Source organism: Gossypium raimondii, chromosome 6 (assembly GCF_025698545.1).
Source record: "Gossypium raimondii isolate GPD5lz chromosome 6, ASM2569854v1, whole genome shotgun sequence".
Lineage (NCBI taxonomy): Eukaryota > Viridiplantae > Streptophyta > Magnoliopsida > Malvales > Malvaceae > Gossypium > Gossypium raimondii.
The window spans coordinates 12,864,156-12,936,244 of NC_068570.1; the positions used below are offsets into that span (position 1 = coordinate 12,864,156).

The window sequence follows — 72,089 nt, forward strand, 5'->3', positions numbered from 1 at the left end:
CTATTTTTAATCATCAAACATTTAAAAGCTTAAACATTCATCAATGGCACTTCACAAAATCATCAACAAACTCAAAAATTAGGGCACGGGCTAGCTAATACTCGATGCAACGATCACAGAAACATAAAAATCATCAAAAACCGAACAAAATTCATACCTTAATTATGAATTAAAGGTGCCGAACCCTAAAGCTTGAAGATAGCTTTCTTTTTCTTCAAAATTCGGTGCAAAAAGATGATACATGGCCACCATTTTGTTTCATTTTAATTTAATTAAACTTAAATCACAAATTACCTAATTAACCTTAATGAAATAACATTAAATATATATAATGGTTGTCCATAAATGTCCACTTACACAACTAAGGGTCTAATATCATCATAAGGACCTTTGGTTTAATAAATCGTAGCATTAAACACATTTAACATATAGAATGCCACTTTTGCATTTTACGCGATTGAGTCTATTTTCTCAAATTGAGCTATTAAATGATAAAATTAAATCACGAAACTTTGACACATATATAATGACATGCCGTAAATGCTAAAAATAATATTAAACTAATTTTAAAACCTCAGATTTGTGGTTCCAAAACCACTGTTCTAATTTAGCTAAAACCGGGTTGTTGCAAGGTGAGTGATTGGGATTGCGGCTCTTAGGCACGATTCTTAAGGTTGAATAGGATCATAGGTTGGTCTAGTAACCTAACCTATGCTTCAAGAGTAAGTATTCTTACTTGAATTACGTACTATTAAATTCGATGCTTGTTTATTGTGATATGTGAATCATGTGAAATATTAAGCATGTGTTATGTGTAAATGAAAATGATTGATAAGTGCTTGTTGGTTTTATGGACACCTAAAGAATTTAATATGATTATGGCTCTTTTGAGCAATTGTGATAGCATTTGAGAGTGCATTAAAAATGTTGAGAAAAATGTTGTTAACAAGTGAAAGTTTGTATAAAACGGTGAGTGAATATGTGTATAAGTGGATATGTTGGCATTGTGATTATTTGGAACCATTGGATATCATTGGCATGCCATATGATTTTGAGTACTAACCATTTTTATTATGTGTTAGGGCATTGTGGCCCGGAGATAGCATTAGAGAGATAAGGGAATGTCGAGCATAGCTCCATTCATCGTAAATAGCGTGGTGTGTTTGGAGAGTGTGAGCAAATAGCGTATGACTTTATGAGTCATAAGGAGTGTTTAAAGATCCGTTTATCCAATGCATTACTGATTATATATATGTTCCATGTCACATTATGCCAATATATCATTGTGTTTGCTTTGTGATATGTTTGATGCTATGCCATAGTTGCATGATTTAGTATGTTTTCTTTCAACTAAGGATTTTATGTCTAATTGTGGCAACTCTTTGTGCACTTATCAAGCTTTACTAAGTTCACACTTCTTACTTTACCTTATAGATAAATAGTTCGTGGGTTAGCAAGAAAGGTGGCAAATCAGTGATCTATTATCGCAAGGCAGTTTTTTTAGAGTATGTGTGTTGAGCTTTTAAACTCTAAAGTGAAGGAAATGTGGGTCATTCTAAGGGTTTAGTACTAGAATTAGACTTAGACTTTTTTTAAAAAAAAATCCAACGGGTTGTAAACAGACATTTCAAAATGTTTAATTTTTTGGGGGGATTTAAATGTTTTAATTTTTGTTTGATTTCTTGTCTGGATGGTTTTATTACTATTTTAATGTGATGATAATCAAATGAACTAATGATTTTTTTGTAGTTAAAGGAGACCGCCGAGTATTGAGGTACGCCCTATACCTTCTAATTATGTGAATGAAATAATTAATTTAGAAGAGCATGCACTTAGGACTAATTTCTCTATGAAATACTCCACAAATGTGTGGTGTGTATGGTTGGTTGGTGTGGTTCGTAAAGTTTTAAATGGAGAGTCACCTCAGCAACTAATGTGAAATTCAAAATTCGGGTTGAACCGTCCTGGCCGGGTTTAGAGTGTCACATCCATTGTTTTGCTTTTCTTTTCTGTAGATCGTTGATTATCTAACGCGTCGAGTGGATCACGTTGGAGCTCACACTATCCTCTTTTCGATTCAGTAGAATTTTGATCATTTTGTCTCGGTTATATGTGGCATATAGTTAGGTGGTTGTATAGGTTCAACTTGAATGGCTACATGTTTTATACATAAGTGTAATTGCATATATATGTTGATTTTGAGACTTATTGCCTTAGTCTCTATATGATATTTAGTATTGAGGATTGTAATAGTTATGAATGTGTGTATAGTTGTTTTGGTATACCATAATTGTTGACATAAAGAGAATTTTGAATGTGGATTGTATGATGCTCCTAAGTGCATTTTGAAAATGGTATTGATGTGGAAATGACATAAGGTACATATAAGTCTTTGTTGTGGAATTGATACCAAATTTGTACATTGTTGGTTTTGGTAATATGGCCATTTATAGGTGGTTGGAATTTGATGTTTTGATTGCATATAATGCACATATGTGGTAATAATCTAAACCGGCATGAGTTGGGATTAATTATTTAAGTTGATTCATGATATGTGATGGTGCCATTGAGGCATATTGATTAGATGATTAAGGGGTTGATATGGTATGTTTTTGGATTATTCTGAACATGTTTACCATTGGCTAAATTGTATTTTGAATTTTTCTTTTTAGGTTGAAAATTGAAGCATGTACCAAATGACATATTTTGTACCACATAGCCTGTCCGCATGGCCATGTGTTACACATGGGATGGTGACACGATCGTGTATCCACTAGAAAATAGGAAGCTTTAGAAGCACACGGTTCCTGATTGTCGTATAGGTTTTTCCACATGCTTGTGTGAGTACTGTAGATTTGGTCATTTAGTTTTTCACACAGTCTCAGTTGGTTACACGACCCAACCACACGGTCATGTGAATTTTGTAGAAAAATATGTGTTTTAACTCACACGACCTCAATGAGTTACACGGTCTGGATACACAGCTGTACAAATCAAGTTTTACATGATCACATTTTGTTACATTGCTTAGGCACAAGGTCGTATGACCCTTGTTTCGAAAATTTGCCCTACTTTTTGAAAAGTTTTGAATTTGGTCCTTGTTCATTCTTGGGTCAAATTTAGAGCTTTTGTAAGCTCATTTGAGACTTAGAAAGGTTTAAAATAATATTGAATGCTTGATATGATTGAAGTTACTATAATTTGACTGTTAATTGTTCTATTTTATACTGTAACATTCCGTAACTCGATCTGGGTGATGGGAACAGGCCAGAGGTGTTACAGAATAAATTTGGTTGTAATTGATGCTTTGATATAATTGATGGTGGAAAAAGGTGATTGTTTGTATTCATGTATGCTTGATATAGATTTATAATTTGTTAATTGAATATGTCATTGTGATAAGTATAAGAAAGTAATATAAATTGGTATGCCAAAGTTACATGTAACATTTGATGATCTTATACATTGTTTAAGCTCACCTTGTTGATGTTTGAATGCCTTGTACTAGCCAACATTATGCGAAACTAAGGTTTGCTTTTATGCTTAAATAAGAACAAGGCAAGTATAATATTTTTCAATTGAACTTACTAAGCATTCTATATGCTTACTCTAGTTGTTTCCTTCCCTTATAGATCATCACCTTACGGAACTCCCAAGTCAGATTAGAGAAAAGCTCACACTATCATCAAATTGATAAAGGTATGCTCATTTTATCTATAATGTTATGGCATGTATATAGGATCAATAGGCCATTTGAATTGTTAACATAATGTATGCACTAAGGATGTGGTTTTGGTAATGTTTGTGTTTGCACTTTCTAGTTTATCATTTGGCTAAGTTGATGCTTGGTTTGAATATGATAAATGCCAATTGTACTTATGGACCTAAATTATTTAAATACCTTAAGTTGTTAAATGAAACATATGATCATGTAATGGTAGAAGTAGGGCTTGGAATATTGAAGTTCAATAGGTGATTAAGCTTTGTGAATCATGAATTGTAAAATGTGGTAATTGGTGATTTGGCCTAGTTAGTTAATGTTATGTTTTGTTTGAATTGGTTAATTGATGTGAATTTGAAGTTAGCAAACTTAAATGAAAGTTCAAACATGTTTGGCTGATGACTTGAAATAGGTAGCAATGTGATTTATGCCAAAACAGAGGCAGCATCGCGACCTTGAATCCTCGATGTTGCAACATGGCTCGACAGTGAGTGGTGTCACGACATAGAGATGCTTGACGTTGCGACGTAACTCATTGAGTTGACGATGTTGTGACGTGGGAATTATGAAGTCATGGCATTAGTCTGAGAATTTTCAAAACTTTACAATTTGGTCCTAATTTAGGCTCGGGTTAGTAAAAGAGCTTTTATAAGCTCGTGTAGGACCCGAAAATGATTGTGTTGCATATTTGAATGTGAATGATACTTATTTACATGAATGATTGGCTGAAATTTTGCAAAATTGTTTGTTTTTGCTTCGACAACGAATGTAATGCTCTGTAGCTCGGACCCGACAATCAGGTCGGGCGAAAGGTGTTATAGATAAACACCATAGTTACCACCCAACTCTCCAAGTAGGGCATTAAATGTCGAAACGTCCATTCCACTCTTGTAATGTGTCAATATATATATATATATATATATATATATATATATATATATATATATACATGAAACAATTGGTGAAACACATAGTTCAATACATATCCAACCAACTCTTTAGAGAGCAAAGCACTATCTAGAACACTATGATCCCATACAATGATGCTATATTGTTACGATAATCATATGGCATGCCATATCCATCCAACTAATTTCTTATCTAGTTTACAAGGGCACTATAACCTGGATATGAAATTTTGCATTCTTTTCCTTAGAACAATTAAGATTACTTTACAATCTTTCCATCCAAATACATTTACCCACATATAACTTTTATGGTTCTATTTCAATTTATTAACACACAGTTATCATAAAGTCATTTCACACCTTTGAAATACTATAAATTAAATATTTATCTACTTTAACATCCATTTTTTTCTATATTTATACTATTTTTAGTCTTTTATTACTCTTTTTTCATACTTAAGCGTATCATCAATGAATTTCCAAATTCTCAACTTTTAACTTTTTTTTTAAAATCTAATTAAATTTCTAAGCAAATAAACACACCCTTAAAGGTTGTAGAGCACAAAACAAGACTCCAAGCTTATCAAAACTTGCTTACTTAACTTTGCTTCAGGTTTCGCAAAAACACTAATACCAAAACCAAGTTACCATGAAACCATCATTATAAAGCATCCAAGTATTCAAGAAAACTATGAAAGTATGAAACGATTCTAACTTTCTAACACTTCATTACTTGACTTAATTCCACTCTCAAAGTGCTGGGTTTTTGCAACTTGACATTTTCACTCAAACTCATTCAATTTCTTTGCTAATTAAAGAAGAGTTAGAAGCCATAAACTTTCTAACCTGAATTAAGCCAGAGGTGACAGGTGTTATATTTCCACTTCCATTTTATTTTTGCATGAATTTTAAAAATATTTACATTAAACATATTCAATTGATTATTTTTAATTTAATATTATAAATTTATTTTTTTTAAATTCACTATATAGATATGATACAATTACAAGTAAAATATATGTATAAATATATGTACGGTTAATTATAATCTAAAATTTAGCCAGTATAAAGTACAACGGATGAAGACTTAGACAGAATCAAAAAAATTGAACAAAACTCACATATGGCATATGCACATGGTGAAAGTGAGTCTCACCAATTAAGATTAAGATGATGGAACTCAAACCCAAATACTTAAAATCCATAAACAAAATATTTTAAAGTATAAAATAAAATTACAAAATAGTCAGCATTTACTAAAACGATAATGCTTTACCGTCCATCTCCATTAAAAGAAAATGTCTTCAACCTAAGTTTAATCCATAATGAGATCGAGTTTTGGCATCACTAAGTTTAAATAAAGTAAATCCAATTCAAAAATAGAAAGAGAGGGGGGTAACTATGAAAAATAGAAAATGTACAGCTTTGGAGAGAAATTTCACGGAGATTAAGGGTTCACCAAATAAATATTAAATACCATGTATAAATTGTCCAAAAAAAACAAACCCATGTATAAAATAAATTTTATAAAATATAACCGTAATATAACGTCATTTCGTAGTTCATTTGAAATGTTGGATTGAAAAGAAGGCAGCGGCAATTCAGAGAACAAAGGGGGCATCCACCCGCCGAGACAAGCGCGGCTCAATAGTCTCTCAGCCGCTTAAACTCGCATCGTAATACCTCGACATCCCGGCCCTTATTCTTTTCAGCTCTTTTTCTTTTTCGCATTTTCTCCTGAGATTGTTATTTATAATTTTATTTTGTTGAATCGATTTTTTTTTTTTTTAATTTTGATTTTGGGTAGGCAAAGGCTGATGGGAGACTATGCATTGAAAGGATAAATGAGAGGCTTCTGATTGGGAAATTTCGCTTTCTGGAAAGCTCAATTTGGTAATTTATTTTAATTCAACTTTTTTGGTTTTTACATAATTCATCTATTTTGTATTGCATTGTGTTCTGTTAGATTTAGTTTTTTTTAATGACTTTTTAAATAAGATATTATTTTTTACTATTGCTTAATCTGACTTTCTTTTATTACTGTTATATATAAAAAGATGATGTTGTCCAAAGTTAAAACTAGGAAGAATGGTGGAAAACCGGGTAAGTTGTTGAATGAAATTGAAGTTACTAGCAAAACGTTGTATTTGGACAAGAACCCTCCAATGACTTCATTTTGTGCTTCTAATCCTCGTTTCAAATCAGTCATGAAAACCCACTCTTTGGAACCAAAACGAAACCTTAAGAATAGTAATGAGGACCCATCACGTAAAGACAAGAAATCCATTTGGAATTGGAAGCCGTTGAAAGCATTTTCGAATGATAAAAGCCGTAGGTTTACTTGTTGTTTCTTGCTTCAAGTACACTCCATTGATGGTTTGCCGGTCAGTTTTAAAGAACTTAGTCTATGTGTGCATTGGAAGAGGCGGGATGAGGATCTAGTGACTCAACCCGTTAAAGTTTTTGATGGAACTGCTAAATTTGAAGAGAAGTTGACACACACTTGCTCGGTGTATGGTACTAAAAGCGGATCTCACAATTCAGCCAAGTATGACGCAAAGCATTTCCTGCTTTATGCTTCTGTGTTTGGGGCACCAGACCTTGATTTGGGGAAGCATCGAGTTGACCTTACACGGTTGCTTCCACTCACATTGGAGGAATTGGAGGAAGAGAAGAGCTCAGGGAAATGGACGACAAGTTTTAAGTTATCAGGGAAGGCCAGGGGTGCTATAATGAATGTTAGTTTCGATTATTTGGTTTTATCAGATATGAAGCAGAATAGAAAAGCAGGTACCGAATTTGGTCATGATGATCAGCAGGCCGCAATGAAGCATGTTGAGAGTCTTCCCTGTTTGGTTAACACCACATCCTTATCTTGCTTTCTGAGGGAGATAAAAGATCTTCATGAAATTTTTCCCATTTCAAAGTCAGACACCGATGTGGTAGATCAGAAATTTGATGAATACAAGTCAGATGATGCTTCAATTACTTCTAAGCCTGAACCTAACATGTTGATTGAACATTTTGAGCCCACTAGACCTCCATCTTCTGTTGCATCTAAATTAAATGAATATATTGAGAAAGAAACTGAAGATAATGATTTTTCTGTTGTGGAAAAAGGGAAAGAGTTATCTTCACAGGGACAGATTAGGTTGGAGGAAGTTTCCATGGCGGATGCCGACTCCAAAGTAGAAAGTTATCAAGTTGTTGAAATTAATCCTGGCAAGGGTGCAAATTCTGAAGAATCCTATGAGCTTCATCCCTTAAATGAGGTGACTTGTGTTAATCAAGAAGATGCGCTTTTGGTGCAAGATAGTGATTCCAAAGAGGATGACCAGTTCTCAAAAGAATCACTGATGAGAGAGTTGGAGTTAGCTTTAGATGGAATTACAAATTTGGAGGCAGCCTTAGATTCTCCTGATACTGAAGACTTGGAAGACTACACGGAGCATATAGCTAATTATGAAACAAATAGGAAGTCGGAGTCAATTAGCTTGGATGGAGTTACTGAATCTGTGGCAAGTGAGTTCTTGAGTATGCTTGGAATTGATCACAGTCCATTCAGCTTGACTTCTGAAAGTGAGCCTGAATCACCAAGGGAGCGTTTACTAAGGCAATTTGAGAAAGAGACCCTAGCCAGTGGTTGTTCTTTATTTGATTTTGAAATGGCTGATGGGGAGGAACTAGAATGTGGCTTTGACATCTCAACTTCGGGGAGCTTGACTGAGGGTTTGGATATGTCATCTGTTGTTCAAGATGCTGTGCAAGACTATCAGATGGAAACTAATGGGAGGATCAAAGTGAGGGCTAAAGTTTTGGAAGACTTGGAGACAGAGGCTTTAATGCATGAATGGGGATTGAATGAGAAGGCTTTTCAGCATTCTCCACCTGCCTCTTCTTTTGGGCTTGGAAGTCCAGTTAAATTGCCTCCTGGAGAGCCACTTGAATTGCCCCCTCTTGGAGATGATCTAGGTCCATTACTTCAGACAAAGAATGGAGGGTTTTTACGATCTATGAATCCCTCACTTTTCAGAAATTCTAAAAGTGGTGGGAACCTGATCATGCAAGTGTCTAGTCCAGTTGTGGTACCTGCAGAAATGGGTTCTGATATAATGGACATACTTAAGCAACTGGCCTCAATTGGGATCGAAAAGCTCTCCATGCAGGCAAATAAGTTGATGCCTTTGGAGGATATAACTGGTAAGACAATGCAGCAAGTTGCATGGGAAGCTGCCTCCACTCTCGAGGTATCAGAGAGGTTTGTAACTCCATTTTTTATTTTTTTCCTGCCATTTATATCTTTCATAAATATTGTTTTGGAAATCGTACTTACATTATATACTATTGCTTCTTCTACGCAGGCAGTATCGGTTGCAGCATGATTTTGAGGTTGGGCAAAATATGTCTAGCAGGCAAAAGAGAATTAAAAGATCACCTGGACGCAGTTCTAACAAGCTTAGTTCATCCTCTGTCAATAAGATGGATTTGGATTATGTATCCCTTGAAGATCTTGCTCCACTGGCAATGGATAAGATTGAAGCACTCATGATGGAAGGGTTGAGAATTCAATCGGGCATGTCAGATGAGGATGCACCTTCAAACATCTGTGCACAGTCTATTGGAGAAATTTTTGCTCTTAAGGGTAAGGGGTTTGATATTACTGGATGCCTTGGTCTGGAGGGTACTGCTGGGTTGCAGTTGTTGGACATAAGTGGTGAGGATGTTGACGGATTGATGGGTCTGTCACTGACACTTGATGAATGGATAAGACTTGATTGTGGGGATATTGGTGATGAAGATCAACCAAGTCAGCAAACTTCTAAAATCCTTGCTGCTCATCGTGCTACATCGTTAGGCTTGATAAGCCGAGGGTCAAAGGCAGAGAAAGGACGGGGTAAAAAGTGTGGTTTGTTTGGGAATAACTTCACAGTTGCATTTATGGTGCAACTCCGCAATCCTATAAGAAACTATGAGCCAGTTGGTGCACCAATGCTTGCTCTGATTCAAGTGGAGAGACTATTTTTCCCACCAAAGCCAAAGATTAAGATATACTGTACTGTATCGTCTGCTTTGAAGAATAACAATCAAGAGGATGATGATTCTGAGTCTGCTTTGAAGGGGGCAAAAATGGAGGATATGAAGGAAGAAAAAGCTTCCCAAAAGGAAGTGATTCCTCAATTCAGAATCACTGAAGTCCATGTTGCAGGTGTGAAGACTGAGCCTGGCAGGACAAAACTTTGGGGTAGCACAACCCAACAAAAGTCTGGTTCTCGTTGGTTGCTTGCCAATGGAATGGGAAAGAGCAATAAACATCCGTTTCTGAAGTCCAATGCTGCTTCTAAATCTTCAACCCCTTCAACAACAAAGGTTCATTCAGGTGACACTTTGTGGAGCATCTCGTCCGGTATTCATGGTACAGGAGCCAAATGGAAAGACTTGGCAGCTCCCAATCGACATATTCGAAATCCTGATGTTATAATCCACAATGAAACTATCAGATTGCGATGAGTTGTTCGTGCTTTGTAGTCTGCTTGAAAGGATGACTGCTGCTAAATATGGTGTGACTGTTGGTGAGCCACTGTATACAACTCTGAGATTAGAAATGGTTGGTAAGTTCTGCTTGTGGAGATTTTCTTGTATTTATTTTGAGTGTTCAATTCAACACTAAAGCAAAGGTGAGGTTACATTTTCATTCTGGTCTTGTAAATTTATATATTTTTGTGATCAAGAATGTATGGTGTAACTCATGTCTTATTTAGTGCAATTGTGTTGTCTTATTGGTCTCCTCAACCAATCTTTCAGTTTTTTCTCTTCATGCTGTTGCCTTGGGGTGCGCCAAATGGTGGTGCCACGTTCAAATTTGCAATCAGAATGGGTTATCTGGCTTGATTCTTTAAAAGCTCACTTGAAACTAAGAAAAAGAAATGATCCCAAAAATCTGAAATTAGTGAACACAGAGCTTAAATCAATGTACTGTCATCTCAGACATCTTCATCGTCATTGTCAACTTCATCAGCGGAAGGATTCTTCGCTTTTTCCTTAATAACCTCATACTTTTTAAGTGTTAGTCTAGCAATACTTTTGAAAAGTGTTGTGAAAAAATATTTTTGAAAAATACTTTTGAAAAGTTTAGTTTAAAATTTGAATGTTTAGCATTGCTGTCAAAAAGTATTTTTGAGAAATAAAATGTTCATTTTAAATATATTATTATCAAATAACAAATATGTATTTAAATAATGTTCAAATTAGTTAATATTATTATATTTTAGTTAGAATATAAAAAAATTATTATAACTTATTGAAAATATTTTAATATATGAAATATAAATTTTAAATATTTTAAATAATAAATATTAATTATTTGTAAAATTTAATTAGAATATATAAATTATATTTTAAATATTTAAATATAATCATTAAATATTTATAATTAGATATTAACACATTTTATTATTTTAAAAATATTTTTATTTTTAATTAATAATTTTAACACATTTGTGATTAAGTACTAAGAAAAAAACAGAGAAAGTATTATGTTAATGGATAGGTGAAAAATAATTAAGTACCAAAAGTGTTTTTGGTAAATAAAAAGTTAAAATTTTAGCTAAAAATAACTTGTTTAACACAATTTTCTTTCTTTAAAAAAATAGTTTTAAAACTGAAAATAATTAAACAAGTTCTAAAAACACATATTCGTATACATTCCCAGTGAAAACAACTCCCATAAGACCCAACCATATATGGCAACACCGATATATAAGTTACATCATGAAGCATACCTACAGCAGTGTCCGGTGACATGTGTCTTAGAGATCTAAAGTAAGTTATCACTTGAGCATTTATGGCAATCCACGTGATAACCATTTGAATGCACATCTATCCTCGTCTCTTTATCGGTAGCCCACTAACAAGCTGGAGGATAAAGCTTAGAGATGAAAAGAAGGCGTGTTGAAGATCATAAATTGACCATATTCAATACCCTGGTTGTATGCCATAACTGCAGTTCCAGCTTTCCGACAGTGCTTCAAAGGGTTCCCTTTCTCATCTACTGTTTCGTCTGCTCGCAAAGCACCCCCTGGAGGGGCTATTGCAGCTTGGTACGCCACCATTGCGATCAATGATGATACCACCATTAATGCACTTCGCTTCCTACTAAGCCAATTAGTGTGTTCTTTCTTTCTTATCGGCATCCTTGAATTGGTTTCTGATTTTTTGGATTTATTTGAGACCAGAGACTTTGGTATCTTTGGAATGTTTGATGGACTTGGAATCCATTTAACTGCAATTACATGCCGATCCTTTGAACTTAAAACTCCAGCATCTCTGAGAATAGATTCAATTTCCATGTCTCCCAAATCTCTGGGACTTTGTTCAAAGTATCTAATGCTGTGAAGCCATTCTTATTCATTGCATTTATATCCAGTCCAGGAATAGTAAGCAAGAACTTTATGATCTGCAAAATTGTTACAGTGACATTTTTATCAAATGAAATACAATTGAACCAAAGGTTTTGGATATTATTCACATTGCTTAAACCTATAAGATAGAAATGAAAAGAAAGCATACCTCAATCAGCTTCTTGGCAACAGCAATATGTAACAAAGTGTTCCCTTCACAATCCTTGTGATTCACCATTTCATTATCATCATCTCTTCCAATCTCTTCAATCAAACTCTTAAAGCTCACCAGCAGATAAGGCCCAGAGTGCTGTCGTCCAAGACCCGTCCAAGACCAAAGGCGGGAAGGAGTAAAAAAGAATATTTTTTCAGTTTTTAATGTGAAGAGAAAATTTTAAGTTAAAATAAATTAATTAAATGTGGGCTTTCAATTTGTTACTATAAATATTTTACATTTTTTAGGTTTCAAAGATTTAATGTATTACATTTTATAAAAGGAGTCTAATTTATTGTCTCGTCTATGCTCGAAATGTAAGAACAGACTCACCAGCCTATTACTTCCAACACACAAGTGCAATGCAGTTTCATCTCGTTCAGTCACCACCCGAGCGGACTCAGGCCAAGCTCAAACCAACTCACGCACTATCTTAAACCCTGCCTTGGTGGCTACCAGGTGGAGTGGTGTCCACCCATTTTGATTTCTCACCTGGACGTCTCTGTGTCCACCTTGACCAACCTTTGACTATCTCAAGATAACCTTTTGCTGCAGAAAGGTGAAGAGCAGAGAAGCCATGGGAATCCAACTCGAAAACCAATTAGAGGTTAAGATTCAGAAGCTGTTGGACGAAACTGAGGTGGCCTAGCATGGAGGAAAAATGGAGAGGAGTCTCGGAGCCGCATTTGATAGTTGATACCCGTTTTTCCATTTTTGTTTCCTTCTCTTTTGCCCCTCAAAATTGAAATAACTTTCCTTTCTTCTTCAAGTGTCTATGTTTTTCTTCTTTTTCATATATCTCCACTGTTTGATTCTGGATCAAGAATCAACCATCAAAGTTTGGTGTAATTAAAAAAAAATAAGCCACCATTGAGAGTGGAAACAGACCAGGAAAACAAGAAGTGGATAGTGGCTTACATGGACGACGATGTTAATGATGCATGGGGTCAAATTAAGTGTGTTTGGAAGCTTCTATTAATATGCGGCATTCACGTTAGTTTATGAGATTCTGCTTATATAATCATATGAAATACTGATACCATAGCTAAGTACGGCTCCAAGTTTCTAAAATGCATGAATAAATCAGAAAAATCTCAAATTTCCATTATTAACTTCATAAATACTAATAAGACAAGCTACGTAAACCAGAAATATAGAGGTTACGATAATACAATGCAAATCAAATATAACTACAGCGAGCCAGCTTATGGTTGTCAATTAGTTAAGCACCTCATCAAAACAGCTCCTAGTTTCCCTTCATTAATGGCCTCATAAACTTTCTCTATATCCTCTCCTGGACTCACCCTTTTTTCACCAATAAGAAGCTGAGTTCCAATTTCAGTCCTTACAAATCCATATATCGGATAACTCCTGCATTTCTCGATCCTATTAGCAATCCCAAACTCTCCATTTCCAAATTTCGTTCTTGCTTTCGGTAACTCTTCTTCCAGTCTTGCCTTGAGTTCCTCTATGAAAACTGGGATCCTTCTGAATATTGAAAACCCATTTTCATCGCCTTTACAATCCTTGAGAGCCCTTTCAACAAGCACTTGTCGTAGTTTAGGCAAAAGGGTATATGAAGGATTCATGGGGTCATCGAGATAGGAGAAAACTGGTTGGTGTTCAATAACCTGCAACAGTCCTTTCTCACAAAAACGTGATTCAAGCAGTGATCCATCTTCTGCGATGTAGAGTGTTTTCTTTACTACTTGGAGAAGCACTTGTTTCACTACTTCTCTCATGTTTTCCTCCAAATGTCTCAAATCAATAGCCTGGCAAAGTGCCACCATAAACGTTGAGGACATGAGCTTTAGTATTTCAATGGCTTCTGCACTTTTTCTAGCTGAAATCAGGCCAAGGGAGTTCACGTCTTGGTTGTGTTGTTCGGCGCTTTGTACGTGCGTCGTGACGGGATTTGCAAGGTATTGGAGCTCGGAGCAATATGCTGCCATGGCGATCTCTGCTCCTTTGAATCCATAGTCTAAGCTCGGATGAGAGCCGCCACTCAAATTCGAAGGCAAACCGTTGTTGTAGTAATCGCAAACAAGCTCAGAGAATTGAGCAAACATGAGCTTCCCGATAGCTGCAATGGCGATTCGGAGATTGTCCATGGAGACACCTATAGGGGTTCCCTGGAAATTCCCACCATGGAGAGCAATGTCCCGGTCTACATCGATCAATGGATTATCGTTAACGGAATTAATTTCCCTCTCGATCGAATGCGTTGCGTGGCGAATAACTTCGATCTGTGGTCCAAGCCACTGAGGAGAGGTTCTAATTGCATACCTGTCTTGTTTAGGCTTTGTAAGAGGGTCTTTCTCATGCCTGATTTTGGCTTCTTTCATATAATCACTTCCATCTAAAAGAAACTTCATGATAGCAGCCGATTCAATCTGGCCAGGATGGTGCTTGAGCTCATGAGTGAGGGGGTCAGTGAACTCTGGCTTGCCGTGCATAACTTCGCAGAACAAAGCCGAAAGAATCACCGAAAGGAGAGCCAAAAGATTGGCATCGAAACAAACTGTTGCAGCCACAGCTGAACCAACAGCCGTTCCATTCACAAGAGCTAAACCTTCCTTTGCTTGTAGCTCGAAAGGAGAACCAATTCCAGCTCTTTTCAAAGCTTCGATACCTTCGATCTCTTCACCTTCAAGGGTGACAACCTTGGAGTTATGTCTGCCTGTCAACAACCCTGCAATATAAGATAATGGGACAAGATCACCAGATGCTGTGATAGTTCCTCTTAGAGGCAGTTTTGGGATCAAATTTTGATTCATAAGCTCAGCCATCGCTTCAAGTATCTCCCAACGGATGCCGGAATAGCCTTGCATAAGCGTATTGGCACGCACAAGCATAGCTGCCTTGGAATAACTCGTCGGAAGATTTTCTTTCCCGATCACTCCGGCGTTCAAGAATCTTATAAGCTCCGCTTGGAGGTCAGCAGTTTTAGTGGTGCGCCGATGAGATGTAGCACCGAAACCGGTGGTGACTCCATAAGTGTCTGTGCCACGGGAGATGTTGTTAGTAACCCAGTTAGCACTGTTTGCCACCCGGTCTCGAGCAGTGGACTCATCAAGTGAAACCATCACTTGGTTTCGACGAGAAATGGCCGTGACCTGAGCCACCGTAAGGGTAGTGCCCTGAATTTCAACAGTATTAGCTTCCGCAAATTGTGACACCATTTGAGTAACTTCGTTGAAATGGGAGCAGTGGAGGGCATCAGCAGCCTTTTTCCAGTACAAATGAGTTGAAGAGACACAGCAACCATTTTCTGAAAGGCCAAACTCAGCAGTAGCCATTGCCAAAAAGGAGGAAAATAATTTCTGGTGAGAAAGGGTCAGTGAAGAACGTAAAAATGAGAGCTAGTTTGTGGTTTGAAGTGGTGAGTTTGAGAAGTAATGGGTGAGTATTTATAGTGGTGAGTGAGTGCACTGTGGTGGGTTAGTGGGAAAGGGCTGCTTTGGGTCTGGTCAACGGTCAAGTCCTTCTAAAATAAGCCACCCACATCATGTATGGGTCATTGGTCTAATAAGGCAATTTCAGGGAAGGATAGTGGAAAGTTATATAACCTTTTTTTCTTTGTTCTTTTTTTTCTTGGGAAGAAATTATCAAGTCATATTATTTAGTTGTTCGAAAATTTTTAAATCTTTGTTTCAATAATTATAAATGGATAGGTGTAATTAATTAAAATTATATTATTTGATTTTTGAAAAGAATTATAACTATTTAAATAATATTATTTGAATAGTTATAATATTAAATGAATAATTATGTGTTTATTTTAAAGACATTATTATTCAAAAAGACAACTATCGATGAAAGATGTCTCTATAAAGAGACATGAAAATTCCTATTTAGTTTATTTGAAAAACACACCAACAAATTCTAATATTCTTTCTTTCATTCCTTCATTTTTCTAATATTATTAGATTATTCTATAAAGTATTACTGCAAAAATCCTTTGTAAAAATTGAGTTTTTGTTATACATTGTTCAGTACGTAGTGGACTATTCTCGTCAGTGCAAAACGCAAATAGTCATTGGCTTCATTGTATCCTCGAGGTTAAATTGCTTAGAACTCATTTGCACACCGAAAATAGGTGGGGGCGAATATAACCTTAAAAATAATGACTTGATACACAATTTGGATCCTTGTCCTATTTTTTCTTTTTCTGTTCGAGTTTCGTTCGTGTATTCAAGATTTTCTTCACTAGAAATTTACACTAACATTAGTTGTGGAACAACAGACGTAACGATGGAAAAATGGAGTGAAAAAGGTCACAAGGGGAAAAAAAGGGGATTGTAGAATTCAGAATTAAACTAAATTTCTAGCATTTTTCTTGATGTTGACGAGATAAAAGGCTCAAATTGTAGTAGAGATCAACATTAACGGAAAAAATATCATCCAATAGGTTCAACTATTTTTGTTGGTGTAGAAATAGAGGTGAAAATTAACGGAAAAATAAGAGAAAATGGCAAGAATACTGAATTTAGTAGATTTTCAAAGAAATTTGAGCACTGACCTGGTGGAAAATGCCACCTTCAATCATGGGACAACCCTTCCATGTGAACATGGCTACCAAGTAGTAACCACACATGAAGCACTTCAGTTCATACTTGCTCCATCCATTCATTGACTTATATTTTCAGGTCCTACAAGAAAGCCATAAAAAACGTGATGCCTTAACTATTTCTTTCCTTATTGTAATTTCTTAAAAATTTGATAATTTGAAATTTATTTTTTTAATTAAATTTAACCTTCAATTTTTTTTTTTAAAAAATGCAAAGTATAAATGAAAACAAACAAAAATTACAGAAACAAATGAAACAAAAGCACTCACTCAATGATGCATTGGCACAAGCATAGTTGCTTCCTATTTATTGGCAAAATATTACAGCCAAGTAACTTTGTGTAGATAAAATCATCATTATCCAAGAAAAAACATCCCATTTTGAATTTCAAACAAAGTTTTCTTGGCCCCAAGTAAAAAAAGAAAAGAAAAAAGAAAGATAAAGATAAGGCTTTGAGATGAGATTGTGGATACTTTCTCTTCCTCCTCTCCTAAATCCAATCAACAACATTGATTAAATTAAAACATGGCTTAAGGATCATTTACATAAAAATGTAACACATTATAAAGATTAAATTAAAAAACTCAACCTTATACTATACTTAGGCTGTCCAAAACAAATGTTTAAACTATAGTCCTAACAATTTGTCCAAACAGATGTCAGAACAAGGCATGACACAGAGTGTTCCAATAGGTAGTTCAATGACGTGTTCGAACAACAACCGTAGCTTCAAAATTTTGAACAACTAAGGACTCAACAATCTCCCCCTTTGGCTTTTTGGCAAAACTTATCAACATGACAACAAATAATCAAAAGAACTCTCCAGATCTGAAGAGATAACACTTTAAAATATGGAAAAGAGAATCCATCATTAAACAATTAAACATATTCAATACATTAGAGGTTCATCGAACGAGCTCAAACACGAGCAAAATTTTATTCAGGTTTCCTAAAAAGAAAAGAAAAAACTTCATAGCAGCAACAACAAAAGATTCCCCTTACCAACAACAACCTTATGATACATGCTCAGATAGGAGAAATTTATTAAAGTCAATTCAACTAATCTATTAATTTTCAAGTTTGGAAGATCAGTCGATCTATGACGAATTTTTGGATGAGATACAGGCATTTCTAGGCTGAGATGTCTACATAGCGTTTAAAGAGCTCTTGACTTCGAAACGCACTTTGAGTCACTCGATTTCCAGTTTGGAAGCTCAAGTTATGACCATTTTAGTGAAGACTACACGAGCAAAATTTTTGGACGGGATTATTATAGAAATTATGAGTTTAGAGATTTAATTCGAGTTTAAATCATATTGAGTTCATTTTTTAGGCTTAATTTTTATCATATATGCCCAATATTGTATTTATTAGGTTTTATTATTTATTTATTTATTTTGAATTTTGGATATTTTTGAAGTATTTTAAGTTGTTTAGAGTTTTATGTTTCTTAGTCAACAAGAAAGTTCAGTTTAAAACTACTTTTTATTTAAATTAATTAGAGTTTCATTATACTTGAGAGTTTTATTTTGATATAATTAGTTAGCCTATATAAAAGCCTCTTCATTTTCTATTAAAAACACAGTAGTTTTTTATTAATAAAACTTTCAACTCTGGGAGTTATTTTTTTTTTTGTGCAAAATTGTTTTCTTGTGATTTCTAGAAGCAAGCAGTTTTTCTTCTCGATTTTCTTCAAGGAATCGTGGGAATTCATTCTTTATCATTCAATTTTCCAATGATTATTTATTGGAGGGTTGATTAGAGCCATTAATTGAATTTGTTGGGGTTTATCTCTCAAAGGTTTCAATTGGGCACTTATCTATCTATCCATTAGTTTATTTAATCTATCTTCCACTTTTTAATTTCTGTTTTATTTATTGTTTTGGATCTTTATTCTTTGTGCTTAATTATTTTTCTTTTATTTCTTTTTGGTATTTTTTTTATTTTTTAAAATCAATTTGGTTTCTTCTTTTCAAGTCAAATCTGAATCTCTTTTTTCGAGTCGAACAACTTGAATACGATATTGGTCCGCTGCTTCTCAAGGCATCTTCTCAATATTGCAAATCAGTTCAGCTAGTCTAACCTCTTTTGTAGCAAGTCTTTGCATCTCAACAGTTAAAGTGTCTAGCTCATCCATCAAGAACTCTAAAATTTGTCCCTTTTGAGTGGTTGTAATAGATGGGTTTGCGGCTTCATTTGTCCCAACATCAGAAGGTACAAAGGCTGAGTGCACAAGGTCATTCACTTTATTGGTAGAAAATAGGTTGTTAAGGATCTTAAAATGCTTTGGTGCAACAATTATTTTCTCTTTGGAAGGACTACATTTTGTTGGCTCATTAAGACATGATAAATGTAACACCCACGCCCGTCCCGACCTCTGAATCTGAGTATGGTATATCACAACATAAAACTATTCGAGTTTAAAAAAACACTTGAAAGTTTTTAAAATTATCGAGGTCTTGGCGTAAACCTCAACATGACAAAACAAAATAATCAAATTAGTAGTATGCCAAGGAAAAACATATTTAGATAAAACATTTGGTGAAAGCCTTATATAAGTTGATAGATTTTATAAATCACAAGATGAATTATTTACCATACAATAGTTTCAAATGCATCATTGGCAGTTAAAACAACATTCAAAACCATTTCACGTATATGTCAATAGACAATATTATAAACCATGATTCTTTAAATTAACCTACTTCAAGAGTTCACAAAAGTTCTTAAATAACAATGTCATGAAAAAAGTTAAAAATCATTGAAAATGCTGATTATAAAGTAGATCTACATGCCACCTCCAAAAGGTCATGCATGATACAGAATTAAATAGATGACTCACTATCAACAGTTCTCTGGCATAGTCATTTCAACAGAATCTCTTCTTTCAGTCAGCACACCTAAGAGGGAAAGGATAACATAGTAAGTTCAAACGAACTTAGTGAGTTCCATAAAGAAAGTACATCCAATGTACAATGATATTACTGATGAATAGGCTTTAATACCATAATGATACCCAACCTTTCAAAGAGATTCAACGCAATAATCATAATACGCCCAATGGCGTTTAGAGAATACGAACAGACTCGATACACCAACTTAACACTACACATGGGCGGTTACGATCCTCCAACTTAACCGTAACTTTTACACAACCCATCCTTATGCCAGCCTCGTACCCATAATTCAGAGTCAGATTCATATTAATTTATCGTATTCATATGCACACCCCCCTTAACTCCTCATATCATTTCAGTTCAATCAAGTATGTTTTCTCGTGATCTGTCAGTCCAGTTTACGATATAGCTATCCTACCAAAGGCATTGCAAACATATCTCCCGTCTTCATCATCACATCTCGCATATCACATATTGATGGTACTGGCTTGTGCAGTAAAGAAGATATTTTACATCGGAACATAAACAGACCGTACCCATACTAATAATACTAGTTGAACACCACAAGACAAACACCATACTTACGTTGTTGAGAAGGAACACTTACATTTTCACAGTTCATACAATAATAAAATTTACTACACATGGAAGTAACAAGAAAATAACTAAAAAATCTAGTACAGAAATCTACTCAGTAAGTCATTTGTCCTTATTGTTGGGACCTTCGTTAGCTTATTGAGCTAAAAAAGAGACAAGTACATCTATCAGACCATCAAACTACTAAAATTTGACATTCATGTATGAATCGGTAGTATGCAACTCAATTAGTAGCATACAACCTAGAATTAGAAAGTTTCATTCCTCAAGAACAAATCTAAAACCTATGCATGCATTACTGTAAACACATAAATTCATTCAGTAATGACCTAAGGGTTTACCAGAAATTACCAGTAATCCAATGTCAACAATAGCGTTAGCTAAATACTGGAAACTCCTCGCTAAAGATGCTAACTTAGAATTTCTAAAGCTTCAGCAAAAATGCAAAGAAGAAAAAGAAACAGAAGCAAAATGTGCAAATAAGCTAGTCTGATATCCTTATATAGAAGAGATGACCAGGAACAAAACTTAGTGGAAAGTTAGAGGATCCCATGATCGCTCTAGAAATTCGAAAAGAATTAATTAAGTATCAAATCATCTACAGTATCCTAGTTCAGTTCGAACTAGGTTTCAACTAAACTCTAACATCACTTCCCATGTCATTGTAACATATACTAACCACGGAAACAAACTTACCAAGCTACGAACTAACGAGTTAGCCCAAAACATTTAGGGTTGGCGGATAACTTAACAAAAGAACTCATCAAACCCTAAAGTTTGCCAAAACTTAGAGTTTGTTAAATAGTGAATCACATAGAATACGCCACACATACAACCAAAAACAAGTACTCCACTAATTTACTTGTTAATTACCCTTAGCGTAAATAACTACGCTATAACAACCTGTTGGTTTCGGGACCACAAATTCGACGAGTGAGTTCATAAATATTATTATTTAATAGTTACAAGTCAAATATAGTATTATTTAGAACTTTGATCTGATAATTTTTTATTTGAACAAAGATTTAAGTACAAGTGAGTTGTCCCTAAAGTTAAGTGGTTTTAGAAAATGAGGTTTTGGAACCCCGTTTCTATAAACTGAGCCCGTAAATTTTTTTATTTACGAAATTACTATATATGTATATTGAAGTTTGGTCAGGAAATTTTAGTGATTTGATAGTTAATTAAAGAAAAAGGACTAAATCGTAAAACTACAAAAGTCTATCACTATTCGTGCTTAAGTGCCCATTTGTATAAATTAGTATAACGAGATGGTTTGATATGGAAATTTAGCCATAATTTAAGTTAGTGGACGGTATAAGGTTGATTTCTTTAGTTATAATTGAAAAAATGTTTAATTAAATTATTATTAAAGTATTAAATTAATAAAAACAAAAGAAACACCATGTTCATCTTTTTCATTTCTTGCTTTTCAACCAAAACTTCCATTGGTAAAATCTAAGAGCTTTCGGCATAGCTATTCACCATGCATGTAAGTGTTTTCTTGTTTCATTTTTCATGAATTTTATGTTTTTGATATCGTTGTAATGTAATTTAGCTAGCCCAGTGACTATTTTGTGAAATTGTCAAAGTTAGAAAAAATTACCATTGATGTTCTTGAAGTTTTCTTGATGCTTATGCTTGGGTTTGAGCTTTGGTGGTGATTTTGAGCTAGTTTGTAAAGTAATTTTATATAGTTTTAAGTTTAAGGATTTAATTAAAAGCATGTGATATTTGGAAGGGTTTTTTGAAAATATTTAGAATTTAAGGGTTTTTTATAAGGTTAAACATTTGACAAAAATCGAGTTTATGAAATAATTGTAAAAATAGACTCGTTTTTATATTAAGGACTAAATCGAATAAAATGTAAAAGTTTATGGCAATTGTGAAAATGTCAATAAAGAAGCCATATGCATTAAATGAATTATTTATAAGTATTTGGGCTGATAATTGAAATAAATTACTATTTAGATTAAGAGTCGGTAGATAATTATGGAAAAAGAAAATTGTTAATTAACCCCGACATTACAATCTTTGTTGTTTAGCCCAGTAAGTTCTTACGGTTTAAATTAGAATAATTGTAATATTATATTGATTTCTGGGTTGTGGTATGTTAATAAATATATAGATGTAATTGAATTGTTATAAATTGGTACAAGGTGAGAAAAATGAATTGAATTGTAAAATGTTATACAATTGTCTATACTGAGATGAACATAGGATAGGAAACAATTGGCATGCCAATAGGTTATATTGCGTGCGATACGAGATTGAATTGTAATGAGATGATAATTATTGACTTGTTACTTGTTACACCCAAAACCCGGCTTGGACGTCCAAACCAAGTCTAGATAATTACATCATCGATCTTAAAATCTCACAGTTATAACGCAATAACACTAAACCATTCATCATATATTATCCAGCACATGGTTAATTAAGTATGCAATTTCCCAAAACATCATATTACCATAAAATACCGAAAGCCCTAATAGTAATTATTAAACGAAAGGCTAAAGCTTGACCGAGCTCCCGCAGCGCCGACCTATTGAAGATTGTGAACCACCTGCAATTCAATCAGAATGTTATGAACTCAATGCATAAAAGAGGGTTCATACAAGTGTAATACAATTGAAAGATCATTCTCGAATCCCGAGATCTGATTAAGCAACAGAAGTCGTTCCAGTTCTGATACAAAACATTTTAGTTATAGAAGCAGAAATAGTTTTGGTTTCATTTACAGAACAGATCAGTTTCATATGCATGTTTTCTTACCCCCAGCCTCTACACACCATCTTCGGCCAACCCAACCCGTGTGTTTGGCTGTGTGGCGTCGACAGCCACAATTTCTAGCAAGCAAAACTCACAAAATTAAGGTTTTCAGCACGCACCTAGTCTCGTTTTGAAGGAAAAACAATGCAGAGACTACCCAAAACCTAATTAACCATTTAGCAATCAATCAATTGACTAAAACGACTAGATAACACAAATGTTAACACTCAATCAATTATGCCGAATAAATCGACACCAAGAAACTTTCAACAACAAACATTTACCAACAATCTGCCGAACTAATTCGTAACAGCAGGCAAAGGATTACCCTCTTCCAAATTCATGCCTAAAGACAAGATTAACAACTAATTAACAATGAATTTACATACAGCAATAGAAGAATTCCTAATTTAATTACGTAAACGGAAACTAACAACTTCACAGAACTTACACGAAAATCTTCTAGCAACGCTCCGAATCACTTAAGACTCTTAATACTTCGACAATCACTTATCGAATGCAATCAAAGAACTCACTTGAAAAAGGAAAAAGAAGAAAAATGAAGGAGGAAAAAGACAAAAAAAAAAACAAAAGAATAAAAGGAAGGGAAGAAATTGACATTGAAAATATTTATTAACTAACCCCCATCCTCATACCAACATTTAGCAAAATTTTTCTAACGCATATGATGGGACTCAAACTCGAAACCAGAAAGAATACAGACAAATGTTTAATCAATGAATCAACAAGCTCATTATTGACACAAATTTACATAGAATTTCACTTAACTACATAACACATGGGTACTGGTTGTTTTAAAAGTAACAAAAATTTTAACGATGCTCGAACTCTAGACCTTAAACACAATAGCAGAGCCTAGAGCCACAGATATAGAATTTTAATTACTATAGATTCTCACAACTAAATTCTAAAATTTTGGGGCGTTACATTACTATCTATTGAATATACCGAAGTCAAGCATTTGTTACGGACTATCATGTTATATTTACAGTAATTCTGGTGTGTTACCGGAGGCAGATGTAAAGCCTTCGGGCTTGGCACTTGGTGCCCAAATGTTTTCTCTGTGGGTTTGGCTCATTTGAGCATTCTGATGTGTTCTGGATGGATAACCGTGTATCCGTATTTGTTATACCATTCATCGGGCCAAATTTTTAATGGTTAAATGATTTAATGATGATAGGTAACTGATATTTGTTTATGATTTCTTGTGAAAGACTTGTACATGTGTTTATGGTTTCCGATATTTTATCGTGACTTGATAATGGTTGATATTGTATAAATGAGGTGATTAAATAACTTGTATTTATGTAACTCACCTGTTGAATGATTGTGATTGACAAGGTTAATGTTAGCTATTGATTTTGTTAATTATAAAATTGTGGTTATACGGTAAGTTATAACATTTCAACCTGTGAACTTACTAAGCTCGTAAAAGCTTACTTGTGTTGTTTTCCTGATTTCTTGTAGATCTTGTTTTGCAGAATCGGACAATCGGATCAAGTGGAAGATCGCACTATCCAGCTATCTTCGGTAGACTTTGAAAACATTTACTTTGGAATATATTGCATGTAATAGGAGTATCTTGTAATTTGTATATAAATGTTCATTATAAATAGCATATTTTGTACTTGATTATAAGTTGATTGTTTGTGGCCAATAATGTGGTTGACCATAGCTTGATTTAGAGATTTGAATGTGATATTAAATTTGATATGTGGTGGATTTAACTTGATGGCGTGAAATGTAATAGGTGTGTTTTGTATATGTTTTGAATACTTATTTCATGTGTTATATATGAGATTGATACAAAGATGCTTAAGCTTGATATTAGTTTGCGTGTGTATGTGCCTTTAATCTTGGTGTGAATATGTTCATATAAGTTGTTTTAGTTATTTGATATAAACCTTAAGTAAGTGTTTGAATCATGGTATGAATGAATGTGAATGAATAAGAAGAAATGGTAAGTTTGACATGAGTTTTATGTATGAACTTATGAACTTGAATGCAAATTAGTTTGGTGTGATATGTGAATAGAGGTTGATAATTGAATTGTGGTGTAAACGAGGACACATTGGTTAGGCACTTAAGTTGAATGTTTTGGCATGTTTTAGGCTTATTTAAATGTGTTTTTAAAGTATGGAAATGGTTGATTTTGTTTGGCTTGATACGTAAGTGTTGGATGAAAGTTTTCCTTGTTTTGAAAGCATATTAAGATGCACATGGCCTAGGACACGGGTAGTCACACGGTCGTGTGTCACACACGGTTTGGCCACACAGTTGTGTGTGACATACGGCCTAGCCATACAGTCGTGTGCCTTATTAATTTTAGGTGCAGGATTTTTCACACGGCCACAGTTAGTTACACGGTCTGAGCATACAGGCATGTGGAGTAGCCACACGACCATGCTTGAGGCCACACGTCACATGGCCGTGTGACCCCCTGTTTCCATAATTTTTAAATTTTTCATGTTTTTTTTTTATTTTGATTCAAATTAGTCTCTGGTTGTTTCCAAACTATTTTTAGGACCTCGTAAACTCGATTTTCGGCCCGTAAACACATTTATGCTATGAATGAAATTTAGATTTGAATATTTGGTATTTAATTTGATAAATGATTGGTTAAATGATATTAATTGTTGTGTGATGTCCACGAAACCAACTAAAAATATGACTAAGGTAAGTGCACCTATTAATTAATAGTATAGCTACTGTGAGCACAGATGTCGTTCCACGAAGACTAAAAGTATTAGTAATTACCGTCTTTCTATTATTTACCGATAAATTCGAATGATTGATTGAAAACTATAATTAACTAAATTAATTAACTACGAATGTGACAAAGACAAATCAAGAAAATAACCGAGTAAACAACCAATAAGTGAAATAATACTTAGGAAAGAATTCACCTAGATTTCATCTGTTAAAGAATTCACCTAGATTTCATCTGTTATTATCAATCTAAATTACGCAATTTCTTCACTTAGTATCTTGGTCCGTAGAAATCCCTAAATTATGCTAATATCTCTCTTCAAGAATAAGAGCAACTGAATCTAAGTTGATTATTTGAAAATTTTTTCTAATTAAAACCCCTATTATCGCATTAACTCGATCTATGGATTCCCCTATTAGATTGACTCTAATCCGGTAGATTTATGTCGTCCTATTTCTAGGATTGCATGCAACTCCACTCAATTACGCTAGATCTACCCTTAAACAGGGTCTATTCCTCCTCTGATTAAGCACATCAAACATGGATCAATAGTCTAGAAATATTAAACCAAGAATTAAACACATATAATTGAGATCTATGTCTTAATTGCGTAAAATAAAAATCAAACAACAGAATTCATCATAGCGTTCATATCCCCTAGGTATTTAGAAATTTAGTTCATGCTAGCAAATAAAAACATCCTAAAGACAGTATATCCGAAAGAAATAAATAAACTCATTATAATCTCTTAAGAAATCAATTGGGAGTCTTCAATCTTGACGGAAATCTGCTTCAGAATCAGCTTCAATGGTGTTTTTCGAGTTTTTTTCTTGAGTATTCTATGACAACTCATTCCCATATTCTTACTTTTGTCATATATAGGTCTTAAAATGCCCAAAAAACCCTAAAAATCACGTTTTTTCTGGTTGGAGTGTAATTCACGAAATCGACACAACCTGCCACATAACTGTGTGACAACCCGTGTGGTTGACACAGTTGTGTGTCCAAGACGTGTGGAAGGGGTTAGTCTGTGTGGCTCTTGTAACTTGCTTCAATTTTTTTGGTTTTCACTCTTTTTGCTCCCCAAATGCTCTCCTAAATATAAAAACATGAATTTAAAGGATTAGGAGCATAAAATTCACCATTAACATCGAATAATCACCTAATAACGCGTTAAGAATGAGACTAAAACATGTTACTTTTAGCACCTATCATTGTGTTATGTGTGTAATCCTTTGTAACCCTAATTCGGCAACGGAGACGAATTAGGGATGTTACATACACGCTAAATAGTAACTTGATAATATATCCGTCGGGAGGGCCGTTACAATAAATAAAAGATGAAATTTGTAGAAACTCTTTAGTTCCTAAAGATTCAGCATGGGCTACAATCTCATTAAACATCTTTTTTTCAAGATTGAAAGGTATTTCTTTCCCAACCTTGTACAAAAGTTTCTTAAAACTCTTGTTGATGTTAAGTAAAACATTGTTATGCATTAAATTTTACTTTAGCTAAATTTTGATTAAACAAGTTTTTAACATGAATTTTTTTACTGAAGGTTTGATTTAAATTGAATTTGGGTCGGCCCAGTCTGACTCGGGACATAAAAAACATTGTTCAAGCCCAACTCAAGTTGGGTCAGATCTATCTACCCGGCCTATGGACAGGTCTATTAATTTACTCCATAAATGGTAATAAGGTCTTTCACTATTCGTTCGGTCCACATTCAACTAATTTTGAATAAGGTTTTTTTATTATTTTCAATTGGATTAATTATATATTAAAAATATTTTTATATAAATTTAATTATAAATTATATAAAATATTAATATAAAATAATTTTAAATAATACAAACAATGAATCGATTCAAATTATTTAAAATTATTTACACCATGAGGTAAATAAATTATTTTATTTATTTTATATATAAATTATTTGAATTAAATAATGATGCAAAACTATAGATCGATTTGAATTAAATTTCAATATACTCTGTAATTTTTTATTTATATGAAAATTTCAAGATTTAATTTATTGCATTTGTATTTTACCAAAATGAGGTCATTTGTTATATAAAATTAATTTAATATAATATATTTTGAAATATATATATTAAATTTAATTTGAATTGATTCAAAGTTTGCATCATTATTTAAAATTATCTTATATTAAAATTTTATATATTTTATTATTAAATTTACATAAAAATAATTTTATATAATTAATCTTATTGAAAACTAAAAAAAACGTGTTCAAATTTGCTTTAATATAGATTGAACAAATAGCTCGAAGTTTGGAGAGAATTTACTTAGAGGTGCTCATGGGTCGGGCCGGGCTCAACTAAAAATTCAAGTCCATTTACTAGGCTCGGGCCCGGCCCGAAAAATGGGACTAAAATTTTGCCCAAGCCCGACTCGAATAAAAATGATAAAACTCGGGCCTGGCCTGGCCCACCCGTATTAATTTTTATATAATTTTTATATAATTTTTAAATATACATAATACATCAAAAATACTAAGAACATCAAAATAAATATTTCCCAACAAATTGAAAATAAATTTTAAAAAATATATAGACTTAAATAACACTAAAATAAATGCAACTTAACAAGCAAATGCCTCTAAAATAATAACAAAATTAACAAATGCCTTTAAAATAATAACAAAATTAACAATAAAATAAGTTTTATACAATATCCAAACAATGACAACAAAATAGTAGCAACATAATAATAAAATGGTAGCAAAATATGGAGAAAATAACAAGAAAATAACATTCAAAAACAAAAAGAGGACCAGATTTTTTTTGTCCTTTTGTGAATCGGGCCGGGCCCAAGTAAAAAATGTCTTACCCGAAGACCCGGGCCATTTTTTAAACGGGTATTATTTTTTTGTCCAAAACCCATTTTTCATACCTATATTTTAAAAAGAGTATAGAGACATTTGGCATATTTAAACATTTTAAAAAATAACACCCATATTTTTAGAAGTAGAAGGGAAAAATTAGGGGGAAATGGCAAAAATACTTCAATCTGTGAATTTAGAAAAAAATTCAAAGAAATATGACCATTGACCTTGTGGGAAATGCCACTTTCAATCGTTGGACAACCCTTCCATGTGAAACATGGCTATCAAATAGGAACCAGAGATGAAGCACTTCAGTTCATACTTACACCATCCACCCATTAACTAACATGTTCATGTCCTATTAGAAAACCATAAAAAACGTGAAGCATTAGTTCTTGTCCTACTGGAAAATCATCCAAAAAGCGATGCATTAACTACCATTTTTTTGTCCTATAGCAGCAGTCATTCAATAATTGAGTGGACAACTCATGTCAGTTTTAGATGGTTTTAGTTTGGGTTTTGTAAAATTGAGTTGTCGAAGTTTTCCAGTGGATTTCGTTTGAATCAATGGATAGATTATATTTTTGTTTCGGATATTTCATAGTTTAATAAATTCGGGTTGATGTTAAATCTAATCATGAGTCATGAGTCTCAAGATACAAGACTCAGTTTAATCTACCCTATTGTTGTCCGATTCAACTCTCCTACATCAAGGAGGACTGGGAATCAAGTTCAAAATCTGCCAAGCCCAAAAGAAATGTGGACCTCCCTCTGAAATAAAGCAAGCAAGAAGGAAGAAGCAGATTATATGTTGTATGTCGAAACCAACTTTTATTATGAAAAAAACAAAATTTAGTTGTCGATGAAAATTGGAGTCGCCACCAATCTTTTATTGAGGTGTGATTGGATAACCTAAAAAATAGCTTTGGTCTACGAATTTTAAAAAAATGGATCCGGGAGTCGGGAGTCGGTTACGTACGAGGAAGGATTAGCACCCTCGTAACGCCCAAAAGTGGTACCTAGTTAATTAATTAGTGTCTTAATGTCGAAAATTTAAAAATATGATCCTTAATAAAAACTTAAAAAACGTTACTTATTAAGACTCTTATCATTTCGGAGAAAGAAAATGTCACACCCAATGCGTTACGGCACGACATTCTAATTCCTCAAAAATGAATTAGTCCAAAATACTCGTGTAATAAAATTTAAAAGAATATTCATTTGTTTAAGATTTATAAAGAAATCGCGGCCCAATACGTTATGGCACAATTTCTCAAAATCCTAAACTTTGAATATTTCCTTTGTTATTATTTTTTTTTAAAAAATCTTTGTCTCGAGAAATCAATACGTCACATCCAATACGTTAGGATACAACATATTAAATTCCCGACAACAAGCTTTTCATTTTATTTTTTGATTAATGAGCAATTCTCGATTGTCAGATTTAACGAAGAAAATTGGAACGCAATACGTTAGGGCTCAATTTCCTTGAAAATCCTAAATACGAGTATTATCTCAATTTTGAAAATTTTAAAATCGAGTAAAAAATGATGTAATGCTACATTAAGTGTAAAATACAATAATAAATACAACAATGGCATAGAAATAAACGAAATTAATGTACATAAAAAACGACGACATGTAAAGTATCAAATGAACAAAATATAAATGAAAACATAAATCAATAAGCAAATGAAGGAAATAAACAAAAAAATATAAAGAGAAAAAAGGTACAACATATATACATGAAATTATAAAGAATAAAAGACATACACATGAGTTTACATATAAAATTTTGGACTATAGAATTTATAACAAAATATATATAATGAATTTATGAAAATAAAGAAAAATATATAAATATACATATATATATATATATATTATAACATATGTGTTGAAAATATAAGTTTGTATTTAAGCAAATAAAAACATAGACATGTGCGTATATATATATATAAATATTCATTAGAAAATATATAAATGCATACATGTACATATATACAAAAGTAAAAAAATTGAAACTAAATATAAAAATATATATATGTATATAAAAAGTTAGGAAGTAAAATAAAAATAAAACATATGTATAAAATATATATAAGCATATGTATACTATATATAAAACAATATATATTACATAAAAACGATGCATGTGCATGAATATAAAATAAAAATAAAAATAATGATAATAATAATAATAATGATACAAGATTAATGATGCCACATAATAGTATTAATAATATTAAAATAATTAATTTAATAATAAAAAACTAAAATAACAAAAAGAGGATTAAATAGCATCAATAATCAAAACCAATGAATTTAAAACAAAGAGTATAAAATAAAAATATAAGGTCAAATAAAATGTAAACAAATTTGAAAATAATGAATTTGAAAATGAATAATAAGGGAAAAAGAGATTTGAAATCAACAATATACAAATCAATAAATAAATTATACACAAATCAACAAAATAAGAACGTAAGAGAGAGAGAAATTTGAGTAGATACTCTTAAAAATTATTATTACTCTCCACTTCCAGCCCTTTAGAATGAAAGGAGAGGCATCTATTTATAGTTAAGCCTCCCCAAATCCAACGGTACAGATTAATTTACATCAACGGCTAAGATTAAAAGGTATCTACAAATTAAATCTCTAAGATTACAAAATCATATCTTCTAAAATTGCATATCATATCTAAGATTGTATATCATACCTAAGATTACAAATCATATCTAAGATTGCATATTCTTGAAGATTATGTTTCCATATGCATCAAGCTTGTAGATAGACCTTCAACCTTTTCAAATAATGGGCCATCCCAATCGGGCCAAATGATATAATTTTGAACTTTGTTTTATTATTTTGAGTTTATTATTTTTTTATAAGCCCGGACTAAATTGGCCTATTACATTGTACATAGTCTTACAAAAAGAATACAATCTGAATCCAGGCCAATATTCAATTATCGGGGCAGCACCTGAAAACTTTCACATATACGCTGAGAAATGTATGATTTTTATATATACACAGGCCAACTTCGGCCACGCACAAAAAACCTGTATCAACTACAATGTTCGCTGCCAAAAGCATACAAAAAGAGGTTTAAGCTACTGAGGATCTTAATGTGAAGGCCTTCCTCTCCTGTTGCCGAAAGAGGGGCATTTGTATAGCTTGATTTGCACAGCTTTGGTAGGGGTAATCTTCACACATTTGCAATGATACCATCTTTCACATATGTCACAACATATCCAAAACTCATCTGAACCATATTGTCCACATGCAGTACATAATGTTTCCCCATGCTCCTTGTCATCATCTTCCACTTCCGATACCCTTTCTTCATAAAATGTTTGCATGCTTATTGAGAACTCGGCAGATTCAGACCCTCTCTGTACCAAGTTAAAAGAGATGTGAAATAAATGTGTATACCATAAGTGGAAACTGGAAACAAACATATTCAACACTAAATCAGTTAAAAGAATTGCACGTCCAATTGATACTAAGAGATGTAACATATCCTTGGCTTAGCTCACTATGCATATATCCAATTGGAAAGTCAGTTTTGTGTTCCTTGAGGTGGGGTCAAAATGTGTTTACCATCACGGCAAGGAAATGTGAAACAAGGATAAAACAAAATAATTGCTGGTGAAGCTAATTCAAACTTTAGGATTGATTTGATGCCACTAAAAATGATGACACCCCCAAAACAGCTAGGCTGAGTAAGTCTGCATTATGGAAAGTTGATATAAAGATTATATGACATATACCTTTAAAAATTAAACAATTTGGTTTTAAGAATGTTCAATTAAGCCAACAGATAACATCCTACTTACAGCATTTGCAGTTGACAGGGGTTTGTTGCTGCTATTACTAGAAACTGATGATTTCTCCTTTGCCTGTGCCCAGGCACTTTCAGTAACAATATCATATAATGTAGGGAGATCATTAATCATAGTGAAGAGACGATCCCTGCATCAAAGATTGCATATGTTTACAAATAAGAACTTTCACCACAAACATATGCTATATGTTAATTTCATTAATGAAAAGATCCATTCAATATTGTTTTCGGTTTCTTTATCGAGCCTGGCATAAACTTATAAGTTCTCTAGAAGCCAGGTCAAATATGTGAACAACATGGTTACATACAGTCATAGCCAGTAAAAAGCTTAAACACTAATTCCAATGACGTGATGACACAACAACAATGATGAGGAAGGTATAATGACTAAATGAAAATTTTTTCATGTATCTTTCTTAGTATTATTAGTTTTTCTACCACCAATGCTTCTGTTTACATTAAAGTTTACTATGTACTAAGTCCACTGAGCATTAATATTTCATCCTATATTGTATTATTCTTTGTGGATAAAATTGCAAAATAATGTAGCAGGTAAAGGGAAAAGTTATACCTGTCAGCTTGATCAAACCTAGCCCCCCAAAAATAAGCCACTGCTAGTAACCATGCATCACTTTGAACAGAAACAAGTGAGAACCAGTCCTTTCTTTGCATCCCATTTCTACAAAAGCTAATACCTAATGTAGGCTCCGGTATCTCTGGAGGTAAATAGGCAACAGGTTGATTAACTTCCCACCGCCGATTTGGATATCCAAACAAGCAAAGGTTGTCCTTCTCTGGAACACAAAATTTTGGTAAAACAAAATTTCAAGTCAACATAATACAGAAATAGAGTAGCTGTATCCATTCTTAAATAAGTACGGGCAAATTCTTTACGACATAGTACTAAAAGGAAAAGGGACACAAGCCATCAAGAATGGATAAAAATGAATTACCTAGAGAAACAAGACAAGACTATTTCAAGTTCCAACTACATAATACTGTCAAGAAAACTCAAAGAAAAGGCTCCAGATAACCAAACAAATATAATATCATACTAAAGTTATGCGTTGGAGATTGAAAGGCTCAAACAGAAGAAAGTTGCGGAAAATGCAAAATTTATTCAAAAACCTCATGACTCATGAGATTATCAACAAGATCGAAATATCAATCACAGCATTAACAATTACTTATAATTATCCAGAGTCAGACTCAAAGAAAATAAGTAGCGATGAGGATATCGCACTTTATTGACAAGTGATCCAGTTGCTTCTTGTCAACTACACAGAGTACCTTTCTAATTCTACTAAAAGAAAATACAGCATTGCCTTGTAAAGAAAGCAACGACAGATAACTTCATATTCTGGAATTATTCTAAGCTATATAGAAAATTGATTTGAGCTACTAGTAATTAATAATTACTTCCAAGAATCATAACGCAATGAGTAAAATATTGAATGCTGCGATTTTTCCAAGAATATAAAACAAAGAGAAAACCTAACTAGGATCGCACCGCTCATACAATTCTTCAGCATCTGCGCCCCCCCAAAAAAGAGAAAATTAGAATGCGAAAAGGAAACACTATAAAGAAAATAAAAGAAAAGAAAGAAGAGAGACCGGTGGTTAAGGCTTTGATCAAGGCGGCACGACGGCTTTTGAAGTCGCTAAAGACGTCCTCTACAGTTCTAATTCGTATTGAGTAGTTTCCTCCATTTACTGGAGGCAGAAAAGAGAAAACAAGTATATTAGCATAGGAGAGGAAAAGGGAATGAAGAAGGGAGAAAGGCATAATACTGCTACACAGTAGGCTATAGGACTAGCCGGCTATGGTGTGATTTTGAAGATCTGTTTTGGTTCAAAAAGTGAGACTGTAGAGCGGGGTATAATTAGCTAGCTTTCCCATACATCCGTTTTTTAGTGAAAATCAATCAATTTTAAAAAGGTTCCTACTTTTAGTTTAATACCCAAATCAAACGGTATCATGTATCTTAATAAATATTCGACACGTGTTCTTTACTAAAAAATATAAGCAAAGTGAAAAAAATGCTCTCGTCTCTTCCGAATCCTTCAGATGAGATGTTCAACAAAATGGGGAAAGCAGTACTCAACATGTTGAAGATAGGTTTACCCTCTCTGATCAGGATGTTAAGAAATCAATCATTAATGGTATTCCTTCCATTGACTTCTCGGCAAGAATATATCAACTTCTGGAATAGGAAATGGCTAACTCTGTGGTGCTCAAAATGCTAGGATGGAATATTGGATTTACGGCCCTACAAAACAGATTATATGGAATTTGGAGACCTTCTCAGCCTTTTCAATTAATGGATATTGAAAATGGATACTTTTTAGCCAAATTTCAAAATGTTATCTCAGGGACCGTGGGTAATTTTCGGCCAATATCTAACTGTCAAACCGTGGACAATCGATTTTAACCCTGGGCTACCTTATCCGAATATGGTTCTTACCTGGATCAGATTTCCAGGTCTCCCCAGTCACTTGTATAAGAAGCAGATCTTATGGGAGATTAGGGGAATGATCGGTACAGTCACAAAATTGGATTTTAACACTGATAGTCAAGCGAGGGGTCGATATGCTCGCATGGCTTTATATGTCAATTTAGAGAAACCTTTAACCTCTAAGATTCTTATCAATGGCTATCTCCAAAAAATTGAATACGAAAATCTACCTGTGATTTGCTTTTCATGTGGAAGATATGGGTACAGTAAGGAAAATTGCCCGAATGTTGTTCATACCACTGAACCAGTGAAAGAGACGGAACCGAAGGTAGTTATGTCAAAATCCACGGCGATCGGTGACGGAGACTATGGCCCGTGGATACTGGTAGAGTGGCGGAATAGACGCACAATCTGGAAAGGAATAAAAAAAGGTAATAATTTTTCTGGGGAGAAATTAACAGGATCCCGATTTCATTCTCTTGCAGGATCAACGGAGGCTTCATTGGAGGAAGGAACGAACATGGAAACTCAGCAGATTGTTGAACAGGCTGGGAAAGATATTTTGGTTGACCCTCAAGGATTAATGGCGAATTCATTGGAGGGGGAAAGAATAAGGAAACTCAACAGACAGTGAAACGGACTGGGAAAGCTGCTTTGGCGGCACTCAAACTAAGACTTTCAAGGAAAAAATGTATTAATTGCAGATTTTAGGAAAGTTTCATTGGGCGAGCAGGTGGGAGTTCAACCCAAAGGTCAGACCCGCAAACAGAACCCAAATTTCCATCCAAAAGGCCAAAATTTAAGTGGTCCCAACATTACACTTAAGCGGACTGTTATTTCGGCTGGAAAGGAGCAGGCCACTAGCAGCCATGGTGTGGGCCCGAACCAGGATCCATTGCTTTTGGCAGTTTCTGCTGCTAACGATCTAAGGCCCTTTGAAGACCTGTGCAGCACACAGCCCAGTATTGATGAAAGTATCCAAAACTCGAAGTCAGGTAATTTCATTCCTTCTTCTACTTCCTTTTTAAATTCACCGAATGATCCAAGTGTAGGTAAAGTTGTTCCTATTCTAAATTCAAACCAAGCAGAGCATGTGGTACATTTCAACCCCACTTTCGAGGAGAATTCTATTACTGAAGTGGGAGTGAAGGAAAATCTCTTAAATGCCAAAAACCATTCAGCAGTGGTTTTCAAAAAGAACTCTTCTCCTAAACTCGATGGCAAAGAGGCCAGAGGCCGTATTTTATTGACTGAAAATTTTCTTCTAAAGAGGGTAATAAAGGTCATGTAGCTAAAGCATTTGCTGCAAAAGGCGGGTGGAAATTAAGCAAAACTTTAAAAGGATCAAGGATTCGTTTCAAGAATATTCAAAATTTTCGGGTTCTTTTTGAGAGACTTGACAAGACTGTGGGTAACGAAGCAGGGATGGAGAATTTTCCTAGTTACTCGGTGACTCATCTCCTAAGAATTAAGTTAGATCATAGACCACTACTTATGAATTCTTGTTTTGGTTTTAATTCCTCGAATGATCGTCCTTTTCGGTTCTTAGCTGGATGGCTACAACACCCGAGTTTTACAAACTTTGTTAAAGATAATTGGAGCTTTGATGTTGATATGACTAAGGGGATTGCCAAGTTTACCAGTGAGCTCAAAAATTAGAACAAGTGTGTTTACGGTCACATAGATCGGCGGAAGTGATAGCTATTGCATAAGCTCTCTAAAGTTCAACAAGCAATTGATTTTTCTGGGACTAATTCTCTACTACAGCGTGAGTTAGAAGTTTGAAAGGAGCTTGAGAATGTTTTACATCATGAGGAGTTGTTCTGGAGACAAAAATCGAGGTATAAGTGGTTAAAAAAGGGGGATCGCAACATATATGTAACACTTCAAACCCAGCCCAAACGTTATGACCGGATCTAACGATGTCACATGATAGGGTGTTTGAAAACCATGCCTTCGCGTTAAAACCATTTCCATTGAATTCCTTATCTTAATATCTTATTAGTTCCAAAATTGTGTTGCTCATTTAATCGATAGTTTCAAAACGTTATTCGTTTGCGAAAGCTTTTAAAACAGATTAAACAATCGTGCGTTTAGGAAAAACATTTGTTTCTTTTGAAAACCGAGGTTTCCTACTACTAGCAGTTGTAATCCATAAGGTAAAGATAATTAAAACCTAAAACCAAAGCCCGAAAGTCCAATTACAACCCAAAAACTTAGCCAGTAAAAATAGAATAGAAATAAAATCAATTATCATAAATATGGGTTAAAAACCATGAAAGTCCAAAACCGTGGTCACCGCCGAGTCCTCCGCCGCACCGATCTGTTTAGATCTGAGGATTACTTGTGCACATTTAAATAAAAGGGGCAAGTTTACGAAAACTCAGTGTGTAATCCCACAGAAAACAAACAATAGCAAATCACAGTGCACAGTTAAAGCAGTCCTGGGCCTAAGCCCTTTTTCAGTATCAGTAACAATTTGGGCCTTAGCCCATCTCAATATAGTATCAAATATGCAGTAGGGCCTTAGCCCATCACAGTATCAGTAGCAGTCATGCAGTATTCAGTAATAAAGTCCTACCCAACCAGCCTCTACACACCATCTCCATTTAACCCTACACTCCATGTGGGGATCAAATCAACCCACCCATCCCTACACTCCAGGTTGTACCGAATGCGGCACAAAACAGTAATTTGCAGCTGATCTGCCAATATGTTAGGCTTAAGAGTCTTTCAGTACACTTACTCCAAATATAATTAACCCAACCCCATGCAATGCAACATACAAGTCATGACATGCTATCTCAGGACATCAGTACATATAATCAGTTCAGTATACAAGCATACTATCATCATGCTCAACACATATATAAATCAAACAGCCCGTTCAAACAATAGGGGTCTAAGTGATGCTTATCGACCCTACAGTAGGTTCACAGTCGACTTAGGCGACCCGTGCAACCTTAGCAATCAATTCAGTGAAAATGGGCTCACACGCCCATGAGGTCTGCCCGTGTGGCCCACTCGGCCCAAATTGGCATTGGCCACGTGGTCCATTTTTAATGTAACTCGTGCTAGCTAAATATTCATATATGTTTTCACTATTTACTTATATGTTCCTTCAAAGTTGTCTACCTGAGTCACTGTTACTAAATTATTTATATCTTGAGCTACAGAATTCCAAATTAAGGTCTGCTTGTTTTTATCATAAAATTTTTAGAATTTTTCGTTCATCTAATAAGTACATTAAAATCTTCAATCTTACCCCTATTCTGCTGTCTGGCAGCTTCGACTTTTCTTTGCTAAAAATTAATTATCTCTTAGTACAAAATTTGGATGATGTTGTCATTTGTTTCTATTGAAAATAGACTCATTAATAATTTAAACATGTAAACTTTAACCCCTAATTATTTTTCTCCAATTTTTGATGATTTTCCAAAGTCAGAATAGGGGAACCCGAATTCATTCTAACCTTGTCTCACAAAACTTATTATATCTCACGATTTACAATTTCATTACTTACACCATTTCTTCTATGAGAAACTAGACACAGTAAGATTTAATTCAATATTATTTTCATCCTCTAATTCGACTCCCACAATTTATGGTGATTTTTCAAAGTTAGCCTACTACTGCTGTCCAAACAGCAAGCAATTTTGGCTTTTTGCCAAATCTCATTTTCTGCGTTTCGGGTACACACTTAGTTCCGGTTTGACATGTAAACACTCTCAAGACACTCAGAACCTAGAATTGACATTCCCAAACACAGAGTCAGATTTTAAACAAGTTTTTAAAATGTGAATACGAACGACTATAGCACTAATCAAGTGACCAATGCTTACCCCAACACCCTTAGTGATTTCAATTACGAGGTGACACGAGGAAGACTCCGTTCTTCTCGATTGTCTGCTATCCAAAATAGAAAATCACAACCTTTAGTTAGTAATCGAATGCCAAAACTACAATAACTTAAGCCACTTACTAAACAGGGAAAAACGCAGCAATCAAACAAAATCTTGAACAATGAGACACGTTTTGGTCAAAACAATAAAATGAAGAACAAGGGATTTGCTAACACAAAAAGAAAGAAAAAATGACTGAGGAGAATTCGGTAGGGAGAATAGAAGGGAAAATATGTAGATTTTTTTGGGGAAAAAATAAAAAGAAAAGACTGATAGAATATCCGATAACCACCCTTAATCCCTTATTTTTTTCCTAAAAATAGTCAACCACACTCTCACTATCTCTCAAACTCCCCAAAAATTGTCCACCACATTCCCTGAACAACCAAATTCAAACTTCACTCAAACATTTCAGTGTTTTACTTCCCTTGAAACTCCCACACGATACAGATAACAAAAAAATAACTCCTTTGCATGCACAAGGATTCAAACTCAAGACCACCAGCATATTAGCACTCCACCTAACCACCAGACCAGCAGGCCTATTCTGTTATATTCTTACAACCAAACAAATGCAAGCCTGATGTACAAAAGTGAAGTTTTATTCAGAAAAATTCCAAAATTTCACTAAAGGCATGGCTTGAACTTGGGGCCTCATACACACAAAGTTGAAGTAGTCACTTCCTTTCGGAAGCTTTATGGAGAGATTCCAAGTTCGTTGGGGTGTTTGCCCTCAAATGCTTTTCTAAGACTTGATTTAGAAGATGTTACTTCTCTTGAAAGATCTGTCTCAAATGAAAAAATCAAAACTACCTTATTTGATATGGCGTATTGGAAGGCTTCAGGTAGCGATGGTTTCAACACGGGTTTTTTCAAAGCCAATGAGATAATATAGGAGAAGCCATTTGTGAATAGGTCAAGAAGATTTTCGATGGAAAGATCATCGACTCGGAACTTAATAACACTCTTATTATCTTAATCCCTAAAGTTTCAAATCCTGAAAACATTTCACAATTCAAACCCATTAGTCTATGCTCTGTGTTGTATAAGTTGGTCATGAAGTCATTGTGAATAGGTTTAGGACTATTTTTCCAAATATCATAGGCTAAGAACAAGTTGGATTTATACCAGGAAGGAGTATTGTTGATAATGTCATTATTGCGCAGGAAGTTTTGCATTCCATGAGATCTAAGAAGAACCTTCACTGGATGGCAGTCAAAATTGATTTGAAAAAAGCTTATGACAGAGTTAAATGGGACTTTGTAAAAGCTTCTCTCAAAGTAGTAGGTATCCCCTCTAACTTAATTAAGATTATTATGAATGTTATTTCGACATCTACTATACATGTTTTATGGTATGAGAGTCCAACTCTAAAATTCAAGCCTGTTAGGGGAATTCGACAAGGGTGTCCTCTGTCTCCGTATCTTTTCATCCTTTGTATGGGCTGACTGGGTTGTCGTTTTCATTCGGTTGCATCGACAATGGAATGGTTTCCTATTCGTCTCTCGTATTCTGGATCCAATCTTTTGCATCTTTTCTTTGCAGATGATTTAGTTATCTTTAGCAAAGTAGATATGAAGCATAGTGGTCTTCTCAAGAACATGTTGGGGAATTTCTGTGAGCTTTCTGGTCATAAAGTTAATGTCAAGAAAACGAATGTGTTTTTTCCCTAAGTGTTAAGGAAAATTTAAGGAAGGAAATCAATAGCTTGCTTGGATTTCAAGTTAAGGATTTAGGGCACTACTTGGGGGTTTCACTTTTCCACAAGAGAGTTACCAAAGCACCATTTATTTCTTGGTGGAGAGAGTCTAAAATCGTCTTTCTAGTTGGGATGCTAAAAAACTTTTCTTTGCAGGGAGAGTTACTTTAGCATGAATTGTTCTGCTGTCTATTCCGAGTTACCTTATGCAATCAATTTTGGTTCCTAAAAGGATTTGTGACTCAATCGAAGAGATGGCAAGACAATTCATCTATGGTGCTTCTGATGTAAGCGGAAAATGACCTTAGTTGGATGGGATAATATTTGTCAGTTAATATCACATAGAGGTCTCGGGATTAAGAGGTTGAGAGACCAAAACAAAGCCTTTATGATAAAAATTGGATATAGCATTGTCACTAAGACTGAAGCCTTATAGGTTAAAGTTCTTAGAGCTAAGTATGGTATTCAGGAGAGTATGTCTGATTGCATCTTGAAGAGTACATGTTCTTTTATGTGGAAGGCTGTTGCGAAGATTTGGCCTTTATTGCGTAATAATATAATATGGTCTATGGGGGATGGGCATTCTATTCGATGTTGGGAAAATAATTGGGTTCCTGATATAGGACCTCTTGTATATTCCGAGCCATATAAATATTTCTACTAAGTGCAAAGTTTATAAGATTGTTTTGGGGAATGCCACTTGGAATCTTGAACATTTTTGGGTTTGGTTGCCAAAATAAGTAGTCCAACGCATCATTAGTGTCCCTCCGCCCTTGGAGGAAGTAGGCCCGAACACTCTCTCTTGGTCTAAGACTACAAGCGGTGTTTTCTTTGTTAGAAGTGCTTATTGGTTGCTTGAGGAGGGTAATTGGAATCAAAAGGACGATATCTGGAATATAATTCGGAAAATGTCGGGCCCTCAATGAGTTAGGCAATTCATTTGGTTAATCCTTAAACAAAGACTCTTAAAACTCTAAAAAAGTTCGGAGGGGTATTACCCAGGATGAGTCATACCAACTTTGTGGTCATATTACTGAGGATATTTTACATGTCCTTAGGGATTGCTCCTATGCAAAAGAAATTTGGCATCAAGTCATTCCCCCTCTGTCATATTAGGCGCTTCTTTGTTGGTAATATTTTAGAGTGGCTGATGTCGAATTTGCAACTTCGTACGGTCAATAACATAAGTGATTTAGATTGGGCTTGTTTCTTTGGGATAATTTTGTGGCTCATTTGGAAAAACCGCAACTTGTTCATCTTTCAAGGAAAAGCTATGAGTCCAGAGGAAGTCATCAAAGTTTCGTATTGCTGGGTGAAACATTTCACTTCTATTCATAACGAAGATTTGGAGATTAATACGTATCAGAGTTCTACTCATCCAAAGTCAGGTATATGTGTTAACCTTAATACTGATGTGTTGTTCACTCCCTCTCTGGTTTTTCTACTGTAGGAGGAGTAATTCGTGATAAAAAAAAAGGGACTTGGATTTTGGGCTATAATAAGTTCTTGGGGAAATGCTCAGTTACAGTTGTAACGCCCCAAAATTTTAATTTTGGGTATTGTGAATGTGTGACACAAAATATCTGTCTGCTTTAGTGGTTATGTGTTCTGGGTGTGTTTGGGAGGTCCCAAGTTCAAGCTAGGACTTGGGCAAATTTTGGTATTTTGAATGAATTAGGCCTTACTCTTGTTCAGTAGGCTTTTATTTGATTATTGGGTAAATTATGAATGGGTCTGCTGGTCTGGTGGTTAAATGGTGTGTTATTATGGGTCTTGTGTTTGAATCCCTATGCAGGCAAGGGTATTATTTTTTTTGCTCAGATTTCGAGATAGAGTTGTGTAATTGGGGTAGGGGTGTTCATTCGGTTAACCGACCCGAAATTACTATAACCGAATTAACCGATCTTCCAAAAATTGTAACCGTTAACCGAACCGATTTTTTTAAAAAAAATTAACCGAATCGAAATTTTTTCGGTTAATAAGGTCGGTTAACCGAATTAACCGAAAATTATGTATTTTTTATTTTTGGTTAAAAATTACCCGAATTACCCGAATTACCCGAATTACCCGAATTAACCGAATTAACCGAATTACCCGAATTACCGAAAAATACCCGAATTACCCGAATTTTTTTATTTTTATTTTTAAAATTTAAAAATTTATAAATTATTAAAGTAAATTGGGTTTTAGACTTTAGTAAATTGGGTTGTCTTTTAGTTTTAGTTTTATTGGATTGGGTAATTGGGTAAACTTTAGTTTTAGTTTTATTGGGTTGGGTAATTGGGTTGGGTAATTGAGTTTGGGTGGGTTGGATAATTTTATTTATTAATTTTTCGTTAACCGACCAGTTTGAACCGAATTAACCGTTAACCAAAAATCATAAAAAATTAACCGACCCCCGACCGAAAAAATTCGGTTAACCGACCGATTAACCGAATTCGGTCGGTTAACCGAATTTTTTCGATTTTACCCGAATTATGCACACCCCTAAATTGGGGGATTCTGAGTAGTGGATGTGTAGTGAGAATTATGGGAGAAGATTAAGGGATTTTGGGGGTTATCGGTATTTTATTTTATTTTTTCCCATAACCGAATTTTGACTCTCTTTTCCAAAAAAAAATTTTGCCGTTTATTCTTCTCCCTCTCCTCTTGCTAAAATTCTCTGAGTTTTTCCATCTTTCTCTTCTTTTTCTTCTTCTTGATTTTTCCCTATCCATTTATTTTCCTTCGTTTTCGCACGCGGTTAGTGCTTGCTTAGTTTCGGTAATTGTTTCTCTTCGTTTTTGTCATGAATCTCTTAACGACTGAAGTGGTAATGTTTTTTCTCTGCAATTTGGGCGTAGGGGAGGTTCGGACTGGTGAATTCGGTGTTCTCGTCTTAACAATAGTTAAACGGAAGGTTATCATTGGTGGCTTTCGAGTGCTCGGGGTTTGTTTTAGCATCAAATAAAACCAGGTGTGTACCCGAAACACAAAAAAAAAGGATTCAGCAAAAATCCAAAATTGCTTGTTTTTTGGACAGTAGTAGTAGGCTAACTTTGAAAAATCTCCATAAATTGGGAAAATCAAATTAGAGGATGAATAAAATATGGAATTAAACCTTATTGAGTCTAGTTTCTCATAAAAGTAACGGTGCAATTAATGGAATTGTAAATCGTGAGATACAATAAGTTTTGTGAGACAATGTCAGAATGAATTCGGGTTCCCCTGTTTTGACTTTGGAAAATTATTAAAAATTGGAGAAGAATAATTAGGGGTTAAAATTTATACGTTTAAATTATTAATGAGTCTATTTTCAATAGAAACAAATGGAAACATCATCTAAATTTTGTAATAAGAGATAATTAATTTTTAGCAAAGAAGGGATGAAGCTATCAGACAGCAGAACATGGGTAAGTTTGAAGATTTGAATGTACTTATTGGTTGAACCAAAAATTCTAAAAATTTTATGGTAGAAAGGTATTTGAGTCTAGTTTCAAAGACATCAAGCGGATCTTAATTCGGAATTCTGTAACTCAAGATATAAATAATTTAGTAACAGTGACTCAAGTAGATAGCTTTGAAGGAACATATAAGTAAATAGTGAAAATATATATGAATAATTAACTAGCACGGGTTACATTAAAAATTGATCACGTGGCCAAGGCCAATTTGGGCCGAGTGGACCACATGGTCGTGTAAGCCCATTTTTTTGAAAAGTTCTGTAAGGTTGCATGAGTCACCCAAGTTGACTGTGGACCTACTATAGGGTCAGTAAGCTTTACTTAGACCCCTATATGTGTGATCTATCTGTCTGATTTCTATACCGAGCATGACTTATGATAGCTGAATGTATGTACTATTAATTGCATAATGGCATGACATATTTTGTATGTTGCATTGCATCGGGGTGGGTTGATGATATTTGGAAGAAGTGTCTGAAAGGCTATTAAGTCTGTTATCTGGCAGCTCAGCTGCAACCTTCTAATTATGTGTCGCATTTTGGTACAACATGGTGTGTAGGGATGGGTGGGTTGATTTAATCCCTACATGGTGTGTAGGGTCGAACGGAGATGTGTGTAGATGCTGGTGGGTAGGATTCTGATTTACTGTATCTGTATTCTGTATCTGATATGGGCCAAGGCCCTAATGTATTTATGAGACTGTATTTGAACGGGCTAAGGCCCAAACTGATTCTGTGATGGGCCCAGCCCTGCATCGTATCTAATCGAATCTTTGTTGAATATCTGTATGCATGTTTTCTGTGGGGATTACACACTGAGTTTGCGAAAACTCACCCTTTTTCTGTTTAATCTGTACAGGTAATCCCCAAACTTGACGGGTCGGTGTAGCGAAGGACTCGACGGTGGCCACACATAAATTTTAGACAGTTTTCCGTTAATGTCTAGAATTTATTACTTATTTGGGGTTTTTGATGTAACTTTTGGACTATGGACTAGTTGGCTTTAAATTTGGTACTTTATACTATTTTTATAGATTTTTTTTTAAACTGCAACTCAACAAAACACGGTTTTTCTAAAAACTAAGGTTTTCGTAAATAGAAACGATTTTCCCTAAATTAATTGGTTACAAAAGCTTCCGCTAAGAGACAAGTTTTAAAGCAAATCAACTAATACTTATTTTTTTCCGAATTAAATAAAAGCTAACTAACTGTAACGATTTTAACTTGACAATCTTGTCTTCAAATCCCATTCCATGTGACATCGCCAGGTTCGGCTATAACGTCTAGGCCAGGTTTGGGGTGTTACAGCAGTTGCTAAGCTTTGGGGCATATTAGAGGGCTTAGTCCTTCTTCAAAAAGAAGGCTATGATAAGGTCATTATTCAGTCAGACAATTTCAAGAATGTTATGTCTATTAGCGACAGGAAGGCTACGATACCAAAGAATACTCTAATAAGGAGGATCCACCAAATATAAAGAAATCTTTCAAATGATGAACTGTTGCACATGTTTGAGGAACCCCCGTTAGAGATTAAAGAGATCTTGAAAGAAGAAAATACTCCTGATTTCTCATTTATGAATAACTCTATGTAATCTTTTGTTTTATTTATCAAAAAATATATAAATACTTAATTAAGATAAAAAAATTAAATATCAAATTGAACATGAAAAATTAAACCCAAGTACTAAATTGAGCCAAAAAAAACCTTAAGCATTAAATTGAAAAACTCATGTACAAAAGTAAATATTAAATCAAATTCAAGTACCATATAGTATATTAATCTATTTTAAAATAATAAATTTGTTATAAAAATTAGAATTAATTGTACTAAACATCTCCAAAATGTAACCTTTGCTCTAAATTGGTTTCAAACTTTAAAATATATTAATTACATCTTCAAACTATTGAGGTTATATCAATAAAGTCTTTATGTTATTAAAATTATTAAATTAATTGTTAAATGACACATAAAATTTTATGTGATATCATTTAAAATGAAAAAAATTAAAAGGAGTAAAATGTTGTCACATAAATTTTAAAAGTAATAACTAAAAACAAAATAAAACTAAAAAAGAATAAGAAATTGAACGATAAAACTTTTGTAAAAGAATCTCGAACCTAATATTTTTAAAAATTTATTTTAAATCATGTCGCATGAGATTTTATGTGTTATTTAACTATTAAACTAATTATTTTAGGAGCTAACTGAGTTTTAGCTTAATTGGCATCAAAATTGTTGCCAATACAAGAAGACATTGATTTGAGTGCGCTTAAGCATGTTTATCCTCCTATTTAGGAGTTAAGGTGATATTATGTATAGTTCTAAGTATTGTACCAAAAAAAAATGGATTTAGTAACAAAAAGACCTAATTGATACAACCTCGATAATTTGGGAGATATAATTAAAATGTTTTGAAGTTTGGGGACTAATTTAGAATGAGGTTCATAACTTGGAGATATATAGTGCAATTAACTCAAATAACTATATTTGGGTAAATATGCAAATTTGCCACTATAGTTTATGTGAAAATTGAAATTTGTCACTATATATCATTTTATTTGATATTTTCCTTGTCTTTTACGCACTAGAAATAAATTTACCACTATATTTTAGCTCTATTTTGAATTTTTGTTGCTTTACTTTTATTTGATTGCATTTTGCCACTAAATTTAAATTTTGAATTGAATTTTGCTATTCAATTTTAACTTAAAATAATTTGAAGATAAATTTTAATAAAAATATTTTTACTTGAACTTTAATATTTAAAATTAATAAGTTAATTAATATTATATTAAAATTAGATAAAATGGTTATTTTATAAAAATAAACTTTTTTTCAATTTTATTTCATTAAATATAAATACTAATTTAATTTATTAATTTTAATATTTATAAGTTAAATTATTATTAACTATTAAAATAATATATTTGAAAGAATTTTCTTATTAAATTATGTTTCATATCACCAAAATTAATATTGAGTGGTAAAGTTTAATTAAAAGATCAAATTTGATTGAAATTTTTAATAAAATTGAACTCTAATTGTAAAATTAAATTACATAAAAGTCGAATGGTAAATTTACTCATATTTTTAAAATATAATGAAAAATATCAATGAAAATAAAGTAGTATAGTGACAAATTATAATATTTACCTATAATATGATGGCAAATTTGCACTTTAACCCATTATATTTAAAATAAAAAAAAAGCATTCTTTTAAGTGGATGAGTTTTTTTATCGTCCATAAAGACTAATCCTTTCAAGGGTCAAGGATGCACCTCCCAACAATATTGGCTTCAAAGTTTAAATCTGAGTTCTCTTTTTAGGAGTGTAATGTGGCTAACTATTATATTCAACACTTACTGGTAATGGATGATTATTTTTAGTGGTTGTTATTAAAGGTGTATTTGGTTCGATTTGGTTTTTGGACAAAAATTAAACTGAATTGCTCCATTCGGTTTTTAACTTTTGAAACCGAAACCATGTTAAATAAACACCGAAATGATTGGAATTGATATTTGCGGTTTAGTTCAACTATTTTTAGATATTTGGGCTTTGTTAAAACGTAAAAATATATATTAAATTTGATTAAATAAACACTTGATTGCATACTCTATATTGAGTTTGGTCTGAATCTATGGTTGTATATGATTGTGGTTGACTGGGAAAGTTATGCATGCATAAAGTTGTGCAATTGCGTGATTGTTTGTAAGTATGTTCTTTGATTTCATGATAGGGTTGTGTATCAATGAATTAGTATGTGGAGTACTGTATGATATAGTAAGAATAAATAGTATTGGTTGTAATGATGTGCGTGATATGCATGATTATAAAAAGTGGGGTACAGAGGAAGTATTTGGCGAGTTAGTTGAAGATAGAAAAATTGGCGTAATGGAGGAATGGGTGGATTGATTGAGAATTTGAGTCACTGAAATATGATAATGGCTCGGCCTTGCGGGTGAACATGTAGGTGTTCGAATTAACAGGAGAATTTGAAAAGGTTTGGTTGGATAAATGGTTTGCTGGCTCAACGGAGCAGCATCATGGAAATGATCTACTGGCTCTACGGATTGACTCATCGAAGTCGAAAGTTCATAACTACCCATGGCATGATCCAGTGGAGGACAAGTTTGCCCTTGTGGCAAATGAAGCCCGTCAGGACAATGCACAGGGAAGCTCATCAGGGCATATATCTAGAAACCACTATATGACTCGCGTGACAAAAAGTGTGTCATAATGGTTATGGCGCATATGGGAGTGCTAGCAAGCTGCGGATAAGATATCCTGCCAAGATGCGAAGGCAAGAGGAATATGTTCAATCAGATTGCATCAAAGAAAAGCATACGGATAAAAAGAGAAATTATCATTGTTAAATGATAGGTAATTAATATTTTTACTTTATACATTTTAGATTTTTCAATTTTAATTTTATACAATTTTCTAATTTTTTTTTATTTTTTACTTTTAATTTTTATAATAGTAATTATATATTTTAAAATTTAGAATGTTGTATATGCCATTAATATAGTGGAGATATGGCTGAGAATGATTTTGATGAAAACCCAATTATTAGATTGTCTGTTGTGAGAGCTATTATATATTTTATCATAAGAATTGTTGTTGAATTACATATAAAAGTTCATCTTTCAAATATTAAATACTAGTACATGACATAATTAATATATTAATTATTATTTTGAATAATGTTGCCTTATATGTAAAACTAAATTGTATGTTGAATATATTAAACAAGTTAATATGTTTTCTTTTGTCATATTTAACAATTTGAATAAAAGTATATTTTGCATTAATTAACAATACAATATTTAAAAAATTAATTAATAATTAAACGCTTAAAATCACATGTGTTAAAAAACGAAAAAGGATGGAATTCACTTATTTGCTTCAACATCATCTCCATTACATAGTTGACATAAACAACACTCAGAACAAATAAGATGCCAGTCAAGGATCAATCGAAATAAAATTCAAAGCCAAGCCAAACACTTTCCAACATAAGGCAGAACCTTGTTAAGAAGAAAATGTTTTTAGAAAATGCAAAAAGCCAAGGATGAGTTGCCGACTTCGTTGCCCCGCCTTCTTACAGGCCAACTGAAGCACAGTTTTGTAGTCCATTGCACATGCTGCTCACACCAGGAGAGATGTCCATGAATCCATGTTTCCGTAGCTGGAAACTGCCATTGTTGTTGGACGCACTTGAGATGTCCGAGCAGCTTGTACTTGAACTGCTGCAGCCTCCCCCATGCAAATGGCTCTCAAGTTCTGATCCGCTGTTCTTTCGGTCTAAGCAGCTGGCATCAGAGATGGAACGGGAACTCGGGTTAGAAGTTGGATGATGAGGCTGTTGGAGCTTCTTTTTGCTAAGAAAACGTCCACCGGATCCCCTAACTCTATTCACTGCATGAAGATGTCGAGATTCATGAAGGTAGGGCTGCATTTAATTCCAAACCAAAGCAGATCAGTGGATTTAGGCTGTTAGTGTTGCTCATGCAGTTACTGGGCCCGGACACAGTTGCTAGTGGAGTTGGATATCAAATAAATACTGAGTTGGTATGGCCAATTACTAATACAAATTCATACATGACAAAATTAGTCAGTGGTGCACTGACATCCTTTGGTTCTTGGTTTAGAAATTATATACTCCATGCGACTAGAGATTGTTATAAGTTCAAACAAATTCCAAAATGAACTCTAAGTATATACCTTTCGAGATTTGACAAGTTTGTTTTGTGCTTCAAGCTTTGCACGATAACGCCTTCTCCTAAGAATCCCATGATATTGTTTTGCATTGACATAAACAGGGCCATCTTCTGCAAGATCAAGTGGTAATGGAAGTCGTGCTGGTGCACTTCCTCCTGCCATCTGGGCCTGAATCTAGTCAAGTTCAAATCAGAGATGCATTACATAAGAGAAATGGCAACACACAAGATTCTATGGTAAATAAACCTTAGACCACTACTAGAGGAGCAGGGATGGTGGTAGAAGGAAAGAATTTGAGCTTATTTAAGCTATCCGACCAAGAGATCAGAAATATTTGGCTGTTAAACAGCATACCACAGAAACATCCTATAAAGCAATTAAGATGCCAATGTTTCGTAGACAAGAAAATAATCACACTAACTAATGCAGATCAATAGCAAGGCACAATAACTCAAGGGATCTTACAATAGCTGGTTGCCCATATGGAGTAAATAGGCCACCAATGCATACATCCGCATAAGGATATTGAGCAGAAGCCTGAAATAGGATGTGGATTATTAAATTAATGCAAAGCCAACAAAACGAACTTAATAATGACCGCTAAACATGTCTATGGTACCATTGAAAGGTTATAGTTTGGATTGGAAGGGCTGAACACAGTGTTGGGATTGTTAATTGGCTTCATTTGACCTTCAATGTCCTTCCCACAACTTTCATCCTGTCCTGATGCATGAGAAAGCAACTATGATATCAGACAAATGCCATCAAACCAGTTAAACTCCACAACAAGCTTCCCTCTTCCGTAAACTGTTGAGAGGACCCTTTTAAGCTCCATTCAAAATCTAACGCAACGCACATTAATGCATCGACAACGATAGAAGAAAGAATGCTAAGCACCAACAACGAGACTCCTGTTCCCTAAACTCACAAGAACCAATTATAAGAACTAGGACATTGCTAATAGATAAACAATTGCTACCAGAAGTTCACATCTTCATAAGCTACTAGCTAGCAGTTCAATCAAAGAGTCAAAACTGAAGCAAATAGATATATTTATCGTACATTAGAATGGTTCACGGTCCACAGATTACTTGATTAAATTTATTACAATGGTTCATGGTTCATTGGCCGCAGCTACCTAACTAGAACGGTGGTGAACCGAGAGAAGGAAATAATAGAGAACAGAAAATTCTTAATAAACAATACTTCCAGAAGCATCAAATACCAAAATCAGATGAATAAAATGAAGGATTAGACCCTCTTGTGACACCCATTTCAGGACGTGATTGACAAATCGCTTGAGCTGAGGTCGATTCCTGGTCTGGTAGTTGATGATCTAAATGCTTTGCATTATGATGGAGTTTGGAGGGAGTTTCCACTTTCAAGCTTATATTTTGGGGTAAAGAATGTGCAATTTTCTGTTCATTTGAGTTCCACCATGGTTGGAAACCAACAGACATATGGGGTAGCGAAAGAATGGAAAACCTTTCATCAAAGTTTTTCTTTGACAAGCTTTGAACCCGAACAGCCATATAACTCATCAATTGTCTTGAATTTTGATGCAAAACCAAGAAGATCCTTATCAACAAACAGACACTCTTTGTCGTACTCCAATATCAACTACTAAAAGAGGTCAAAGTATTTATAATGAGCTGTGGATGTCTAAGTTATACTCAAAATATGAATGTAAGCAACAAAATGCGAAATAATAAAACCAAACAAGCCATTGCGGAAGAAATAAAGTAGATGGAACACTAGAAACACAAGCTTAGCACATGAACTGAAACCACAACCATGCAAAAGAGGGATAATGCGGTGATCCTTTGATGCAGTCATATTTTCCAAAACCATCAAAATTTTGGTGCAAAAATATACACACATATATAATGGTAAAGAGCAAAATAGTGAAGAACTAGAACAATAGTTTAGATGCATATTTCAATCATCAAGAACTCATTATCATCAAACCTTGGATGCATAAAGTTCAGAAGGGATTCAAAAGAAAAGCATTTTATGAATGCGACCAAGAGTACCATTCAAAACAAAGAAAAGCATGTATTAGCAAAATCTTAAATAGTAGACAAGGAAAACAAACAGAACAGAATATGAAATATTGTCCAAAAATAGAAAGAAACACAAAAGAGGAATAAAAAAGGCTTTTCAAAAGCACTTTCTGAACAGCAGCTGCAAAAACAGCTCCTTACACAAATCCCATGAAGAATGACATTCAAAACCCAGATTCAGAAACCTGTTCTAGATCTAGACATCACCACCATTAAATGTCAATTTTCCCGACAAGCAAATGAACCAGTTTGTCAAGTTAACAGGCATGCTCAGAAAAGTCAACCCAGTAAATCAATAGCATTTTTCTCTCTGCATGCAACAAGAAAAGATCTGGAATACCAGATAATATGCAAAACAGTTTGATCACTGCGCCTAAAAAGATTGACAGATCACAACTATAACCTAGACTGCAAATTCAGCAAAGAACCAGACTTTATATAAAAAAAGCAAAAGTCATTTACAAATTCCAACGAGTTAAAAATAAAACCCTAGCTAAAAAACATGTTTCAAAGAAAGTAAAGCTGCATTTCATGGAGTATAACTAAGGGACTTCCTAGTAACATGCAGCAGAAATTAATACAAAATGTGAGGGGAAAATAACAATCAACAACATAAAGAGTAAACTTAGATCAGAAACCAAAAAAAGAATAGTTTTTCATATCAGTAACACTTTTCATATCAGTAACACTTTAGAACCATGAAAAAGATCCCTACAATTTAAGAACTAGCAAATCTTAGCTGAAGAAAAAATCCAAGTTCATCCAGGACCTTCAGTTATGTTGATTAAGCCGCCTTAGAAGAAGAAAAAGAAAAGAGCCATCCAAGAATTATCCCATTCTAAGAACAAGAGAGAAAAGGGCCAGGTTATAATATCTATTCTGTACGGGCAAGGAAAATGCTTAAAGGTCATCATTATGAACCACTCCTACAACAACTAAAAACTAATGCATAAAGCAAAAAAAAATGCACCCAAACCCAAAACAGGAGAACAAATCAAATGGGACAAGAGCATAAACAACAGTAGCAACTACTTTACCGAGAAAAACAACAACTTTCCCCCACTTCTACAAGAACAACAACTTCATCATCATCGCAAACATGCATTTGAAGGGGGACAAAAGGAAAACAGAAGATAAAACAAGAACCCCACTCATAAGGCAAATAATAAAGTATCAAAAGATTTTATTTAAAAAAAAAAAGTAGTAATAGTAGTACAGGGTTAAGATAAGATAAGCTTGAATCAAATAAAGAAAAGATAGTTGAAAGAAAGAAAAGAGAAAACAGAAAGACCTATGGGATCTTGTGAGGCTTGAATATGAAGAAACAGCATGGTAATGTTTGTGTTGGGAACAACTTAGGCATGTCCCCTCCCTTGAAACTCCCCAACTACTCTCCTCTCTCTATCTCTTCATATTTTTCCAATCCCCTTTTTTCTTTTAAGGATTTTCTATTGAACCCGAAATTAATAAAAATAAATAACGTGATAATAATTATTGTTTTTTGGGTTAAAAAATGTAGTATTATTGCATTTGCATCCACTACCGCCATTAATATCCTCCTTTGACCAATGCCTTTCCTTCTCAGCCATCGGTTATATATTTGGATTTTTTTATTTGTTTGGTTTTGTGGGGACCAAACCAAACTCCTCTTGTTCCCTTTTGTGGCTTTCTCTTATTACAGCCAGCCGCCCTTCACTGTCCATATGCTGAGGCGGATATCTTGTTTCTAATTCGTTCGTGTATTTTACACCCCCTGTTTCCACGTGAAAGTTGAAGACATTACTGGAATTTTGTGGATTATTTTTGCCCAATTGCCCCCAATCAATAATATATTAAATATGATGTTTGTTATGTTTTTTTTTAATTGGTCATTCCGAAAATATATGTGAAGTATATTAATTGGTATAATTGTAAGTTGAATTGGGCTTAGGCTTGATTTTAAAAAATAAAATTAAACTCGAGCCCAATTTAGCTTGCCCAAATGGCTTGTTTTATTGTTTAAAAAATAAAATGTATTATTTAAATTGAATTATAAAAATATGTAAATATTAATATAAAATCATTTTTATACTTTTTATTTTTAAACAGTAAAAAATGTCGAGTTAGGTCAAGCATAAGTCAAAAGACTTAAACCTAATTAGGCCAGCCAAATGAGTTGTCCAACCTATTAATACTTCTAATCATGATTGACATAATTGGCCTCGCCATTCATGAATGACGAGGTTAGTCTAACAAAAAATTTCATATATTTTCGCACCTTTCCAACTACAAAACTCAATATATTTAACCTAACCTCGCTACCTATATTGTAATATAAATATCTCAAAATATTAATGCCTCAATAATAAAATCCAATAAAAGGAATTTCCCCCCTCTCTTAGAAAGACTCCTTTGCACTTTTAAAGTTTAAAATTCTAAATTTTAAAATACATTTATCCTTAAAACTAAGTCAATTATTTTCCTCTAAGTTGTATTTATGTTTATTCATTTTTCTCATCGCTTATTTATTTCTCAAGATATCATCGGTTCATATGTGTTTTTTTTGTTAAGTTTTTTGAAGTTTCTTTTGTTTTAATTATCCATTCCCAAGTCTTCTTTATTCTTCGCACCTCTTTATCTTCTTCCTTATAAGTTATAACTTTGAATAACGACATTAATAGTAATTTGTACGATGATTGGACCATCGATCTTAAGAAAGAGCTTATCACTCTAGATTTGGATGTAAAATCTATTAAATCTAAATATTATACAAATCAAGCCCCTATTATTGCATATACAATAATTTTAGAATCGTTAGAATAATATGATTTTCACAAGTTTAAGAAATACCTGATGTGGAATTTTAGTTGGCCATTAGACTTGACGAATAACACTCATTAAATTGATTTCTCATTCTTGATCTTTTTTCCTTTAATCACACAACCCCTAAGCAATGGAGGCTATAAACTTTAATGTGTTTTTGTGTGTGTAACCCTAATAAATAGAGGGAGGATCAATTTATAATAGTCAACTTTTAATCTGGTACGTCTATCAAGTAACTAAATGAATGGATGAGATTTAACTTCTATTAAAAGTAAAACTTTTATTGCCTTTAAATTGGGCCAAATGAGTTTAAACTTAATTGGGCCCACAATAATTGGGAAAAATTCTTACATTCTCCCACTTGGCTCAATGACGTAAAATATAAACTTTAATAGAAAAAATGTTGAGCGCACAAAAAAGTAACACTTATCATTACTATCATATTATAGTGAATTGTAAATGTGAGTTATGCGGTTGTATATAACTTAAGTCACATATATCCTTCTATATGCTACAAAATTACAACTCAATCTTTAAGTTACTATAAAGATTAACTTTTTTAAATAATTTCAAAATTTATGTGTACACAATCATAATAAATAGGAAATATGCCCATTTTGTTTCAGAAACATAATAATGGAGCTTGGAGTGTTAGAATATTATAAAATTCTATTCATCAATACATCCAAGACCCATTCTATGTACATGATAAGCAACTAAAAGTGGACTTATTGACAAGACATCCAACAAAATTTGAATCCGAATATCCAATCACTTCCAACTGATTATATATTCTATACGTGAACATGTAGTTTTTTGTTCCTTATAGGTGCCATAAAACTTTCTTTGCAACCTTCCAATGATCAATTATAGGATTACTTTGATATCTACCAAGCATCCCAACTGCAAAGCTAATGTTAGGTCTTGTGTAGGTTTGGCTATACATCAAACTACCCACAACTGAAGCGTGTAAATAATTGATTTCATTCCCTTTCAATCCACATCATTCTTTGGACATTGTGTGAGACTAAATTTTGCTTAAGACCAATTTTTGCTAAATAATTATGTATATAAATCTCTTTAGAACGGTTTCAATATAGTTTTTCTAAGACAATCCTAACAATCTTTGTAATCTATCACCGAATATTTCAATTTACATAGGATGTCTCTCTCATATCCTTCATTTCAAAGTTATTCGAGAGAAAAAACTTTTGTCACATGTAATAAACCAAAATCATTTGTAGCAAGTAAAATATTGTCAACATGTAGAATTAAGAAAATAAACTTACTCTCACTAATCTTTTCATAAATACACCGATCAAAAATGTTTCCTTGAAAACCAAAAGACTTTATAATATCATTAAACATGATGTACCATTATCGTGAAGCTTGTTTAAGTCCAAATATTGACTTCTTAAGTATGCACACCATCAATTGTAAAACCATTTTCCTTCAATTGTAAAACCTTTAGGTTTGTCCATATAAACTTCTTCCTATCTCCATTTAAAAAGGTTGTTTTCACGTCTATTTAGTGCAACTCTATATCATAATGAGCCACCAATGCCATAATAATAATTCTTAAGGAGTCTTTCTTAAAGACTGGTGGGTAAATCATTTTATAATCAATACCATCTTTTTAAGTGTATCCTTTGGCAACAAGTCTAACTTTATATTGTTTGATATTGCTATTTGAGTCACTTTTTGTAATAGCCCACCCGACGAAGTCTCTGTATTTAGTTACTGTTTGGTGTGTTATTGGTAAAACAAGGATAGATATGAGTAAGTAAAGTGTTTGCCTTAACTAAGTAGGATTCTGTGTGATGCGCCATTTGGCGAACTCTTTGTTTTGGCATGTTCTGTGGTTTGGTGGGCTCTTCTGTAAGTATCCGCCCAACTCAGATGTTTTGGGCAAACTCAGTAAATTCGTAGTTGTTTAGATTTGTTTATTATTTAATTATGGTAATTTGGTTAGTTAAGTTGAGACTTAGTTAGAACGGAACCACACTACTGTAAATAATATGACTTAAATTAAGTTAAGAGCACTTAATCACGAGAATCAATAAAATTAGTGGAATTATCTGAATTTTTTCACTAACCCTTGTCTCTAAGCTTAATTATATAAGGTTAGCGGTGGTCTTTTTGAACACCTTTACGATTTCTTCTTCGTTCTATATTTTCTCTAAAAACTCTTTGAAAACTTAAGTTTCAAAAACCTCTTTGAAGTAAGGTTTGCAGTGTTCAGCTAACTTATACGTTAGTACCAACTTACTGGTAATTACTAATGAACCTTAGGTTGTTCTTTAAGTCATTTAAGTGTTTTTCATTTTGCATGCATAAGTGTCAGAATGGTGTGTGAGGAAGGAAACTTCCTAATTCTGGTTTAAACTTGTAACACGCTAAACCCAGCCCTATAATAAGATATGAGTATGGTGTGTTAGTACTTAATATCAAACTAACCTTAAAACATTTCGATGAAAACATTGAATAAATCTTATAGAGTTAAAGATATAAAACATATTTTAGCTATTATTTTGCTAATAACACACTAAATAGTAACCAAATACAAAGACTTCGTCGGGCGGGTTATTACAATTCTCTCTCACTTAGAAAATTTCATCCCTGAAATTATACCTGTGAATAATTGTGGATGCTGATCTTTCATTACACTTCCTTTTTCCCAAGTAGCTACTTCTGTATTATGATTTTTCCATAATACTTTCACTAATGAGATCGTCTCATTCCTTAACTCTTTTACCTCTCTTGCCAAAATAAGAATGGGCTTTTATTCATAAAACAGATTTAGTTCCACCTCAAATTCTTTAATTTGCACAATATGGTATCAATTGGATCTATATCTTCTCAGCATAGACACATGAAATACATTGTGAATATTTGATAAAGTTGGAGGCAAAGCCAATCTATAAGCCTTTGGTCCAACTTGCTCTAAGACTTCATATGACCTTACAAATCATGGACTCAATTTTCCTTTATGACTAAACCCGATTATCTTCTTCCAAGGAGAGACCTTTAAGAATACTTTACCATCAACTTTAAAAGAAATCTCTTTCCTCTTCAGATCAACATAGGCTTTTTAACGATCCTATGCAACTTTCAAATGGCTATAAATAACAAAGACTTTTTCTTTTGTTTCACCCACTAACTTAGGACCTACTAATTTTCTTTCACTGAGCTTCATCCAACATGTGGGCGTTCTACACTTTCTACCATATAGAGCTTCAAATGGAAACATTTTCAAACTAGCATGATAACTGTTGTTATACGTAGGGGTGAGCAAAATTCGATTCGATTCGAAAAAATCGAAAAAAAATTCAAATTTCGAATTATTCGAATCGAGTTAATCGAATCAATTCGAATTTTTTTTCGAATTTTGAGTTCGAGTCGAGTTGAATTTTTGAATTCGAATAATTCGAATAAACCGAATATAAACTATATTTTTTATTTTTAAAATACAATACATATATTTTTTATTTTTAAAAGTTAAAAGTTAAAATACAGTACATTTAAAATAAAACCACTTCCAAAATCCCTAACTAAGCTCGTGCCCTCCCTCCCCCCTTTTTATCCCAATTCGAAAATCTTCACCTCCACCGGACCACCACCACCAATCCACCTCCACCTCCGGTCCTCCACGGCTGAAGGCTCCACTTAATTCCAGAAACAGATGTTAGAGGCTTAGAGCGGTGCTTCTACTGTTCTACATCGTCTTCTACCTTTGAATTTCAAAGGTATGTTAACTTTGATTCTTTTCCTTACACTCTATTTATATACAGTCAAGGTCTTCAATGGGTTTTTTCCTTTCTGGACTTTCTTCCTTGCAGTTGCAGTACCTTGATTTGAGCTCTGCGCATCTTTTTAAAGCAACTGATTTGAGCCATACAGGTAACATTCAAACTTCCCTCTTTCAACAGTATTAATTCTTCAAAATCACTGATGTCTGGTTGTACTTCTTGATCTTTCTTCAAAATAATAGCTGTAAAATTCAATAAGGGGTTGGGGTTCTATTATACTAATTAATTTTATAAAATAATATAAATGCAACATAAATGTCCACAATTTATTGATGGTATAGTATCATAATTAATAAAATATTTTTTGATTTTTCGTATTTTGTAAACAGAATTAATAAAATATTTTCATTAAAATTTATAAATATCTTAATTTAATTTAGACAGAGAGAAAATCTACTTTCCTTTCAGATTAAGTTACATACATGACTGACCAGTGACCATCCCCTATTTTATGGATCGATATAACTAATAAAAATATTTAAATTGTTTTTAAAGTTTTACTATTCGTTAAAGTCAGGTTACATGGCTTACCACCATATTTTATGGATCTAAATCACTTGGGCATTATGATTTTTTTAATTTATATATAAACTAATAAATGATTTTCTATTAAAAATAAGTGATTTTTTACAACTTTTTTAATCTGTTGGTTGTTGTTGCTGTACCTTAACTCCTTCAATGCCATAAAGTTGTTTTTTATGCTCATCCTATCCTACCATGCTTTTGTATTGTATTATTATGCTCTTAAAAAATTTAAGTTTGATTTATTAAGTTTGATTTTAAACTAATTTTTGGTCATGGTTATTGATTGCAACAAATGTTTACTTGTAGATGAGTGATCCAAAGCGAGATGGTTCAACTCAAAGTTCACAAAATTCTTCCCCAAGTAGAGATGATTAAACAACAACCAAGGAAAATGTTCGAAAAAAGATTATTCCAAGGGCAGCTTGTTCGAACCATTTTACCAAATTTGTGACTGAAGAGGGGGAGAAGAGAGCAAGGTGCAATGCATGTGATGTTACTTACAAAATGGAATCAAGTTCGAGTTCTACAACGAATTTGAATAACCATTTGAAAGCATGCCTGAAAAGACCTCGAGGTAATACTTCTAATCCGAAACAATTAGAATTAACATTTGTGAAGGTTAGCCAAGAAACAACAGATTTATCAACTTGGGTGTTTGATAAAGATGCTGTTAGAAAAGCATTGGTTCGTATGATAATTATGGATGAACTACCTTTTAAAATTGTAGAGGGAGAGGGTTTCAAATACTTTCTTTCTATTGCATGCCCACGGTTTAGTCTTCCATCTCGTTGGACAATTAGAAGGGATTGTCTTGATTTATTTAACTCCATGAAGAGTGTGATGAAGAATTGTTTTGAAAAAGATATAAGTAGAGTTTGTTTGACGACAGACACTTGGACTTCATATCAAAGGATATGTTATATGGTTTTAACAGCACATTGGGTGGATGATGAGTGGAGGTTGCAAAAAAGGATTATAAATTTTTGCCCAATATCCGCTCATAGAGGTGAAAGCATAGGTCAAGCCATTGAAAAATGTCTTGAGATTGGGGATTGAGAGGGTCTTCACTATTACGATTGATAATGCATCGCCAATAGTGTTGCCATTGAATATTTGAGAAAGAAATTGAATCATCGAAATGCTTCATTGCAAATGGAAAATTTATTCATATGAGATGTGTTGCACACATTCTTAATCTCATTGTGCAATACAAGATTAAAGATGCTTCGTATACGTGGATCGAGTTCTGGTCTTGTGAGGTATATAAGAGCATCACCATCGAGGTTGGCAAAATTCAACCAACGGGTAAAAGAAGAAATGATAGATAGTAAGGCTCAATTGTGTTTAGATGTGCCTACTAGATGGAACTCAACATATATAATGTTAAAGGTGGCCGAAAAATATGAGCGTGTATTTGAATCATATGTACGTGATGACCATAATTTTTTTCTTGACCTTACTGCTGGAGATGGAGTTCCTACATTTGATGATTGGGAAATTGTTCGAAGAATTATAAAAGTATTAGAGCCTTTTTATCATCTTACATTGAAGGTGTCCGGATCTTTGCATGTTACCTCTCATTCACTTTTTGAAGTATTGACGGATGTGCATTGTCTTTTTGATGGATGGCAAGAGTGTGGAGATCTAGACATAATTTCTATGACTTGCAAAATGAGAGAGAAATATAATAAGTATTAGGGTGAAGGAAACAAGATCAACATGCTAGTTTACTTAGCGGCCATCTTTGATCTGCGATGTAAAATGAGTGTTTTGGACTTTGGGGTCAACTTGCTTTTTCCTAATATTGCTAATGACATTATGAAAATGATTGATAAAGATTTGCATTGTTTGTTCAATGAGTATTCTTCTAATGCCGAAAGAATTGAATTGTTTGAAGGTAGATCTAGTTCTTCGACAAATCATTGCAATTCAATGGAAATAGATCAGTCAGAAATGAAAACGGGCTTGGCCAAACAAAAATACCTTAAGAAGAAAAAACAAGTTGGATTAGAAAGCAAATCTAAGTTGGATAGATATTTGGGTGAGGATGAAGAAGTAAATGATTCAAGTTCATTTGATTTACTATTGTGGTGGAAAATGAACAGTCCTAGATTCCCTATTCTTGCACAAATGGCTCGAGATATTCTTGCTATTCCTATCTCAACAGTTGCCTCGAAAAGTGCATTTAGCACGGGTAGACGTGTTGTCGATAGTTTTAGAAGTTCTCTAACTCCTGTCATGGTCGAAGCTTTGGTTTGCACACAAGATTGGCTTCGGAAATCTAATGGTGTCATCAATCTTGAAGATTATTTTGATGAACTTCAAACAATGGAAGATGGTAATATATAAATTTTAATTTATAAAATAAGATTTTGTATTCTTTATATTAGTAAGCATTCCCATAATTTAACTAACACTTTTGTTTTTAAATTTGCTAGCCTTCTCCAAAATACCCGAAGATCAAAAAGGTAACATACTTAACATTAGTTTATAAAGTTAAATGTTTATTTAATTTATTTTTGCAAATTTTTTATTATCTAACTAACTCATTCAATACTTTTACTAGATGTTTCAAGATTATCAACGGTGTTTGAAGCACAAGAAAATCTTAAACGTTTATATAATAGTTCTTGAACTAATGTGTTATTGTTATTAGTTTGATTTGGTTTGTTATTGGTTAATTGGACTTTTGTTGTGTTCTTTTGGTGTAGGTTTCTATTGTATTTTGGACTTTTGCTTATTTTTTTAATTATAATGTTGTTGTTTATTTCGACTCATGCTATTTACTTGGACTTTTACTTATGTTTTTATTATAATCTTTTGTATTATTTTTGTTGTTTATTTGGAATCATATTGTTTATTTGGGTTGATAATGTTGTGTTGCTTTTATTTATTCACTTATTTACTTCAATTTTTTGTTGTATGATCATGTTTAAAACTTTAAATAAAATTATTTTTGGAAAATTAGATAAAATAAACAACACTATTTTTTTAACTTTAACTCGAACAAATATATTCGATTTGATTTGATTCGAATTCTATCTCACTCGATTCGATTCGATAAAACTTCAAATAAAGTTAGGATGATAAAATGAGATTCGAAAATTTGATTAACTCGAAAATTTTTGATTTGATTCGATCGAATGCTCATCCCTAGTTATACGCAAATTCAACCAAAGGAATATACCTTTCCCAGTTCAGCCCAAAATCAATTACACAGCTTCTTAACATATCCTCTAAAACTTGAATAACTCTTTCAGACTAACCATTTGTTTAAGAATGAAATGCAGTACTCAATTGCAACATAGTTCCGAATAATCCCAGTAATTGCTTCTAGAATCTTGAAGTAAACATTGGATCTCTATTTGAAACTATGGAAGATAAGATTCCATGCAGGCGTAATATCTCAAAAATATAAAGCTCAGCTAACTTCTCTAGAGAATAATTAATGTTCACTAGCAAAAAAAGAGCTGACTTAGTAAGCTAATCTACTATCACCCAAACTGAATTTTTCTTTGAAGGACTAAAGGGTAGCCTTGACACAAAATCCATTATGATTCTATCTCACTTCCATTCTAGTTTCTCCAAATGCTACAACTTACCTGAGGGAATTTGATGTTCTGCTTTAACTCTTTGACAGGTTAGATAAGTTGAAACATACTCTGTGATTTCTCTTTTCATCCCAAGCCACCAATATAAGCTTTTCAGGTCTTTATACATCTTGATACCCCTGGATAGAGTGAAAAAGGTCCCTAATGAGCTTCTCTTAGCAGTTCTTTCCTTAAACTATTCCCAACTAGTACAAACATTCTTTCCATGAATTTCATTTTACCATTTTTACCTAGACTGAAATTTGTTGCTTTTTCAGACATCATTCGTTGTTTATACAAATCACACTGTGCATCTTTTATTTGCTCATTCAAAATTTGAGAAAGAAAAGTTAGCTTAACAGTTAATTTTGCCAACAATGATCCATCATTAACCACACTCACTCTTGCTTGCAGTAATGTTAATGCTGCCACTATTTTTCTACTTAAAGCATTAACCACAACATTTTCTTTACCAAGATGATACTCAATGGCCAAGTCATATTCCTTCAACAATTTCATCCAACGCCTTTGACGTAGATTCAAATCTTTCTATTTCATCAAATATTTGAAGCGCTTATGATCAGAGAACATATGACACATTTCTCTATAGAAATAATTTCTCCATATCTTCAATGCCAATACCACAACTGCCAATTCCAAATCATGAGTTGGATAGTTCTTCTCTTGAAGTTTAAGCTAGTATGATGAATAAGCTATAACCTTACCCTTCTACATAAGCACACATCTAAGCTTATTCAAAGATGCATCAGTATAACAATATACTCTACGCCAGACTCTAACTATGCCAAAACTAGAGCTTCAGTCAAAACTGCTTTTAACTTCTCAAAACTTTGTTGGCACTCAACAATCCACTCGAACTTTTATTTCTTTTTTAACAGTTAAGTAAGAGGTGTTGTTATCATTGAAAAACCTTTCAAAAATCTTCAGTAATAGCCTGCTAGCCCCAAAAAGTTACAGACTTCATATGCATTTTTTGGTGGATTCCACTCAAGTACTTTTTTTACCTTATCAGGATACTTTAATACCTTCAAAAAATATCACATGACCTAGATAATGTACTTCTCTCAGCCAAAATTCACATTTACTGAACTTAGCATAAAACTAATTATTATGCAAGGTTCTCAACACAATTCTCAAAAGTTTATCATGATCAGTTTCATTCTTAGAGTAAGCCAAAATATCATTAATAAAAACTACTACAAACTGATCAAAATATGGCTGAAATACTCTTTTCATCAAGTCTATAAATACTGTAGGCGCATTAGTTAAACCAAAGGACATCACTAAAAATTCATAGTGACCATACCTCGATCGAAAGGCAGTCTTAGGCACATCATCACCTTTAATCTTCACTTGGTAATATCCAAACCTTAAATCAATTTTAGAGAAAACTGTAGCCCCATATAACTGATCAAACAAATCTTCAATTCTAGGTAAAAGATACTTATTCTTTATCGTTACCTTGTTCAACTGACGGTAGTATATACATAGGCACATTGTTTCATCTTTCTTCTTCACAAAAAAAATTGGCGCACCTCATGGTAAACACACTTGGTCTTATAAAACCCTTATCCAACATATCTTGCAATTGTGTTTTCTACTCTTTTAGTCCTATTTGTGTCATTATGTAAGAAGTATAAGAGATAGGTGTTGTACTAAGTTCTAACTCAATTGAAAACTTTACATATCTATCCAGTGGCATCCTTGGAAGTTTTCCTCAAAATAGATCTAGAAATTCCCTTACCACTGGAACTTAACTAACTTCATTCTTTGATTTAAATGAATCCACTATATATGTCAAATAAGTGTTTGCGCCCTTAACAGTAAACTTTTTGACAAATACAGAAAAAATTATCCTATTCGCCAAACTAGTCTATACGCCGGATATTAATACTTCTTTACTTTTGGCAGTTATTAGACGTACACCTCTAGCATGATGTGTCTACCATAGCATTATGTTTAGTCAGTCAGTCCAATCCCAAAATAACATCAAGTTCATGAAAACTCAATAACAACAAGTTTGCCAAAAACGTGTGCCCTCCAAACACCAACAGGCGATTCTTTATCATCTTATTCACTATATTACTCTGACCCAGTGGATTAGTTACTAACACATTCGTTTCAGGCTATACCACATCAAGACTTAGACCCTCTACAACCTTAGTACATATATATGAATTAGTGGATCCTAAATCTATCAAAGCATAAATACTGTTTCCAAGAAAAGAAAATTTACCCGTTATAACTTTTGGTAGATCAACATCCTCATTTACTTTCATTACATATGCTCGGGATATGTAACAGCCCGTTTCCAGTGAAATCGAAATAGTGGTTTCGGGACCAGAAATTTGAGGTCAGAAGAAAATTCATTTTAATATTATTTTATAGTTTAAAATATGATAGGAATATCATATGAAAATTTTGTTAAGAAATTTTATTGATTACATGTCTAATCTGATAAAAAGGACTAAATTGTATAAAGTGTAAAAGTTGAATTCTAGCAGCTAAAGGTATTAAATAGCTATGAAATTCAAAATTGGAGGTCATTATATGACAAATAGACCATTTAGATGAGTTAGTAGAAAATGATGATTATTCATCATTGGAATTTAGTAAATTATTAAGGTTAATTTTGGAAAGTAAATGATAAAATGATGATAAATAAATAAAATAAAACAAAATATCATCATTTTCATCATCTTTCCTAAAATAAAACATGGAAACCCTAGCCATGGAAACTTAAGTTCAAGCAAGCTTATTTTGCTTAATTAGGTGCCTATTCTTATCCCGTTTTTAATGATTTTTATGTTTTCGAGATCATAATAGCTTAATCTAGCTATCTCGGGGATTAATTTGCAAAATTATTAAAGTGTTAGGGTTTTTCCATGGATGAGTATAGTTGAATTATAAAGTTTTATGGTAGAAAATGAAAGGTTGTTGATATATAAACAACTTTTGTAAAGAAAATTTTGATGAAATTATGATTTAGGGACTAAATTGAAAATATGGAAAATTTATGGAAAAATTTTGAATTTTTGAAATACATAAGCTGCTATGGATATGTATGAAAATTGGCTTGAAATAAGATTAAATTGTATGAATTTCATTTTCCGAGCCTAAAGACAAAATCATAATTAATTAAAAGTATAGGGCAAAATAGTAATTTTGCCAAAGATATGTATTGGACTAAATTATTAAAGTGTTAGGGTTTTTCCATGGATGAGTATAGTTGAATTATAAAGTTTTATGGTAGAAAATGAAAGGTTGTTGATATATAAACAACTTTTGTAAAGAAAATTTTGATGAAATTATGATTTAGGGACTAAATTGAAAATATGGAAAATTTATGGAAAAATTTTGAATTTTTGAAATACATAAGCTGCTATGGATATGTATGAAAATTGGCTTGAAATAATATTAAATTGTATGAATTTCATTTTCCGAGCCTAAAGACAAAATCATAATTAATTAAAAGTATAGGGGCAAAATAGTAATTTTGCCAAAGATATGTATTGGACTGAATTGAATGTGAATAGTACTAAATTGAGCTAAATTCATTTGTATAGATCTGGATAGACCTAGTATGAAATTGGATCGAGGAAAAGAAAAAGTATCAGATTAGTAGCTTTTATATCTACAAACACTTGTCGAGGTAAGTTCGCGTAACTAAATTGTATATTTGTATGATTTGAATTGAATATTGTTGTGTGTGATTTGTATAAAATGCCATGTATATTATTGATCACATATCCGACAAGTACCAAGTCCTACTTGAACCTTAGAAATTCGATGGATACAAATAACATGTCCGATATTTGGCTCTCACGAGCTTCTTGATTAATGGCTCTCTTGAGCTTCCCGATAATTGGTTCGCATGAGTTTCCCAATTTATGGCTTGCATGAGCTTCCCGATTTATGGCTCGCATGAGCTTCTCGATATACAACTTGTTTGAGCTTCCCGTTATACAGCTCACATGAGCTTCTCATTATATGGCTCGAAAGAGCTTCCCGTTTACATACTTGTATGAGCATTCATAAATATGAATTGACGGATTACAGTTTTATACACTTTGTCTGTACTTCCTGTGTATCCAACAATATTTTAAAAGGTTTAACGGGCTAAGTTCTGATAAGAGATAATATAAGTTCGAAACGAACTATTACCTATATATACATAAAGTACATGGAAATGATATTACTTGATGTACTGAAGCATGAAATGATTGTTACATGTATGTGGATCTTGCTTAATGACTTTGTTCATCCATGATGATGGGCTATTATATGTGCTTATATGGCTAACGTGTTGAAGATATGTGTTTAGGCTTTTGGCCAAGTTGATTGGAATATGTTTTGTATGCTTACCTTAAATGTAATTGAAGGATAAGTAAAATTCCATGTTATATGAACTTACTAAGCTTAACTGCTTACTCTGTTTTATTTTCCCTGTTTTATTGTAACTTGGAAGCTCGATTTGGTTGGAAGCCGGTGTAATGGCCCAATTTTTAGTGATGTCAGAAATAGTGGTTTGAGGCCACTAAATCTGGCAAGAAATCTCGTAGATTTCATTATTTAATATTTAAGAGTTAAATATAATTTTTAAGAGATTTTTGAATGAGTAATTTGTGTTTTATAAATATTTATTACGCTAAGAAATTGAGAAAAAGAGGTATCGAGACCATGTTGTTATAAACTGAGCCGTAAATATTTTTATAAATATTTATGAAGTATCAGTAAGGTAGTATTAAATTTTCGTTAGGAAATTTTAACGTTTTGGTAGTCAATTAATTAAAAATGACTGAATGGAAAAAGGTGCAAAACTTGCTAAAGTAATTAAATAGCCTAAATAGTAAATAAAGGAGGACTAAAAGGGCAGATAGACCACATAAAATGGCTGAGGCGGCATAGGCAAGAAAAAAATATGGAAATGTGATGAAATAAGGGCAAAATTGTAAATTTTGTGAAAATTAGATGAAATAAATGGGAAATTAGAGTTTCTAGAGAAATTCATCATCATTTTCAGCTAAAAAATAATCATTGAAGAGGGTATAAGCTAGTCTTTCATATTTTAACTTCATGTAAGTTTAATTTTTGCATTTTTCATGATTCTATGTTTTGAGACGTTTACAATTAGGTTCAACTTACTATTTCATTAGTTTTTGGATTTTTTGAAAGTTTTGGAAGTTACCATTAATGAATTCATATTATTTTAGTTATTAGATAATGACATTGAGATCTTGGTGGATATTTAAAGGTATTTTATTAAGGAATTTTGGATGAAATCATGAATTAGGGGTTAAATTGTAAAAATGCAAATTCGTGGAAAATTCTAATTTTTGTGAAAAATATGTACTGTTATAGTTACATATAAAATTTGGCCAGGCTTGGAATAAGGTTTAAATTGCATGAATTTCATTTTTCGAGCTTAGGGATGAAATCATAAATAAGTAAAAGTATAGGGGAAAATGGTAATTTTGCCTAAGGTGTGAATTGAGATGAATTTAATATGAATTGTATTAAATTGAGTTAAATTTACTCGTATAGATCTGGATATATCAAAAACGGAATTAGTTCATGGTAAAGAAAAAGTATTGGATTAGAAGATTTCAACTCACAAACAATTGTCGAGGTAAGTTTTTGTAACTAAATTGGATATATTTATATGCTTAAATTGAATGTTGAATATGTAAATTGTATAAATGTTATGTATGTGTATATAATTTACCTCATATCCGACAATTCTTGATAAATGAATAAGTCCCGATAAAGTGAATGAAACTTGATTGGATACAGGGTTCTGTTTCCTGAAATGGTAATGTTCCTGGATATGTTGCGGACGTACCGTAGCTCAAAAGAGTGTCCCATTATAAGCCCTCTCAAGCTTCTCGATATAGTGTTCTTGCGAGCTTCCCGTTAAATGCTCTTCGAAGTACCCCGACTGGTCGTGTTCTGCATATGTTGTAGACACACCTACGCTCTTATGAGCGTTTTGTTTATAGGTTCTTTATGGACCTCCTGTTACAGTGTTCTTCGGAGCTTCCCGTTAGTTCTCGCTTGAACTTCCCGTTATATGGCTATCCTGTGCTTTCTAATTAAGTGCTCTTCGGAGCTTCCCATTAAGTTCTCTTTGGAGCTACCCGATAAAGGCTCTTTTGTAAGCTTTTATTTATTAATCCCAGATTAGATTCTCATTACATAGCTCAATGAGCTTTTCGTTATAGTGCTTGAGAGAGAGCTTTCTCTTTAAGTACTCTAATGAGTACTCCCGGACATGAATTGATGGATTTTTTATTTGTACGCTTTATGTGTACTACCCTTGTATCCATTGAGATTTCAAATGATCCAACGGGTGAAATTCTGACATGAAGACAAATGAAAATCAAAATGAAATCAATATTTGAAAAATACATGAAACGCATGGAACTTGGCATTTGATGAGCTCATCTTTGCTATTGATATTTACATGAAATGCATAACTAACATATTTGATGAGATTGTGTGCTTAGGCTATGACCAAGTTGTTTGGAATGCATGTGTAAGTTTACTTAATGTACAGATGAATGGTAAGTTTATTTCCCGTTATACGAACTTACTAAGCACAAAGTGCTTACTCAGTTTTATTTTCTTTGTTTTATAGTACTCGGAAGCTCGTTGGGTTGAAAGCTTGGCGGAGATCACTCACACTATCCATCGACTCACTTCGGTATAATTATGACATTATTTTTGGATATAATGGCATGTATATGTTTGGTTAGCTAAAGTTGGCATACAAATATTTTGGTGGTAAATAGCCATTGGAATGACTTATGACGAATGTGTTTTGGTATATTAACATATGAGTTAATTTCATGTTTGGTATAAGTGCTTAATTTGGTTTATGAATATTAGTATGATATTAAGTAAATGTGGTCAAATAGATAAATTAACAAACATGGATTTATGAAGTGATATGGTATGTATGAGACTTGATTTTTGCATGATTTTAAATGTTTTGGATTGGCTTTTGGATGTGTTAAAATGTTTGTGTAGGTGAATGATCAAATGGGTGAGAACTAAGGCTTGGAAATGGCCTTTTTTTGTCTACACGGGTAGAGACACGTGCGTTTGTCTCAGCCGTGTGTGACACACGACCTAGCTCATGGGCGTGTGTTCTAGTTGTGTGTCCTCTACATCTTAAAATTCAAAACAGAATGCTCAGTATTTTTCACACGACCTGTCACACGAGCGTGTGGCTCGGCCGTGTGACCTTTACTCCTTAATGTTTTGCAAGTCAGAAAGTTACACGGGCTGGAGACATGACCCTATGACCTATTTCATATACCACACGGCCTAGGACATGGGTGTGTCACTTGGCCGTGTGAGCCACGCGGGCGTGTGACCCCTGCACCTAGGAAAAATTTTAAAATTTCGTGAAAAATTCTCTGAGTTCCTGATTTAGTCCCGACTTGTTTCTTATATATGTTTTGGGCCTCGAGGGCCTTAATAAGGGGATTTACGATAAATTTTCTGACATGTATGATAAAATAATATAAAATGTCTGTATTCATTCTGTAAGTTCTGGTAATATAGTCCATAATATATTAGCCAGAGGTTTCTTGATAAAAAACGGAAGGAATTTCTAGAACTCAAACAGGGTCATATGACTATATCTGAATATGAACGAGAATTTGTTCGGTTAAGAAAATATGCTCGAAAATGTGTTCCGATTGAAGTTGTCATGTGTAAACGGTTTGATGAGGTTCTGAATGAAGACATAATGTTATTAGTTGGGATTCTTGAATTAAAAGAATTTGTTGTATTGGTTGATCGAGCTCACAGAGCTGAAGAGCTTAGTAAAGAGAAAAGACAGGTTGAAATGGAAGCCAGAGTTTCGGGTAAGAGATTTATGGGAAAATCAAAACCGTCGGCTTTAAAGAAGTCAAAGAAAGAACATGACCATTCAGTTACCTCTGCGGGATATTCCGGGAAAACTAGAAGTATTCAATGTTCTAATTCGAGATCTCGAGCTACATCCGTAGCAAGTATAGATAGTGTTATAAATCTCAAACCCCGATGTAAATACTGTAATAAATTTCATTTTAGTGAGTGTCGTATGAAGACCGGAGGCTGCTTTAGATGTGAATCTTATGACCATTATCTCAGAGACTGCCCAGAAAAGCTCGAGACAGATATTGTAAAAAATTCAAGGCCGAGTCATCCTGCTACTAGAGGTAGACCACCTCGTAACCCTAGTAATATGAGTCGTAATCGGGGTACTACAAAAGATTTAACCGTTAAATTTAAAGCACGAGCATCGGGAAGGACATATGCTATTCGTGTACGTGGGGATGCCTCTGTACCTGATGTGATTACTGTTACTTTCTCTCTCTTTGATACTGATATAATTGCTTTGATTGATCCTGGTTCAACTCATTCATATATTTGCACGAATTTAGCATTTAATAAAAATTTACCTATTGATTCCACTGATTTCGTCTTTAAAGTCTCGAACCCTCTAGGCTAGTATGTGATGGTTGATAAAATTTGTAAGAATTGTCTGTTAATGATACGGGGTTACTGTTTTCTGGCTAATTTGATGTTATTGCCATTTGATGAATTTTATGTGATACTGGGTATGGATTGGTTGACTCAGCATGATGCTGTAGTGAATTGTAAATAGAAGCATATTGTGTTGAAATGTCGGAATAGTATGATGCTTTGTGTTAAATCTGATAATTCAGATGGTTTGTCTAATGTGATATCAGCCATGTCAGCACTGAAATATGTCAAAAAAGGTTGTAATGCCTACCTTGCCTATGTGTTGGATACTAAAGTGTCTAAATCAAAAATTAAATTAGTGCCACTAGTCTGTGAATATCCTAATGTGTTTCCAGATGAATTACTCAGGTTACCGCTTGTCAAAGAGGTTGAATTCTCTATAGATCTTTTCCGGGAATAACACCGATATCTATAGCACCGTACAGAATAGCTCCAACATAATTAAAAGAGTTGAACCATAGTTGCAAGATCTAAATGATATGGGTTTTGGAAGACCTAGTTCATCACCTAAGGGTGCACCAGTACTATTTGTTAAGAAGAAAGACGGGTCTTTAAGACTGTGTATTGATTATTGACAGTTAAACAAGGTCACGATTAAGAATAAGTATCCGTTGCCTCGCATTGATGATTTATTTGACTAGCTGAAAGGTGCTACTGTGTTTTCAAAGATTGATCTTCGTTCTGGTTATTGTCAACTACGGGTAAAAGAGTTGGATGTACCGAAAATAGCCTTCAGAACCAGGTATGGACATTATGAATTTTTGGTTATGCCGTTTGGTTTGACAAATGCACCTGCAGTGTTCATGGATTTGATCAATAGAATTTTTAGACCGTATCTGGATAGATTTATGGTGGTATACATTGATGATATTCTGGTATATTCCCGAGATGAAAATAAGCATGCTAATCATTTAAGAATTTTTCTACAAACCCTGTGTGAGATATAAATGTATGCTAAATTCAGTAAATGTGAATTCTTGCTTAAAAAGCTGGTTTTCTGGAACATATACTATCA

At 33.5% G+C, this 72,089-nt stretch overlaps 5 protein-coding genes and 1 pseudogene across 12 annotated transcripts; 2 read left to right on the forward strand and 4 right to left on the reverse strand.

Annotated features, from left to right (window-relative positions):
- The first annotated feature begins 6,178 nt into the window (after nt 1-6,178).
- Nucleotides 6,179-10,439, forward strand: LOC105773642 (protein PLASTID MOVEMENT IMPAIRED 1-RELATED 1). Of its 2 annotated transcripts, XM_012595683.2 has the most exons (4): nt 6,179-6,305; nt 6,437-6,522; nt 6,687-8,887; nt 8,991-10,406. In XM_012595683.2, exons 3-4 carry the CDS (start codon nt 6,687-6,689, stop codon nt 10,135-10,137), a joined length of 3,348 nt encoding a protein of 1,115 aa, XP_012451137.1. In that variant the 5' UTR covers nt 6,179-6,305; nt 6,437-6,522; the 3' UTR covers nt 10,138-10,406. The 2 variants fall into 2 exon arrangements, with proteins under 2 accessions (XP_012451137.1, XP_052487903.1); XM_052631943.1 differs by having other exon boundaries at nt 6,437-8,887; nt 8,991-10,439.
- Nucleotides 10,440-11,297: 858 nt separating this feature from the next.
- Nucleotides 11,298-12,952, reverse strand: LOC105773644 (ankyrin repeat-containing protein BDA1-like; annotated as a pseudogene).
- A 367-nt stretch (nt 12,953-13,319) lies between these two features.
- On the reverse strand, nt 13,320-15,636 carry LOC105773643 (phenylalanine ammonia-lyase). The gene has a single exon (XM_012595685.2). It carries the CDS (start codon nt 15,537-15,539, stop codon nt 13,455-13,457), a length of 2,085 nt encoding a protein of 694 aa, XP_012451139.1. The 5' UTR covers nt 15,540-15,636; the 3' UTR covers nt 13,320-13,454.
- Nucleotides 15,637-31,620: 15,984 nt separating this feature from the next.
- On the reverse strand, nt 31,621-35,337 carry LOC105773067 (PHD finger protein ALFIN-LIKE 4). 2 transcript variants are annotated; one of them, XM_012594691.2, is made up of 6 exons: nt 35,191-35,337; nt 34,119-34,774; nt 34,004-34,036; nt 33,076-33,298; nt 32,497-32,632; nt 31,621-32,052 (listed from the first exon to the last, which is right to left on the reverse strand). In XM_012594691.2, exons 2-6 carry the CDS (start codon nt 34,288-34,290, stop codon nt 31,783-31,785), a joined length of 834 nt encoding a protein of 277 aa, XP_012450145.1. In that variant the 5' UTR covers nt 34,291-34,774; nt 35,191-35,337; the 3' UTR covers nt 31,621-31,782. The 2 variants fall into 2 exon arrangements, with proteins under 2 accessions (XP_012450145.1, XP_012450146.1); XM_012594692.2 differs by lacking the exons at nt 34,004-34,036; nt 35,191-35,337 and having other exon boundaries at nt 34,119-34,900.
- Nucleotides 35,338-48,873: 13,536 nt separating this feature from the next.
- Nucleotides 48,874-53,231, reverse strand: LOC105773066 (nuclear transcription factor Y subunit A-3). 5 transcript variants are annotated; one of them, XM_012594685.2, is made up of 6 exons: nt 53,081-53,231; nt 50,952-51,349; nt 50,346-50,449; nt 50,192-50,263; nt 49,730-49,900; nt 48,874-49,457 (listed from the first exon to the last, which is right to left on the reverse strand). In XM_012594685.2, exons 2-6 carry the CDS (start codon nt 51,265-51,267, stop codon nt 49,107-49,109), a joined length of 1,014 nt encoding a protein of 337 aa, XP_012450139.1. In that variant the 5' UTR covers nt 51,268-51,349; nt 53,081-53,231; the 3' UTR covers nt 48,874-49,106. The 5 variants fall into 5 exon arrangements, with proteins under 5 accessions (XP_012450139.1, XP_012450142.1, XP_052488515.1 ...); XM_012594688.2 differs by having other exon boundaries at nt 50,952-51,346; nt 53,081-53,230; XM_052632555.1 differs by having other exon boundaries at nt 50,952-51,274; nt 53,081-53,221.
- A 4,885-nt stretch (nt 53,232-58,116) lies between these two features.
- LOC128041804 (zinc finger BED domain-containing protein RICESLEEPER 1-like) lies at nt 58,117-61,700 on the forward strand. Of its 2 annotated transcripts, XR_008196655.1 has the most exons (5): nt 58,117-58,337; nt 58,431-58,491; nt 59,232-59,499; nt 61,364-61,393; nt 61,492-61,700. XR_008196655.1 is itself a non-coding variant. In XM_052632202.1 (3 exons), exons 1-3 carry the CDS (start codon nt 60,645-60,647, stop codon nt 61,557-61,559), a joined length of 717 nt encoding a protein of 238 aa, XP_052488162.1. In that variant the 5' UTR covers nt 60,180-60,644; the 3' UTR covers nt 61,560-61,700. The 2 variants fall into 2 exon arrangements, 1 of the variants encoding a protein (XP_052488162.1); XM_052632202.1 differs by lacking the exons at nt 58,117-58,337; nt 58,431-58,491; nt 59,232-59,499 and adding an exon at nt 60,180-61,263.
- The last annotated feature ends 10,389 nt before the right edge of the window (nt 61,701-72,089 follow it).

Bases quoted from the DNA above. Each gene is read 5' to 3' on its own strand.
- LOC105773642 (XM_052631943.1), top strand. From the start codon at position 6,687: ATGATGTTGTCCAAAGTTAAAACTAGGAAGAATGGTGGAAAACCGGGT. The intron at 8,888-8,990 runs GTTTGTAACTCC...TCTTCTACGCAG, and splicing joins ACTCTCGAGGTATCAGAGAG to GCAGTATCGGTTGCAGCATG.
- LOC105773643 (XM_012595685.2), bottom strand. From the start codon at position 15,539: ATGGCTACTGCTGAGTTTGGCCTTTCAGAAAATGGTTGCTGTGTCTCT.
- LOC105773066 (XM_052632554.1), bottom strand. From the start codon at position 52,894: ATGCATGTTTGCGATGATGATGAAGTTGTTGTTCTTGTAGAAGTGGGG. The intron at 51,275-52,826 runs GTAAAGTAGTTG...TCAAAATTCAAG, and splicing joins GAAAGTTGTTGTTTTTCTCG to ACAATTGATGAGTTATATGG. The intron at 49,901-50,191 runs GTAAGATCCCTT...GAACTTGACTAG, and splicing joins CATATGGGCAACCAGCTATT to ATTCAGGCCCAGATGGCAGG.
- LOC105773067 (XM_012594691.2), bottom strand. From the start codon at position 34,290: ATGCCTTTCTCCCTTCTTCATTCCCTTTTCCTCTCCTATGCTAATATA. The intron at 34,037-34,118 runs GTCTCTCTTCTT...GGGGGGGCGCAG, and splicing joins GATCAAAGCCTTAACCACCG to ATGCTGAAGAATTGTATGAG. The intron at 33,299-34,003 runs GTTAGGTTTTCT...TTTGTGTTCCAG, and splicing joins GTATGAGCGGTGCGATCCTA to AGAAGGACAACCTTTGCTTG.
- LOC128041804 (XM_052632202.1), top strand. From the start codon at position 60,645: ATGCTAGTTTACTTAGCGGCCATCTTTGATCTGCGATGTAAAATGAGT. The intron at 61,264-61,363 runs GTAATATATAAA...TAAATTTGCTAG, and splicing joins ACTTCAAACAATGGAAGATG to CCTTCTCCAAAATACCCGAA. The intron at 61,394-61,491 runs GTAACATACTTA...TACTTTTACTAG, and splicing joins AATACCCGAAGATCAAAAAG to ATGTTTCAAGATTATCAACG.